The 56,112-nt window shown below is 45.6% G+C and overlaps 1 protein-coding gene across 1 annotated transcript; it reads right to left on the bottom strand.

The window, feature by feature from the left end:
• Positions 1 to 4,927: 4,927 nt before the first annotated feature.
• DNMT1 (DNA methyltransferase 1) lies at positions 4,928 to 55,317 on the bottom strand. Its single transcript, XM_066614074.1, has 34 exons — positions 55,223 to 55,317; positions 49,292 to 49,334; positions 49,041 to 49,148; positions 47,853 to 48,132; positions 46,686 to 46,758; positions 44,640 to 44,739; positions 44,350 to 44,390; positions 42,683 to 42,734; positions 40,530 to 40,613; positions 40,328 to 40,437; positions 38,211 to 38,329; positions 37,486 to 37,578; positions 35,883 to 36,034; positions 33,971 to 34,158; positions 32,570 to 32,759; positions 31,078 to 31,175; positions 29,933 to 30,080; positions 29,340 to 29,455; positions 27,814 to 28,018; positions 23,051 to 23,184; positions 22,145 to 22,318; positions 19,645 to 19,866; positions 18,935 to 19,127; positions 18,402 to 18,492; positions 16,065 to 16,199; positions 14,829 to 15,111; positions 13,399 to 13,540; positions 11,987 to 12,153; positions 10,917 to 11,094; positions 9,682 to 9,877; positions 8,717 to 8,880; positions 7,705 to 7,821; positions 6,615 to 6,705; positions 4,928 to 5,456 (listed from the first exon to the last, which is right to left on the bottom strand). Exons 1-34 carry the CDS (start codon positions 55,267 to 55,269, stop codon positions 5,419 to 5,421), a joined length of 4,572 nt encoding a protein of 1,523 aa, XP_066470171.1. The 5' UTR covers positions 55,270 to 55,317; the 3' UTR covers positions 4,928 to 5,418.
• Between the last annotated feature and the right edge of the window lie 795 nt (positions 55,318 to 56,112).

Genomic DNA, 56,112 nt, shown 5'->3' with positions numbered 1-56,112 from the left:
AGGCAGGCTGTGCAGCATGGCCTTTCCCAGTTTGAAGAGACACTTGGCCAACAGACTGAGGCAAAGAGGCAAAGAAGGAAGGCCCATAGCCAGGGAGACAGACCAGGGACAGAGACTGCACTTGCTCCCAGTGTGGAAGGGATTGTCACTCCTGAATCGGCCTTTTCAGCCATACTAGACGCTGTTCCAGAACCACCATTCAGAGCACGATACCATAGTCTTTCGAGACTGAAGGTTGCCAACTACTACTAAATGGGACAATCCTAGGTGGGATTGCAGCCTAGAATTGTTAAAACTCTTCCTGCTTGATGATGTCACTTTCAGTCATGACATCACTTCCGGTGGGTCCCCACAGATTCTCATTCTAAAAAGTGGGTCGCAGTGCTACAAGTTTAAGAACCGCTGGCCTATATCCCATTAAGAGCTCTGTACCGTTGCAGAAGCTGCAGCTTGTGTATTATATATAGAACTGAATGAGTGCCAAGACTCTTCTTTCTGCCTCCCTGCAATTGTTCATGGCTACAAACAACTTCTTCACCTTTGTTACTTTTCCACAATACTCATGCATGTTTTTCCATTTTTACTGATACAGAGCAATGATTCCCAGACTTTTTAGCACTGGGATCCACTTTTTAACCCATTTCTGCCCAGCCCACAGGTATACACATTTGATCCCTGTTGTGTATATACAACGTTGGGCAGAAATGGCTTTTAAAATGACTGTCTAGTCAATCATTTTCAACCACTGTACCATAGCACACTGGTGTGCCATGGGACTTTGGGGGAGAGTCATTTATTAGTAGGGCCATTGGGGGATGTGAGCTGCCCACCAACAGTGCGATGTGCCTTGTCAATTGTCAAAAAAACCTAATCGTGTGCCTTGACAATTTTAGTATCTTGTTGGTATGCCATGAGACGAAAAAGGTTGCAAATAATTGCTTTAGTCCAGGGGTGTCAAACTTTTTGGCAGGAGGGCCACATTATCTCTCTGACACTGTGTTGGGGGAAAAAAAGAATTAATTTACATTTCAAATTTGAATAAATTTACATAAATGAATTTATTAGAGATGGAAAAGACCTTTTCTTTGAAAAGGTCAACAGGCATGTGGATGCGGGAGAACCCGTGGATATTATATATCTGGACTTTCAGAAGGCGTTTGACACGGTCCCTCACCAAAGGCTACTGAAAAAACTCCACAGTCAGGGAATTAGAGGACAGGTCCTCTCGTGGATTGAGAACTGGTTGGAGGCCAGGAAGCAGAGAGTGGGTGTCAATGGGCAATTTTCACAATGGAGAGAGGTGAAGAGCGGTGTGCCCCAAGGATCTGTCCTGGGACCGGTGCTTTTCAACCTCTTCATAAATGACCTGGAGACAGGGTTGAGCAGTGAAGTGGCTAAGTTTGCAGACGACACCAAACTTTTCCAAGTGGTAAAGACCAGAAGTGATTGTGAGGAGCTCCAGAAGGATCTCTCCAGACTGGCAGAATGGGCAGCAAAATGGCAGATGCGCTTCAATGTCAGTAAGTGTAAAGTCATGCACATTGGGGCAAAAAATCAAAACTTTAGATATAGTCTGATGGGTTCTGAGCTGTCTGTGACAGATCAGGAGAGAGATCTTGGGGTGGTGGTGGACAGGTCGATGAAAGTGTCGACCCAATGTGCGGTGGCAGTGAAGAAGGCCAATTCTATGCTTGGAATCATTAGGAAGGGTATTGAGAACAAAACGGTTAGTATTATAATGCCGTTGTACAAATCGATGGTAAGGCCACACCTGGAGTATTGTGTCCAGTTCTGGTCGCCGCATCTCAAGAAAGACATAGTGGAAATGGAAAAGGTGCAAAAGAGAGCGACTAAGATGATTACGGGGCTGGGGCACCTTCCTTATGAGGAAAGGCTACGGCGTTTGGGCCTCTTCAGCCTAGAAAAGAGACGCTTGAGGGGGGACATGATTGAGACATACAAAATTATGCAGGGGGTGGACAGAGTGGATAGGGAGATGCTCTTTACACTCTCACATAATACCAGAACCAGGGGACATCCACTAAAATTGAGTGTTGGGCAGGTTAGGACAGACAAAAGAAAATATTTCTTTACTCAGCGCGTGGTCGGTCTGTGGAACTCCTTGCCACAGGATGTGGTGCTGGCGTCTAGCCTAGACGCCTTTAAAAGGGGATTGGACGAGTTTCTGGAGGAAAAATCCATTATGGGGTACAAGCCATGATGTGTATGCGCAACCTCCTGATTTTAGGAATGGGTTAAGTCAGAATGCCAGATGTAGGGGAGAGCACCAGGATGAGGTCTCTTGTTATCTGGTGTGCTCCCTGGGGCATTTGGTGGGCCGCTGTGAGATACAGGAAGCTGGACTAGATGGGCCTATGGCCTGATCCAGTGGGGCTGTTCTTATGTTATAAAAGGCCTTGCACAAAGCAAAGCCGGCCTTTGCTGCCACTGCTGCATCACAGACATGAAACAGCAAGCAGTGGAGGGAGCCCTTGTCCCACAGCTCACGTGAGAGGTCAAACTGTTGGCCATCACACTGAGAGCAGCTGTGTCAGGCCAGCACAGGCTCCAGCAGGTCTCTGGAGGGCTAGAGCCTCATTGGAGACTGCAGGCTCCCCGCAGGCCAGATTGGGAGTCCTCGAGGGTCACAAGTGGCCCCCGGGCTGGGATTTGGGCACCCCTGGTTTAGTCTATCAGAACCCACCTGGTTTTACAAAACTAAAAAAAGTTTCACTTTACCAGCAGTTCAAGCCTGTTTTTACTATGGTGGGGGGATTGCCTTCTGGAGCTTTCATTGAGCTCTACGTTAATTGGATTGGGACCCCTTTGGTGGCAATCACCTAGCCTTTGATAGGAGCCTGGGGTGGCTCACCCACTCACAAGTAAATGTGCACATGTGGCTCAGTTTCACTTTCCCTAAGGCTCAATACATTTTCTTTGTCAGTTTCACAACCCAAAATGATCCAGTTTGGGAAATGCTGCCTTAGATTGCTGTAATCTCCTTTTGTTTTACAAGTATTGAAGGAGTTATTTGGAACAGGTTTGGGGTGGGGGTGTTTTTGGCATGGCTGGTTTTTATTTTGGTTTTTTGATGGGTGGAGAAGCAGTCCATCTCATGAAAAGCCCCCAACACATGACAGGCCATGTGCATGCAGATTGTGGCAACAGTATGATTGGAGAAGAAACACTGGCTGCCAATTTGATGAGACAGCTGCAGACTTGCAGCCAACAGTAGCATATGATCACTATTTGAATGATCCATAAATTGGCATGTGATAAGCTTCCCACTGCTGTACTCTGGAACAGTGTTCTTCAATATGTGAGCTGCAACCCCAGAAAGCTTCATGTGGGGGCTTGCAGCAACCTTTCAAAGCCTGTGCAAGAGGGCTTGGTTCAGTCCAGTAATTGTACTGCCTTATCAAAAGTGAGTTCTTGATTCAATATTGCACAGCCTCTTCTTCCTATCTTGTCGTGCAGCTCCTAAGGCCGGCCCTCTCAGGCTCCTACCTCACAAGTTTGCTGTGAAGACACAAGAGGTGGAGGAAACTGGGGTGGGTAGGATTGGGAGTGGGGGGGCACGGGGTTGGCAATTGGGCCCCCCTGGAGGAGGGTAGGATCAGTGCAGGGACACATGGTGTGGGGGTGGCAGGTGAGGCAGAACCACCCCATCATAGTCCATGGAAAAGCACCATAGCTGCTCTGCCCCTGAGGAGGCTCTCATACTTAAGCAATCTGGTGTAAGGAGAGTCTCCTCAGGTGTAAGGAGGTAGGGCAGCTGTGGTGCTTTTCCATGGCCAGCAACAGGGCAATTCTGCTGCACTACACATAGCAATAGCTCCTGCACTACACATCCTGGATTGGTGGCAAGTCCCCAGTCTCATTATTTATTGGAGTTATGGCACAAAAAAGGTTGAAGACCATTGCTCTAGAAAGCAAATGGGTTGGCAGCAGCTACTGCTGGTAAGAGGCTTCTTGCAAATCTAGCCAGGGTATTTTTGCACTGTATATACAGGTTGAAACTAATTATTCACGTGGGTTCTGTCCAAGCACTCACCTGGATGGCAAAAAAACACACTATAGCAAATCAATTTAAAAAACAAAGTTTCTTTGCTCAAGTGATTGAAAAACAGCCTTGCTGACCTTTGTGATGTAAGATAAGTCATTAAGAAGACAATCCATCAATCAGTCCTCCTCCAAGGCTTTACAAAGACACTTCATTCAGCCCCTCCATTCACCAGTGCAAAATTATCACCTTTCTTTCACATGCTCAGGGGGAAGGGAGGGGTCCACTAGAGAGAGAAGGATTGATGGACTGTCAGCCAGCTACCCCCCCCCCCCATTAAGGAGGCTATTGTTAAAGGACTGTTCAGTTTTTTTAACTGATTTTAAAGGGGTACATTTTACCCTTCTCCAGGGATCAGCACATTCCTTCTCATTTGCAGGGGCCATTCGTGTTAAGTCAAATCCCTGTATAAAAAATCAGTGTATAAATAGGCTGTACATCCTTGTGACACCTCCAGGAAGGTTCAACTCTGTCAACAAATGATCTGAGCCACTGACACTGGCAACCTTGCCATCCTACTCCCAGTAGACTTCTTCCATAATTGCCAATCAACGAGTCCTCACTGGCATTTTCCTTTAACCCATACCAACCCCATTGTTTTTTTTATGGGAAAAGCCATTTTAATTTATGTGATTCATATCAGCCATTTTCCAAGAACGTAACCACCATGCAACTCAAGTGCTGCCTGTATTGATCAGTTAAGGGACTGGAATGTACTGTATGAGTGAACTATCATTCGTGTGCAGAGACCCTTAAAGTGACAATAACCAAGCTAGAAGCACACTCCCCTCACCCAAAAAATCCCCATTAATCTGGCAGAAAGTCAAGAATTCCCCTTTTAAATAATTTATAGGAGAGATTTATTTGAAGAAATATTACAACATATAAAAACTACATAAAGTATTAATTTCCACTTGTACAAAGTGGTTGATTAATTTTTCAATACAATGTATAATAAAATCATCCTTAACCCTTTCCCGCAATAACACACACACACGCACACGCACACAGACACACACACACACACAAAAATACATACACACGCATGAAGTGGCAGGCACTGCACAGTTGATCACTTGAGAATGGTTGTTTGTTGATAAAACTGGAACATCGAAACAGCTTCAGAATGTCAGCCAAGTAGACAAACACTGTTCACAAAGACAGGCTGAACAGAGACAATAAAACGAGTCTCTAAAAAAACAAACACACAAAAAAGCTTCCAACAACTTTTAGCATTTTCAGAAGAAGAAAAAACAGAAATGAAATTATGACAAAAATTTTAAAAAATCATCAGTGCATGTTTGGGTGCTCAGGTGCTGGAACTGAGGAGTAGCAGGAGATAGGCAATCTACACGTTAATCTGCAATTTCCATCTTTTCTCGTTTGATGCTTTCTGCAAATGAAGAACACATACACACCAAAGATATAAACTCCAAACAGGCAGACCGTCCTAGCATACATGTGCATGTGTCCATCATGCACATCAATTGTGTGTAATGAGAGCAATCAATGTCTTAGTGTACATTCTATAGCCATATCTTTTGTCCAATTTCATGTGTAAATAAGAGCTTTCAGGGACTGTCAGGTGGTGGCCAGCTCCCTATCTGTGAAAGCCAGGATGGTCTAGCACAGGGGTCTCCAAACCCTGGCCCGGGGGCCAGATGCAGCCCGCAGCCAGCTTCTTGTCCCCTGAACTGATCATAACCAGAGCTGTGCTCTGATTGCATCTGGAGGGTGTTCTGAATGCCAGAGAGGCTGAGTGAATGAGCCCACTCCTTCATTTATTCATTCATCTAAGTTCCATCTCTAATTTATTTTTTTAAATTTTGTATTTAAATTTGTTTCTGGCGCTCAGCACTGCACCAGATATTTCATGCGGCCCTCTGGCCAAAAAGCTTGGAGACCCCTGGTCTAGTGGTTCAGGACTTGGACCTGGAATATCCAGGTTAAAATCCTCACTCAGTTGTGAAGCTTCCTGGTGGCCATGGGCCAGTCACTATCCCACAGCCTCACCTACCTCACAGGGTTGTTGTGAGGACAAAAGGAGGAAAGGAACTACACCACCCTGAGTTCCATGGAGGAAGGGCAATATAAAAATGTGAAAAATATGCACTCACAGACAGAAAAGAACAGGGTGGCTGGCAATCCTATCTAGAAAACTCAATTCAGTATAGGGCAGGCGACCTGCAAGAGCTGACCTACCATGTAGTTACTACCAGAATAGCTAGTCTGTGTAGTAGTGCTTCACCTAGCCTAGCCAGGAAAAGTTATGAAGAATCACAAAAAAGTTAGAATCCCCACACAAACAGGCAGATCAAGTATGATACACATACTTATGTTATCTGCCTCAAACCAAGGGTGGAAAGGTTGTCTATTTATGCTGGAATTTTCACCCTATCTTTTTGCCCCTGAAGGCAGCTTACAAAGTATTGACAGAAACATACCACCACATTAAATAAGAGAACCAAAATAATTCAAACAATTTCCAGAATTGAGGGAACACAGTGGGTCAAACTTGCTTTTCAAGAACTGCTGATAGTCTGCAACATACCTGTGGCGTCCTCTTTGATTCTGGCCAACACACATGATTTGATGTCTAGTCCAATGGCTTTTGCCAGAGGTGGAGGTACTGCATTGCCCACCTGCAAACAGACCATGGGGTGTGGTGGCAGAGTTAACATGTATTCTTTACCAGACTTAAGTGCCTTAACTACTAAGCGTCACTGTGGTAGCACTATCAGGAAGGGTTGATGATGGAGGTTAGACCTAAGGAGAACAAGAAGCTCCCTTTCTTTGTACTTTAGCCCAGTGGTTCCTAAACTGTGTGCAGTGCTGCTTTAGAATGCCATAGCAAACTCACAGGGACACCATGGGATGTACCTGACAGTCTCTTCAGCCTGGCATCCCCAGATTGCAACATCCAAGGTGGCGGCGCCTGGGTGAGCTCGGAAGGATACTGAGAAAGAAGGGTGCCATGACCATGGTAAGTTTGGGAACCGCTACTTTAGCCCATTGTATCAGAGCACTGGCAAGTCCCCAAAGATTTGCCTTCGCTATATAAATGCTTATTTATATTGCAGTAAAAACCACATTATCCAACACTTGGTTAAGCAAGCCCTCTAGCTCTCTTCTGCACAGGGCTCCCTCTGTGGTGCCTTTCTGCCCTCCTTCCTCCATGAGGACCCTCTAGAAATGAAGATATTCCTTCCCCACAGGAGCTTCATGAGAAAGGAAGTGGAGTGGCTCCATTCCTAGAAGGCCTTCCTGAGGAAGGTAAGAGGACAGTGTTGCACCGCAGAGGAAGCTCCATCAAAGTAGTGAGGGAGCAGAGATCTCTGTAAAAGTTGTGTTAATTGGCATATTTGGATAACTGGCAAACCCCATTATGGCACATTTGCGACAGTGCATGTCGGCAGTAAGCTGGCGCGCACAGTGCTGGATTGGGACCTAACAACTGGAAGCATCAGGTTTTCAAAACAGGGCACTATACAGGAAAAGTGTGTTGGTACATGAAGGCTTCTGAGCTGGAGATGTGGTATAAAGGAAAGCTGTGTCTTACAGCGTTAAAGAAAGCAGTCCCAGAACATTTAACATGTGAAGAGTTTTCACCCCCACCCCCAGATCCCTCTGCAGCAACCTACCTGTCTGTGCTTGTCAAGTACATTTCCAAACAGCCTGTAGGTATCTGGGAATCCCTGGGACCGGGCACACTCCCGCACGCTCACCACCCGGTGCTGTTCGGGGTGAAGTACACGACCCTACACATGGTAATAAGCATCACTGATAAGCAGTCCCTTCCAGCCTTGTGCCTGGACCCAATGGATTGCTGTATTTTGATCCAAAAAACTTCCCTCTCCTATAATCAGAATGGCTACTGACCCTGAGGACACTACACCTTCTGTTCCTCCGGGATGTGGTGTTCAAAAGAAAATCCAAAGCAATTCATTCATGCTACTGTATATAAATTAATATATTTTTAAAAGAAAATACTGTAATCCAGAGTAGTAAGGTAATCTGTCACTCTGAACAAAACCCAGCTGAAAAACTGGAAGAAGCCAAACATCTGCCCCCCAAAAGGAAGATTCCCTGCTTTTGCAACATTTTTATAAGACCAGAAAAGACACTACAGAGACACCCCAGATAACAAATTAGGGAAGATCAGTGGCTTTCAACGAGTGGTACTTCACAGGACAGCAGGTGGTATTTGGCACTAGTTGTGGTGACAATATGGCTGTGCTCCACCTGCACTGATCCCAGTGGATATAGAGGTGGCTGGGGTGGTAGTGCATAAGTGAGTAAGGGTCCAATCCTATCCAACTTTCCAGTGCTGGTGCAATGCAATGCTGCAGTGCAGCCCCTAAGTAAGGGAACAAACATTCCCTTACCTTGAGGAGGCCTCTCTGACTCTCCCTCCCCCACTTCAGGATGCACCCCATTGGTATGGCTGCATCAGTACTGGAAAGTTGGATAGGACTGGGCCCTAAGATGTGGCTGTGTAGCTTCCCAATTCTTCAAGGGAGGTACAGTTTGGGAAAGAAAAATGCAGAGCAAAGCTGCAAAAAAAGCTCAAAAAGGCAAAGAGTCCTAAATTAAAAGCCTGTCTGCCAGCATTGATGGTGCAGTAGATTCTCATTCCAGAATCATGCAACTTACCTGTTTGCCCATGGGCTCAGGATTGGTGACCGTTGTGCTGAAGAATCCATCCCATTCTAGCCTTCCATACAAGCCTGCCCAGTGGTTATGACGGTTCCCCGTATGGGGCAGGCACCAAGGGATGAGGGTATTGAATTGTCTGTCTGCAGGATCACATGGCTTGCCTAGAAGGGAGGTGAGAGTGCAGGTTGGGCAAGATCCTTTACTCAGCATTACAAAGGGAGGTTCAGAATGAAGCAGCAACAGGGATATTGATGGGGAAGCACTTTCCCCTCCAAAACTGGAGGGAAGTGGGATGAAAGAATTGTTCCAGCCCAGACAAACCACCACTTGTTCCCTAATCTGACAGTACCAATTGTAGATGTGTGCTCACTCTTTAACCCATTTTTGCCTAGCCCACAGGTGTACACATTTGATCCCTGTTGTATATATGTGAGATTGGGCAGAAACGGCGTAAAACAGCATTTAACTGCTACACAAGAGTTTCAGAAGTGCCAAGTCAGAAGAATGGTGTCAAACTGGATTTGTGGCAGGAGCTTGGTGGGACCAGAGATCCTGGAACCAAGACTGATCCTTCCCACTCAGTAGTGACTACAGTCCCCTCTCCTACTCACTCTTTTCCCCAATTAGAGTGTGGACATCCCCTTTGAAAACAATATCTAAAGATGGCCTCTCTAAAAATTGAGTGGTATTGAATTGTAACATCACACATTTCCTTCAATATTTCAAATGCTCCTATATTAAGGATTTAATAAGGTACCAGGATAGTTACATCTAAATCAATCGTAAAAGAGGCAGATTATTGATAGTTCTAGTGATACATTTCAGAAGACAGACCTGAGGAAGCCCACTGACAAGACCCTGAAGAGTTAGAATTAGTCATAGTTGACAGTACTGATGGACCCAGCTTCCATTTGTGTGACTTATAACAGTGTTCCCCCCCCCACCAAGCCCACATCATCTACCTTCAGCACAGGAGCAGACCCCCCGTAGGGCTCCTGTGCTACTCCGCCCATTTTTCTTATCATGGTGTGTGTAGCGCAGCTTGCGAGTGGTGGTGCCATCTGACAGGGAGACCTCAATGTTGGGCAGATCACGCCAATCAGAGCCTGGGGCTAGTGGAACGTATCTCATCCTAGCAGCAACCAGTGCGCTCATATCCTAGAAAGACAATGTCCAGTTATCCTATGCATCTCAGACAAGAGAACTTGACTCTTTCCCCTCCCCAATGATGGGGTTGCACATGTGTCAGTGTAAAATATACTCTTTTCATGCCTTCCCTGAACAGGATTTTCCCAGAAAGGATAAAGTGGATCTATTGAGGCAGCAGACTGTCCAGGTTGAGGTGAGGGTGGCATTTTGAGGGAGGGGATGAACAGAGCTTGCTTGGTACTCCTCCCAATATTATATAATATTGATTATATAATATCAATATAATAGGGTAGATAGTGATGGCAGTGTCTGAAACACAAAATTTTGCCAAGACAAATCCCAGCAAGTGATGGAAGGATGAAGTTTGTTGCTTCACCATGATTTTGGAAGCAAGGGGCAGGAACAGGACTAGTTAGCAGTCCAGAGGTTTTTTTTTCTGGTTAGCGAGGTTTGGAGCATAGACAAAGTTACCAGGAGCAGACATCTGGGGGGAGGGGGGATAGACAGGGACAGAATTCAGGGCAGGGAGATCTTTAAACAACCAGAGAAGAGGAACTAGAATTTTACAATAGGGCCAAGTCAGGAAAATAAAAATTCTTACATGTATTCATCAATTTGTGCATTTGGTTCTGACTGCAAAGTTCTAGAAACTGAGAATTTGGAACTTTTCTCAATTTTTTTTTTTTGGGGGGGGGGGAATTAGGATAAGGCGGGTGCCACAAATGGAACCACTTGGAGGAGCAGCAGGTTGGTGTCAAAAAGGTGAGGGGGGTTAGTTCATTGTATCCTGGATGCCCTGCCTCCCCCACCCAACTGAGGTTTTTTAAGATATCAGAGAAAATTCCCCCTATATTCCACTCCACATGCATAAGGGCCAGTTATCTTTTTTCCATTTCTTGGAATTACATGAAAGCAGCTGAATACTGCTTCATTGATCAAATAGTTCCCATGACCATTGTTGTTCCTAGAAAACGCCAGCTTCAACATGTTACTGTAATGAAACTCTGCCCCCCTCCCGCCAGATAACACGGCAATAAAAATGCTTTACCTTACAGATGTGATCTCTGAGAATGGGCTGATATTGGGAGCCTCGAATTTGTCTCTGGAACCAGGACTGTGGCTCCCCATTATAAGAGATTTCAAGTGCTGATGCTCCGTTTCTGATCTCAGGAAGATCTGACATGGTGTCCCGGACTGTGATGGTTCGAAACGGGGCTGAGTACATCCTATAGCATGTCAAAAGAGGTTGCTTTTTAGGACAATTCCTGTCTAGGCTTCATTTTCTCCTGACCATCATAGCCTACCACACAAGAAGTTAACTTCAGTGATGGCTTGGAGGGAGGTTCCCTGAATCGAGAAGCAGTGAGTTGCAAGGTAAAATCTTGATTCTGCTGACTAACAGAGCTCCTTACTTACTCCGGAAGCAGTAACTCTTTCTATTACAAAAATGTAGCTGCTCCCACAGTAAGCTAGGCTCCACTGCTTTCAGAATGGACTGCTTTCTGAATGGAATAAATTATAGCTGCTCGCCAGGGTTTTATTTTTATATCCCACCAATATTTAAAAAAAACTTTCTATGGCAGCTGACAAATCTCAATAAAACATTACACAGGTCAACATATACAATAAGAGTTACCAGACCCATCCACCAAACTCAAAATACATGTGCTTGGTGGTAATGTGCAAATCTGTCCAAGGAGTGAGAAACCTGACATGTACAAAAAGGAACTTATGTGCAAATAGTGGCGATAACTGGAAATTGTATAATTTAGCAAGAGAATCAAAACGCAGTGTGATCCTTTCATGTTGACTCATGAAGTTCTACTGAATTCAATGGGATTCCTTTTTTACGCATGTTATTTCTACCTGGCTTTTCTTCTAAATAGAGCAGAAAGCATTCTGGTTAGCCAGTGTAAGGAACTTAAATCCAACAATGGAGAGAAAAGTGTTATAGAAGCACATTACAGCATCCCTGTATACAGCACATATATAGAAGCACATATACAGCATCCCTGTTCTGTACTGTGAGACTCAGGGCAGCAGTTCATTGTTGTCTTCTGAGATAACATCCATCCCATGAAATCATTGTCAGGCCTAAACTTGGGATATGACCATTACCTTGTTATATTGCTAACAAACTTCTTATCATCCACCACCACACTGAGCTGGCAGGCTCGGGGAGCAAAAACATGCAGGGGTTCAGGAAACATGGGAAGCTTCTGTCCAGGAGCTGCAGCCAAGACAATTGCTCTCCTGCGTGTCTGAGCCACACCATACTGACCGGCCTGGAGAAGGTGGAACGCAAAGACGTAATTGACTGGGGTAGGTGTACAGGAAAGCTTCCATTTTTGCTAATAGTTCTAATTTTTGAACAGACTATATTATATTACATCAGTAAATAGATTTTGTTAAAACTATCAATTTACCCTGGAAGCACCAATTCGTTCTAAGGAGGAAGACAGCTAAAAAGACATCTATCCTAAATCTGGGGTTCCATATAAAGTCTAGTCCAAAAAAACAGGAGGATGAACACACCGACAGCAAGGCCACAGGAGCCAAAGAAAGAAATGCTGCACAGACCACAAGAACACAGTTTGAAGGAGGAGAAGTTCATACAGATTTCTAGCCCTCCCACAAGAACAGCAGAAGCAAAAAATAAAATAAAATAAAAAAAGGATCAGAAGGATCATGGTCTTCAGCCATGGCCAGGCACATGCATCAGAGAAGTTCAGACACAGGGCATGGTGAAGCTAGCCATCCTGTGTGTGTCCCGTCCCCGTCCCCCCACGATTTCTGGTAAATTCCTATACTACTTCTGGAGGTCCATTTCTAGCAGAGATCCTTTGATAGAGATCTGCATAGGTCAGTGGTTCTCAAACTTTTTCAACTAGTGGTTCCCTTGACCTACTAACTAGGTCAGGGGTATCAAACCTGTTTCATACAGAGGGCCAAAGTCAGCATTCATGGTGCCTGCTGAGGATCAGAAGTGAAATCATTTAAGCAGAAAGTGACATAATTAAGCAGATGACGGCCAGAAAAAAAGCACTCAGTTTTCAAGATATTAGAAAGTCTAATTATCAAGCTGGGAGAGCCCAATTATAATGGGGGCCAGATAAATTGCTTTTGGGGGCCACATCTGAACCATAGGCCTTATGTTTGAAACCCCTGAACTAGGCTATTGACCGCAGATTCCCATTAGGACTACATTGTATAGGACAGCAGGTTTTTTGCAAGGATTCTGTGGCTCCCCTGGTTGGTTTCTGCTGCTTCCCAGAGAGCCACAGCTCACAGTTTGGGGATCACTGCCATAGGCTTATCTTCCACTAATTTGTCAAATCCTAATTGAAGCTGCAAACATTATACTGTGGGGAATTAATGTAAAAAGTTCAGTTAGATAACACTACAGTTCTGTTTTTGTGGTTCAGTTCCATAATTTAGAGGAAATCTTTGCCAGTGAGGGTCTGTGAAACACACATCCTCCTCACACTATCTGCCCTGACCCGAATTCAGAAAGTGCCCAACCACCATACCTGCAGCACTCCAAAAGTGCACTGGTATCCCATCCGGACAAGGCACCGCAAAGTGAGCTTTAGCACCATGGAGCGTTTGAAGGAGACGAAATTCCTCACATTCTCAAGCAGGAAGAACTGTGGCCTGTAGTAGTCGCAGTAACTGGAGAACAACAAAGGCCACTGGGGGTCAACAGTGTGCTCTTTTCCGAAAAGACAAATATGCCCAGAGAGTCTAGACAATGCAATCAAGTTCAGGTACAACAATATCTCTCATTTGCTCAGCAAAGTAAGGCTCTTGCAAGGGTCGAAAGCAGAATCTTCCACCCTTTCAATGCATACTTCTGGATTTGATAATCAGCCTAATGCATTTGGAGGTGCTCCTGAGTGTTCAAAACATTTCACTTCATTACAACAATTCTGTAAGGTCAGTTAAGTTCATTACCTCCACATTTGCAGACTAGGTAGAAAGGCAGCTCCGAGAGTGGGTTGTCCAAAGCCTTCCTACTAAGTCCATGGCAGAGGCGACATTTGAACTGAGAACTTTTGATTCATAGCAGTTTTTCAGCCACTATGCTACACCAACTCTGGGCAATCTAAGCTTTGTGCCAAAACAAAAAAAAAAGCTGAATGCTTTGCTCTGTGTGTTGGGTGGAACCTGCTAGTTTGTGGCAGACTTACTGGGCCTTACTGGGAGGCCTCCTCCAGGGCTTCCCCAAGCCTCCCTACACCTTATAAGGCATTTAAAACAAAACTTCCTGTTTCAAGAAAAAACAGGAAGTGACTTTTTTCACTGTTCAGCTCAGAGAACCCTCTGGAGGTGAGGGGACACACAGGGGTGGGTGCAGATTTGATCCGTAGAAACAGGAACCCCCCCCCAGTATTTTCAAGAAACAACTACCATTTTCAAACACCTCTATTATTATTAATTAGTAATGAGACTTACTCCCTTAGAAGTGCACATAGCGCACATACAGTCTTAGGCTGAAATTCTACAAAGTTACCTGGGAGTAAGTCCCATTGAAAGTCGCATTATCTGGTGCGCTCCCTGAGGCATTTGGTGGGCTGCTGTGAGATACAGGAAGCTGGACTAGATGGGCCTATGGCCTGATCCAGTGGGGCTGTTCTTATGTTCTTATGAACCCAGTGGGCTTCTGAGTAGATTTGCACAGGATTGAGGGTCAGCCATCTGCCATTTTCATTTCTCACCAGAAATTTCCCACACTTTCAAATATACTGCTGCAGACATAAGAGCTTGAAATGTGTTTTAAAACACACACACACACACACACACACACCCCAAGATTCTCAAGAAGTTCGATTCTACACCTACAATATTTCTACAAAATACAATTTTCTACAATATTTCTGTCCTCTTGCAGAAATGCAATATACACACAGCCCCTGCTTGTTTTAAGAACCTCAAAGAAATGCAAGCTTGGGTCAGTCACCTGAGAAATGAGACCACCAGAGAGTTCTTGAACTTTGAATAGGTGCGGGAATTGAAACGGTTCATCCCACTGAAGCCTTGACAAGGTGGCCCCCCACACAGCATCTCCACATCACCCTTCTGTGGAAGCTTCTGGCCCAGAGAGTTTGTCTTCTCACCAGACATCACCAACTTCAGTAAGACATTGCAGTCCTCTGTGAACACTGTGGTGCCAGGATTGTTCAGGCGGAAGGCCTGTGCGGCTGGTTCCCACATCTCAATGGCCCACAGAGTCTCTGAGACTTCTGATGTTGGAAGAAAAAAAACAAAAAGATTTTATGTTGGGGCCCCACTTTCAAATCCATGGGGGAAAAATCTATTTCTATCCCACAAGCAGAATTAAAACTACAATTTGCTTGATTGCTGTCAGGGTCTGGGGTGAAGGACCTGACTCAAAGGACCTCTGGGGGTAGTGAAAGGGGTCCACGCTTGGCCAGCAACCACAGTGCAACTCCTGCAGCATTCCAGCAGTGTGGTTCACAGGCTGGTGTGGCCTGCCACAAAAAGGCACCTGTAGGCTCTGGAGTAAAGTGGCCAGCTGCAAGTAGGAGGAGGTGGCAGCTGCTCAGCCAGCCAAGGACCCTGGGCACTAGGAGGCTGCTGGGGAGCCCCACTTCTTCTGACGCTGGCTGCAAGGAGGACACCACCAGAGGAGCTGTACAGCTGGCTGTACAGCTCCTCCCACTTGACCAGTGAGGAGAGTGGAGGGGAAGCGAAGGTGTAAGGGGTAGGAAGGACAGGGCCATCATAAGCCACTGTTAGGGAAAGAAGGAGCGGGACACCAAGATAGCCCTTTGGGGCCCCACTCAGGAAGAAGGGGCAGAACTGAGCAGGGCCGCCATTCCCCATAAAGCTCAGGGTTCCCCATGATGATGGACAGTAGTGGTGATGAGGTGGCTGGCTGCTACAGAAACTAGACTGCCTGTGAGCCCCTCAGAAGCCCTGCAGCCAGGGAGGAGAATAAGGGTGCTGCAATCCCACCCTGGGTGTGTCTGAGGCCTCCCCTGAAGCTGAAAGCCCAGGGGTCGAGCCCCTGCTGGCCCCCTCTGAGCTCCCTACACACAAACCTCAGACCAGCTGGCCTTAGCCCCCCTCCTGGGACTGCAACCACCAACCCCGGGGGCTCAACAACTGCCAAAGACAAAAATGGTTACTAATCCTGTAATCCCACTCTGTCTCAACAGATTTTCTGTCTTGCCTGCTTGATGGAACCCTTCTGACAAGCCTCCGCAGCCAGAGAAGACATCCAGGGTGCGTAACTTAGGTGGCTTAATTTCTGCAGCCTCAGGCTCACTTTGCTCAGATGCACCTGAAGATTTCCCTTTGCTTTTACCTGCAACAGCAAAAAAATAATAAAATTGTGCCTTTGTATGGATGAAGAGCTGCCATTCTTCCACAGGAAACATACTAGGGCAGACAGGATTAAAAGGACACGTTAACAGCAACTTAAATGTGATAGATTATGCTGCATGTAAATCTCCCCTGTACTTACGAAGGAAACTTTATGAGGTCATCAGTCATTTTTAGAAGGGTAGCTGGATGCCTCACCTCCACCCAATCCCTGTGCAAAAATGGAAAGCATGCCTATCATAGTTTGTGTTTAATTTCCCCCCCCCTAAAGGTGTTCATTCCCCCAGGACAGATTTGGACTTTATCTGCATGTGCAGTGGACCAAGATGGAAGAGTAACTTCAGGCTGTGGAAGCAGGTATATCAATTTTGAATCAACTTTTCCTACCTTGAAAAGAAGTCACTTCAAGTAAGAAGTTAGCACAGCAGGAAGAAAGCCCAACCCACTCCTTGCTCTGCTAGCTTTCTATTTCCAAAAAGTTTTCTTTTCATACAAGACAGCATTCAGAGAGTGCGCTTGCTCACCAGCAGTCTAAGGGCCTAATTCTATCCAATTTTCCAGTGCTTGTGCTGCTGTGCCAATGGGGTATGCACTGCTTCTGGTGTTGGGGAGGTAGTCAAAGAGGCCTCCGTAAGGCATGGGAACATTTGTTCCCTTACCTCAGAGCTACATTGTGGCTGCACCGGTGCTGGAAAGTTGGATAGGATTGGGCCCTAAAGCATTTCAGTCTGTTTTAACGACTTCAGGACTGTACTATCTTTTCCTCTGCTTCTAGTGCATATACCAGTGGTTCCTAAAGACACAACCCACCATTGGGAACCAAAATGGATGTCCCAATGGCGCCGCAGCAATCATGGCACAACAGGAACTCATGGGATTTCCCACTTACTTGGGGAGGGTCCAGAAGGCCTGCAGCCCCTTTTGCAGGCCTCTGATATGAAAATTGCTCCATCTGAGGATCAGAGCGGACTTCTAGTTTTCAGCTCCAGCCCCGCAAGCACTCACCTGCAATCCCAGTCTGAGTAGGAACTACTGGCATATACAGATATAGCACTGAATTCATGTAGTTAGAAAGGATGCCCAGAGTAGCATTGAATCTACAAGAAGCAGGACCTCCATCTTGCCTTAAAACCCTCTACTAAAGAGATTGCATGGCTTCCCTGGACAACTTGCTCCACTGCCCATTAATTTAATGATTTCAGGGCTCAGCCAAATGATCAAACATGGGCTCCCAATTACATTTGCCCCTTTCTAGGTCAGAGAGAACAGCAGAATGCCTAGACAAGCTTCTATTGGGACATTTGTCAATGAAAGCGATAGAGGAAGAAGAAAGAATAATTAAATTGTGAGCCCTTTTTAGATTGAGAGTCATTTTGGGATTTTCCAAACAGGGAGCCATTGATATTATCTGTAAACTGCTCTGTGAACTTTTCTGTTGAAAAGCGGTACACGAGGACCCTGTATTCGCAGATCCTGTATCCACGGTTTCGCTTACCTGTGGATCGACAAATGTGCAGCCCCCACACCCTCTTTGGAGGCAAGGGGTGCTGTGCTCCCCTCACTTCTGGAGGGTTTTCTGAGCCCCACAAAGGCCGTGTATGTGTGACTTTCCTGCCATCAGTGGCCCTCATAATGCCTTTTAAACCTCATAACCCTGGCCCTCATAATGCCTTTTAAAGGCATAAAAACCTCACTTCCAGATTTTTCGTGAAACTGGAACAGACATTTTTCGGCATACAGAGCCATTCTGAGGCTGGCAGAGGCTGTGGGGCAGATGTGTGCAACCGCTGCAGGGTTCAGAAGACCCTCCAAAGAAGAGGGGAGTACAGCTCCCATCACCTCTGTGACCTGTGGTTTCACCTGTCCTCAGGGTGTTCCGGAACAGAACCCTGGCAGGTAATAGGGCATGCCTGTGTATAAATACTGTTAATAATATTGCAGAAATACAGCCCTGTTGCAGAACGCCTGTAATTGGCTGGCTCCTCTCATTTGAGAGAGAGGTAGATTGATGAATGCTTTCATGCTGCTGCTGTAAAAGAACATAATGGAAGTGTGCTTTCATTATGAAGCTATGCTGGAAGAAAACACAACACTGCCTTCATCAGAACGGTGTGGAACTCTGATATTTCTGAACTGCCAAATTTATAGAAATGCAGTAGTTATCCAAAGCTTCTGGAGCACCCACCTTTCCCTTTTCCTTTCCCCTTTCCTTTATTTCCAGAGCTACGAGCATGATATGGGGGGTCTTCAAAGCATTTTGTTTTTGCATTATATGCCTAGAAGAGAAAAAAAAGTGTTAAAGCTCTTTGGGTTTTGGGGAACATCAGTGAGAAGCAGGGACTGTGCAAAAAAATGAATGCTTTAGCTAGGAGGCACCAGTGCTGTGTGAAAGTTGCCTCAGCAGTAGATATTGGGTGCCATTAAAGGTAGTAAGTTGGAGACTAACTCATGAGGCTCAATTCACTGAGAAGTTTTCCTGCATCATTCCCAGCGAAAAGAACAGGAAGCATGCTAGAGCATGTTATAATGTATGGGGCCATTTGGATGTTCAACATCCAGAATAAAAATGCCCTTTTTGGTGGGCCACTATGAGATATAGGAAGCTGGACTAATTGGGCCTTTGGCCTGATCCAGCGGGGCTCTTCTTGGGTTACCCAACTGCTTGACAGTAGTTAGCCAATGTATCAATGCGATGCAACAATTATGCAATGTGATCACCTCTAGGAAGTAGAAACGATCAGAGCCACTGGCAGAATAGTCCTGGATGCATTCTGTCAAGTCCTCCCCATAAACCACAGTGCAGCGGCCCTGCACGTCTTTGAACTCCACTGTGGCCTCTTCATCACTCCAGTATAGCAAGTTAATATCAGCATGGTAGCTGGCTTTCACTGACTTATGGGTATTCTCTGGCCTAAAGAAGATGACAACACACATTTTCTTTCAGCAAGAATAAGGTATGGGGACAGAAATGAAAACAGAATTTTACTTACTGTGAATTCTCCAACTTATTTACCTAACAGTGGCCAGGTAAATAAGGTGCTCTCTGATTAGTTCACGAGAAGGCAGGCTATTTTTTAAAAAAGACTTGGTCAGGTCTAGGTGAGGAGATTACCCCTTAATCCCTTTCTAAGACAGTTTCTAGCAATGGAAAAGAGAAATCCTTAAACTGTTATTATCTCTTCCTATCTGATCAAGGCTGACAGTTTTGGGAAATAATCCAAGACAAAAACCAGGGTGGGTGTTGGACCACCGTTAGGTGAACATAGGAGAATTCATGCCAAATAAGTTATCTGTTCTCCCTACTTGTTGCTCCCCAGAAGCCCAGGATGCTGGGTATCCCACAGTAGTGCCCCCTGGCTTAGGGTGGAAACAAGATCAATCCAATCAATTGTTTGTTCTGAGCAGAAACCATGCAAGTCATGGCTTACCTGTAAAACTTGTACACACGCAGCTTGATTTCTGCTTCGTTGGGCCTGCCACTGCTGCGAATATTGCAGAAGATTGCCTTGATGCGGCCAATGCGGTACGGTTCAGGTGCATCCTGGTTGCTGCCTTTTATATATTCTGAGTACTTGCGATAATGCTCAGGATGTAGCTCCTCATCTACTGCTTCCTTCTTCTGGCGCTTGACAGGGCTGGCCAGCTTCAGGCTACAGACAGGGAACAGTGAAAAATTACAGGTCCAACCTGATTTGACTCAACATGAATGGCCACTGCAAATGAGAAGGAATGTGCTGGTCCCTGGAGGAGAAAAATGCACCCCCTTAAAATGCTTTTCTTACTGTTGTAGAGATTTTTATCTCAACATGATGAGAAGGGCCCTTTAAATTAAAGGAAAACAATCCTTTACAATAGTTAGAGTGAGGGCAGCCAGCTGACAATCCATCAATCATTCTCTCTCCAAGAGACCACCTCCCTTCCCCCTGAAAACAAGGAAAGATAATTCTTTCTAAGGACCTGGAGAGAGACTGATTGTTGGATTGTCCTCTTAATGACTATCTTAACATCACAAAGATGAGCAAGGCTGTTTTTAAATCACCTGAGCCAAGGGACCTTAGCAAAAATCAAACTATAGCAAATTAATTTTAAAAACATTCACCCCCACAGAACTCTCGCAAATAATGAGACTCAACCTGTAGTATTAAAGGCAGGATACATACAACACTAGGTCTTCAAATTGGGCTGCTGCAAGTCAATAAAGTTTTTGTGGGTTGCTCCTCAAAGCCCCTCTTGCCTCTTTCAGAATGCTGATGCAACAACTAAATGATTTCAGTATCTGTGTATGCAGATGAGGTAGCAAATTTTTTTGAGTGATTTTGTGAGGCTGTGCTGGAACTGCTGACCAACTGAAGAGCTCAACAATAATTCTTCAAGCACCTGCCTTCTAACTGTTCAATTAAATTGGTTAACATGTTAACACATGGTTAACACATGCGTGTTACCAAAATGTAGGTACCTTTTTGAGATACTGAAGTAGGGTAAATGTAAATGATCAAAAGGCAGAAGGACAGGCTGCCTCTTAAACATCCTTTTTCATTCTCAGTTAGTCTCCCTCCATAGGGAGGGAGACTTGTTCCCGCCACCAGGTGTAGGGTGCAGCTGCCAGACACTGCACGTGGCACTTGTCCAGCTGCCAATCAAAGCAGTGAGTGACAAGCGCCAGGAGGACTCTGGCTGCTGTTTCTCCACATGCCTTACCCAGGCACCCAGCCATTGCCCACTCACAGCTGGATCATTGGGTAAAGCAGGGGTCTCCAAACCCTGGCCCAGGGGCCAAACACAGCACAGTGGGCCAAATCTGTGAGGGATTTGTTCCAGGACCCCCCTATGGATGCTGAAATCGGTAGATGCCTGAGTCCTGGATGGGGGCAAGGTCCCAGTGCTGCAATCACTTATGCCATGCTGGGCCCTCCAGAGGTTGCGCTGGCCCACAGCTCATTTCAAGGACCCGTCTTGCCCATTGCAACCAGAGGCCACTTCCACTTCAGGCCTGTAACATCCAGTCACAGCCAAGAGGTGTTTTAAAGCTGGGGAAGATCAATGGAGTGTGTTGTGCACCTCCCAGCGCCTCAGAATACATCCTGAATGCAACCAGAAGTCACAGGTGCAAACCGAAAGTGGCCTCTAGTCAAGTCCTAGTCACATCCATGGAAGGTGGAATCCACAGACACTGAGTCTGTGGATAAGGAGGGCCCACTGTATGTCTTTGCCAGCTGCTCTTTGCCAAAGTAGTCTCAAAAAACAAAACTGCGCCCTTAATTCTCACAGCTTCATTAAAGTTTACCCTCACCTGATAAAAATGGCCTCATCAAATTAATGCTTTTTTAGTAGCTTAATCTACTCTTTAAAGTCTGCAGTCCAATGCAACCTACAGAAGGCTGTCCTGAAGATTCACTGTAAACTGTTTAAGTCGTCTCACACAACTGTATCCACAAGATCACCTCTTAAAATCTTTCACCATCTGTCTTCTATCTTTCATATACAGCTTGAAAAGATGTGTACCAACAGATCTTTTCCATCTTCCTCAGTTCCTCAGCTTTCAGCCCTACCCCAATCCCACTCCGCCCAAATTTATCTCATCTCACACATCCCAACTTTGTTCCCCAAGTCATTTGGGGGTCTTATTTTCTCTGGAGGTTGAATACATATTAGCATTTCACTACTTAGAAGATAAAAATATCTTCTAAGCAGATAGATATTTTTCTAGAGATTAAAAAAAGAGGATCTTTTTTAGAGGATATCTTGCTAGAGATAAAAAAAGAGGATCCTCAAAATGAACCACAGCATAGAATAGCAATCCTTCTGCTGTACATTTTAAAATATTCTGAAAGACAGATCTCATGTAATAATTCCTTAGTGATAAGGAGCCAAACTTAACCAGATGATCCCTTCTCTTTTGCTCCACCCAAAGCTGATTTAAGAACCAACCTAAATGGGAACGCATCTGGAAGGAGAAAGACTCCATCCCCCACGCGGTACTGCACCCCATTTTTGGTTGCCATGCCATAGAACATCTTCCCTTCTGATTCTTCCTGGGGTTCCAAGACTTTGGGGATTTCCTTCTGCCTCACCTCATCCAAACGAGTGCAGCTCATGCAGAACCTAGGTGTAGAGCAGACATCTAGGTCAGATTGTTTAACATACACACAACTAATTTTTGAGGCACTTGATAGTTCAGAACACACAATGTTTTGTCATAGAGTCATGTTACAGGGAATGCCAGATGTTTCTGTCCATCTGCCCCACATATTTTCCAACATACTGAACACCATCAAGCTATTTTTGGGAAAAGGCAATGTGTTCAGATATAAAAAGACTACATCAAGGTACCAATCAAAGATATATACCGCATATTTTCTTCATGTGAATGCTTTATTCCAGGGGTTCTCAACTGGTGGTACACATACCATAGATGGTATGCTAAGCAGTGTTGGGTGGGACACACAGCACCTACTGCCTAGCAGTGAGTCCACAACAGGAGTTTCAAACAGCAATAGGAAGCTCAACCCAGCAGGCAGAACTCTAGTGCATGGTTTTCAAGTGCATGAAAAAGCTCGCCTGCCCGCCCTGAGCCTCTTACTAAACTTGGAAGCTCCCATCACGGTCTCAAAATCAGAAGTAACTGGCAATGACATCATTTCCAATTACTTCTGCTGGTACCTCCAAGGACACTAAAGCACCAAGTGGTACATCAGGGGAACAATGTTGAGAAACGCTGCTTTATTCTGAAAATGTTTTGAGTTTTTGCAGCATTTCAGTTTTTCATTCGGTAATTAAACTTTCCATCAGGGCTCCCTTCTGCCCCACCCCCTCCATGAAGCCTCAGGCACTCACTTGTATTTGTTGTCTTCAGTAGGTTGAGTCTTTGGGGGACTCTCAAATCTAGCATACTCTTGATCATACCACATTTGGTAGAAATAGGTTTGACCATCATCTTCCACCATTTTGATCTCCATATCAAGCCCTCCCTACAGGAAGAAGGGAAAACATTAGATTGCCTAAGCAAGACAAGAAATGCCTATTAGATTTCAATATCAAAAAACCCCCAGGTAAGCTGATCAAAGCAACCACAAGAATGCAAAACTCAAGTCCTTTACAATAGTTTATCAAAGAAAACCCTGGCCGTGCTCTGAATGGCAGCACTCAAACAAGGCTCACAGAAAATATAACACAAGAAGTATTTCCAGGCAGAGGAATGTGAAGCTGTGTTCAAGATATCACAACAAAGCTGGAAGTAAAACACAATCAACCATCATAATTTATAAAGCACAGGTCTTTTCAGCACCTGTTGCCCTAGTGCTCTGGTTCCCAACATAGACTTGAGGCTTGTCAGGAAGAACCCCAAGTCAGCCTAATAATGGCAATTTCCCACTAGTCTGTTTTTGTCAGGCTCTGGAAGTCTGGCAAGGCAATAGCCCCCTTCATCTGCAAAATTAGGTTTTACAAGGAGGAGGGGGGATGAGGAGCTACTTAGGGTGCATGGCTAATAAACAGGGCATTAGGAAATGGCTACTGGGAGAAGAATTCAGGCTTCACAGGATTGCAGTTTTGAGATAGCCGTTGTGGTGGGGCTAGAATTAATGAGAGGAGGCACTGCTGACTGCCAAGAGCCCTTATGACAGATTTTGCACAGATTACTTGGCACAGATATTTCAACATGGCTGATTTAGTTTCAGCAATGTGATAAAAACTGATTAAAGACCACTGACTACAGAATGTTCTATCAGGAAGGACAGGGCTATCCATCTAAGCTGCAGAATGTTCTGTCCTAAAAGCCAGAGATAAGCCTAGGATGAGTAAACCAAAATAATGTGCTAAGGGTGAGAACGGCAGACACTGAACTGCTTCTTGCTGATAAGCAATGTCACTTGCTACTGAAACGCTACTGGAAGTAGCTGAATCACCTTTGCTTAAGCTGAAAACATAAAAAATGCTGATGTACTATAAGAAGGGGGAGAGATAGCTGACTGACTGGTGACCACTGCTTTGTTGTTGTCTTGTTGGCACAGTTTCAATCAAGAGTTAATAATGGAATTGTTGCTTGCTGGCAATTTTCTTGCAATCACACAAAAGGATTTTTTGTCCACAACAAAAGTTTGTTTTTGAACCTGCGCTTCAAGATCTCACTATTGTATTTACTGATTCAATTTTTTAAAAACCCTGCTGCAGAACTGAGCCCACAACTCTTGGTTGCAGTATGGGATACAACTACAGGGGGCCCTTGTATCCATGGATCTCATATCAGCGGTTTCAAGTATCCGTGGTTGCAGGAGGCCACCCCCGTGCAACTTCTGTAGGTGAGGTGAGCTGTGCTCCTCACTTCTGGAGGGTCTTCTGAGCCCTGCAGAGGTTGCGTGCACACTCTGCGGGCCTCAGAATGACTGTTTAAATTGAAAAAAATGTGACTTCTGGATTTTCATCAAAACCGGAAGTGACGTTTTTATGCCTTTAAAAGGCATTAGGAGGACCGGGGAAGCCCAGTATCCAGTTTCACAGACCGTTGGCAACCTTCAGTCTCGGAAGACTATGGTATCGCGCTCTGGATGGTGGTTCTGGCACAGCGTCTAGTATGGCTGAAAAGGCCGATTCGGGAGTGACAATCCCTTCCACACTGGGAGCAAGTGTAGTGTGTCCCTGGTCTGTCTCCCTGGCTATGGGCCTTCCTTCTTTGCCTCTTTGCCTCAGACTGTTGGCCAAGTGTCTCTTCAAACTGGGAAAGGCCATGCTGCACAGCCTGCCTCCAAGCGGGCCGCTCAGAGGCCAGGGTTTCCCACTTGTTGAGGTCCACTCCTAAGGCCTTCAGATCCCTCTTGCAGATGTCCTTGTATCGCAGCTGTGGTCTACCTATAGGGCGCTTTCCTTGCACGAGTTCTCCATAGAGGAGATCCTTTGGGATCCGGCCATCATCCATTCTCACAACATGACCAAGCCAACGCAGGCGTCTCTGTTTCAGCAGTGCATACATGCTAGGGATTCTAGCTCGTTTCAGGACTGTGTTGTTTGGAACTTTGTCCTGCCAGGTGATGCAGAGGATGCGTCGGAGGCAGCGCATGTGGAATGCGTTCAGTTTCCTCTCCTGTTGTGAGCGAAGAGTCCATGACTCGCTGCAGTACAGAAGTGTACTCAGGACGCAAGCTCTGTAGACCTGGATCTTGGTATGTTCCGTCAGCTTCTTGTTGGACCAGACTCTCTTTGTGAGTCTGGAAAACGTGGTAGCTGCTTTACCAATGCGTTTGTTTAGCTCGGTATCGAGAGAAAGAGTGTCGGAGATCGCTGAGCCAAGGTACACAAAGTCATGGACAACCTCCATGCACAGAGATTGTAATGCAGGGAGGTGAGTCCACATCCTGAACCATGACCTGTGTTTTCTTAAGGCTGATCGTCAGTCCAAAATCTTGGCAGGCCTTGCTAAAACGATCCATGAGCTGCTGGAGATCTTTGGCAGAGTGGGTAGTGACAGCTGCATCGTCGGCAAAGAGGAAGTCAGGCAGACATTTCAGCTGAACTTTGGACTTTGCTCTCAGTCTGGAGAGGTTGAAGAGCTCTCACAGTTTCACATAACCCCTGCAGATACCGGGGCACACCTGTATTTTCTAGCTCAGTGGTTCTCAAACTGGTGGGTCATGACCCACCAGTTCATGTAAAGGGTTTCCCATCCCTTTAAGGGGCGAGGGCAGCAATGTGATTCCCAAGCACCACGGGAAGTTCAACGTGATCCAAAGCACCAGGAAGTGCTCTGCGCTTGCTTATTTCTCAATGTTCTAAGCACTGGGGAGCCAGGTGGAGGACTGCACAGGGCTCCTCTGCACCTCCCGGAGCTTCCAGCAGCCTGGAATTAGTGACAGTAAGTGAAAGCACCCCCTTGACCCCCTTTGTGACATGATCCTGGGGATTGCATTGCTGCACTCCAAGACTTACTTGGGGAGTATATCTTCCTAAAAGTTTGAGAGCGATTACTCTAGTGAACACAGAATGTGCTGTTCAAGACTCAAATTGTACTTGCACAGACACCAGTTGCCCTCTAGAACAGAGGACATAGCCAAAGGAAAATGGCAGTGTGGGTCCCATGGTTTGCTTTACTGTCTCAAGGTGTTTTGCGTGGGGGAAGGAGGAAAATGATATGAAAGCAAAGAGACAGGAGACCCACAGCAGTGCCATGAATATGTACAGTTTAGCCCTAGGTTAGCATGTGAAGCCTGAACCAAACTAAGTAATAGAGAAGTGCCTAGCAGTTCCTAGCTGCAAGAATGTGAGTAAACAAACAAAGATTGTTGTCTCTCCTTTGCTGGACAGAAAGGACATTATAACCCACTGGAATGTTTAACACCTCAGTAGACTGAGGGGTGCCTGATCAAGCGGAATGGAATGCAGCTATGGATCTCCAGTGGGGAGGGGTAAGAACTAGGAGGACTAGCAACCAGACCCAGTCCAAGAAGGTTCTGTCCTCAAAAGTTTCTGATTGGACAGTCTAAATAAGTATGAAGTCACCTCAGTACTAGTAGCATAAGAAGTATACTAATGAGTGCCCCAAGGGGTGTGTCCGGTTCTTCCTGGGCAGAGTTTTTGGGTGCAACATCCTGCACGCTGTGAGCTCCATTGTCCACCATGGGCATCTGGCCTCATAGGTAGCCTAGAGCTAAAAGATCTACAAGAGAAGCTGACCCATGTGAGAGTTAGGGACTAACAGAGATAGCCAGCTAGCTTTATTATTTTATTGCTGATGTGTTTCCTAGATGTTTATGCCTCTAGCATTTGCTGCCTTATGTAAACGTATGTACTTAATAAACTAAAATCTCTTTTACCAAGTTGTTTCATTGTCTGTTGGAGACAAAAGTTCAGAATCCTGCCTAGCCGTTCAGCAAGCTACCAAGTGCTCATTGAGGTCTAGTAACTTAAGGACTGAAGCTTTAATTGGAGAAAGCGCTCAGTACCTGCAAGGGATAGAATTAAGCCTAGAGGGTCTCAATGTCCCTGGACTGAAGCACTGGCACGTACAGGGTGGTGGCAGTACTACTGGACAGGGGGGCCTTGAGGGCTTTAGGGTTCAAGAACCAAGAACACTGAGCACCCCAAACCCTCCCCTAAGTGTACGACAAGCAGCCACACAGGATACCAGTAAGAAAAGCTAGCAGAAGGGGCAGGTGGAGAGCAGCCTATGGCAGATTTCACAGAAAGTCTTATTGCTCATTAGAATTAACAGGCAATAGGATTCTTACACCTTATCACAGCCGTTTTCAACCACTTTGCCGTGGCACACTGGTGTGCCATGAGTGGTTCAAAGGTGTGCCACAGGAATTTGGGGGAAGGTCATTTATTAATAGGGCCAATGGGAGATGTGAGCCCCCAATGGCAGCATGGTGTGCCTTGTCAATTGTCAAAAACCTGGTGGTGTGCCTTGACCATTTTAGTGCCTTGTCAGTGTTGCCGTGAGATGAAAAAGGTTGAAAATCACTGCCTTATCAGATATCCAGGAGGAATGTCAGCCAGCCCTCTGCCCTGCAAGTCCCTATTAGCCTAGAACATAACCTCCCTAACCCTGCCTGACCCCAGTTGAAAATACAGTGACTGACGCCCTCTTGCAAGAATCTTCAACGCACCTCCATGGCCCAGTTCTCCGAGGGAGCCTTATAAAGGACATTGACTTTGCCATGGATGTAAGACAGCTGCATATCTTCACACTCATCCACCAAAAAGAGTTCCAATGGGTCAGAAGTTGCTCCCAGGACTGTGTCAGTGCCACGGCAAAACCAGTGGACGTGGAACATTGGTCCATTGATGGCATCCTCCCACATAGCGGTGACTCTGCAGCAGGGAAGAAGTGAACAAAGGAGGATGAATTCCTATCCACAAAAAGCCAAGGACAACACTTCTGTAGTGAATTCATGGCAGAGGCAACATTTGAACTGAGGGCTTTCTAGTTCATAGCTCAGCTTCATAACCACAGCTCACAAAACTTATATATTAAATGCAGGCATGGGTACAACCTTCTCAAAAAGCAATATGCTCAGAATTACCTATGCCAAGACACGTCACATGCTTTTTCTGCAAGACAAGCAACAATATTTGTTGTTCACCCCCAGGGGTGCCCAAACCCTGGCCCTGGGGCCACTTGTGGCCCTCGAGGACTCTCAATGTGGCCCTTAGAGAGCACCCAGTCTCCAATGAGCCTCTGGCCCTCAGAAATTTGTTGGAGCCCACACTGGCCCGATGCAAATGCTCTCAGTATGAGGGCGACTGTTTGACCTCTCCTGTGAGCTGTGTGATGAGGGCTCCCTCCACTGCTTGCTTTTTCACGTCTGTGATGCAGTAGTGGCAGCGAAGGAAAGGCCAGCCTTGGTTTGTTCATGGACTTGAGCTATTAGAAGACCTTCATTCGTTCATTTAAGTTCATCTTTAATATATTCATTTATGTAAACCTATGTAAATTTATTCAAATTTTAAATGTAAATTAATTCTTTTTTCCCCTGGCCCCCGACCCAGTGTCAGAGAGATGATGTGGCCCTCCTGCCAAAAACTTTGGACACCCTGCCATAGACAGTCCATTAAGCAAGTCCCCTGTTGTACTAAGTGGAATGGACATGGATAAAGACTGCCCAGAAGCTTTATGATAGACTTGGATTCAAATTTTCAGCTGTAAGTAGCGCCAGCCCAAGGCCCACCTCGTCATGACTGTTGTTGCCACCACTGCCAGCCATGCCTGTGCACAACCCCCCTTGTTTCACTGCCTATCTTCTGCTCCACATTTTAAAGAAGCAGAGCCTGGGGAGATGGAAGAGGCATCGCGTGGAGGAGAGAGGCTGCAGGTCACCATTCTCCTCTTTCCTCCCCCCACGCTTCATCTCCCCAGACTCTGCCATTTCAAATGGGGGGCAGGGAAGTAGAAAGAGGAGGAATGGTGGCTGTAGGTGCTGGACTGACAGGACCATGCAGGCAGGCAGCCTGGGGCAGAGGTAGTTGCTTGCAATGCACTGTGATGGTTCCTGCCAAGCTGCCCCCTCTACAGGATCCTTCTCCCAGCCTCATCAGATGGCTCAGCTTGGTTTCAAGTCTAAACATTTCTATCCACAATTCTATCACATTCACCATAGAGGGGGAAAAACACATTTGTTCTGAGAAGACGCACCTTGCCAGATAGAGAGGTTTCGTAGGGTCATCGGGGCTGACAGAGACACAGTCACCTACTTGCAGGGTCTCTGAATCAATGCATACCTTCTGATAATAGTCCTTCTTGCCATCACTCTGCAGACAGACAAAAAAAGCTTATGCTACAGCACTGTGGGCGCTCCTAATTAGGCACTGAAGCCCACAGCAGGCACTCACAAACACCCATTTTCCTTACTACCACATCTCAAGGCTCTCCTTAGCAAGAGGGAGAATAAAGAGAGTTTTGCCTGGCCACAGATGCATTACAAATTAAGAGAATCTGGTTGTCAGTGCATGTATTTTCAACCTCATGGTTGTGGAAAAAATGACTTAAAGGCCAAAGCAGTGTTAAAACACAAGTGCCCAACTAGATCAACATTCCCTATCCCCAAGAAAGGACATTAGGCCCTGAGGCACATACCTGCTGCCATTCAAAGTAGTACCAATTACAGCAAAATTCAAGAATACGTATACAGCTGTTTAACTCAAGGGATCTACACACACATCATAAACAACTCAAGGGCGAAACCCAATTTGAATTAATGCATGACATCCTTCACAAAGGCAGCATACCTTGATGGGATCTCCCACCCATGAAATACGGCTCTTATTTTGCTTCTTCTTCCCTCCTTGCAGCATCTTTTTGGGCAAGGAAACCTCTGGAAAGTTATCATCCACCTCCTCATCATCATCAGCTTCTTTTACAGCTAGGTTGGGGCACCTAAAGCAAAAGAAAAACACTATGCACGTGGCTCAGAAATGGAGGACTCATTGTGTCAGCAACCTTCCCAAATCTTCTCTATTCTACAAGATGCCTAAACTTTACAAACTTTTTTGTAAATTTTGAAAATATTATGGCCAAAACACGCATTTGCTTGTCATCCTTGTCACTATTCCCGGAACCCGAACCAGTCTGGCTGCATCTTTTCTAAAGTGAGGTGTCCAGAACTGGACACAGTACTCCAGGAGAGGTCTGACTAAAGTAGAGTAAAGTGGAACCACTACTTTTCATGACATGAAAGCTACGGTTCTACTAATGCAGGTTAAAATTGCATAAGCCTTCTTTGCAGCTGCATTAAACTGCTGATTTATATACACCGCAATTCCAAGATCTCTCTCACATGTTGTGTTGCCAAGCCAGATATCTCCCATTCTGTAACTGCACCAGTGTTTTGTCAAAGTGTAGAACCTTGCATTTTGCCCTTGTTGAACTTCATTTTATTCATTTCAACCCACTATTCCATTTTTTTCAAAGTCTTCCTGAAAGCTTCTGCTAATGCTTGGTGTCATCCACAAATTTGAGAAAACTTCCTTTTATTCCTTCATCCAAATCATTGATGAAGTTGTTCAAGAGAACCAGGCCCAGGACAGAAGAAGAGAACCCTGATAAATTCATAATTGGTGAATCTTCATCATTTTCAAATCTATGCAGCCAAATCATTCAGGAGCTGACATATTCATTAGACTAGACCTGGGAATGGCCAACTTTAGTTCTGTATAGTCTATTTTTTATTTGGGCCACATGATCCAACTTTGAAGTCTTCTCTTGAGAACATGTGTAGAACTTGCTCCCAACAATTTTTCTCCCCCGTGTCCCAAGTTAACATTTCAACCAAATGAAGTTGGATTGAGCATACCAGGCTACCCTACCCTTGTAGTGCTGCCCCAACTGCATTTATATAGTGCATAGTCCATCAAGGCGGGGGAATCATAACTACCTCCTGTGCAGGCAGGCCTGTTTCGACTTTCCAGTGCCCCCAAATTTAATCATATCCTGGCAAGCTTTGCATTTGCCACACTCTGGCTGCTGGCAAACCTGTAAACAAACAAGGAGCCTAGTCAACAGATGCATATGGAATATTGCAGGAGAGAAGCCTTCTGCAAGGAGAGACTTGGGAAGTTCACAAGGAAACTGGTTTCAGGCAAGACAAGCATTCTTGGCATGCTCTGGGAACTGGGTAAATTTTCACAATCCATTGTAGGCTGAGCTGTGAAAATGGCAGAGCAAATTTCTATAAAGCAATAAAAAACAGCCCATCTGCAATCAGTCAGAATAGCAGACCTCAAAAGATACCAGCATAACAGATGGCGGTCCAGTAAAGAAACCAGGGGTACTATGAAATAAGGGGAATGAACTTGTGTCAAAACTGCAAAAAGTAACGATACTCTATGAAAATAGATGAGAGTCCCTGAAAAAGCTGTTCAGGACACATAAATGTTGCATTATATTTTATGGAGCAGGCAGTTCTGAAAAAAGAGGCAAATTTTATATGCTCTGAATTGCCTTGTTTGGCAAGGCAGAATGGAGCTTGACGGAAGAGGAAGGAATCCTTCTGAGAAGGAGACTGACAGCACTAGGAGAGGCACCAAAATCAAGACATTTCCCATGACACCCTATTTGGGGGGGGAGATCCTGCTTCCGGTTTCTTCACACACACTTTTGGAGTGTAGCAACCCTTACCACCTCCCTTTGAAAGGTACTGCTCATGAGCTTTTCCAGCAGTTTTTACACAGAGCTGCAAACCACTTAGAAAAAGATGTTCAGGAAGTATGAAAATGATCAGCTAACATATAGCAGAATGTGTGTTAATTTTCATGCTTTGGTTCCTAACCAATCTGCATATTTGTTGACGCTAGGAAAATTTTTGGCTGGTAGCAGCATGGTAAAGGTGGGAAGCATTGCAGTAAGGAAGATTACTAGAAAGCAGTAAGGTTTCATTTGACCCCTCACCTTCCAGAACTGCCTCCATCAGCAGCCATCCTACCCAGCTGCATCAGAGGGAAGATCAAGAAACCCCCAAATGTCAGCTCAGCTGGGACCAAATAGCCTCTGGCTGCTCTCCTTCCATGAGTGTCCCCTGCAATGACTATTCCACCTAGTCATTACACAGCCTCATTATGTGACAGGATAAAGTTTTAAAACTTGAATTTGCTCATTTTCTTTTCTCCTTCCCATTCCTTTTTTCTCTCTATGACTCTCCTAAAGTGTAAGCCACTATTTTATGCAAACAGACTGGAGTGCTTTGGCAGAAAGCTAGTATACAAACACAGCAAGTAAGTAAATAAATTAGAAGGGGAAGAGGTCAGGAAGCTATGAAGAATGAGAGCGTTTTCCTCCCTGAATGCTGGAGCCACAAGTCATCAGTGTGGCTTCCTTCAGTAGTCAAAATAGTTGTTGGGCTAGCAATGTTAAGATCTCTGCCAGGTTACCTCACAGACTCCACAGCGCCTCCGCTTTGTGATATTCTCCTTGTCTGCCTCCTTTTCATCCTTCTCTATTTGCTCTGAGAAGAAAGTATCAAAGATCAGATACACCAGCTTGGTGGTGGTGGCTTTGGTGGGCCCTTTTTCTTTGTCAATCTTGGTTGGATGGCGGATGGCCTGCCTCCTTGCAGCTCGCCTGGAGGAAAAAATAGCAGTGAAATGCCAGGCATCTGCAGTTTATTTGGATGCAAGATACCTTCAGGGTATCAAAGTGGCTACATAATTCTATCTTTATGTGAATAAGGGAAAATTAGTTCACCCAGGTGTTTCTTCAAGTAGCACACACCTGAGTGGTAAAGACAGCAGCAGACAATAGCTTGGGCCTAGTTCTCACTGAGGAGGCAAATGTGGACTTGGACTCTACCATTTTAGCCAGCAAGTGAGCACTCGTGACTGAAGGCTCCTCCATATCCAACGTTTTCTGCACATAGTAGGCGAGTGTGTCAGGGAGAAGGCAAAATTAGAATCCATCAGTCCAACATCTAATTCTCCACATGAAAAGATTTTTTTTTAATTGAAAAATCTTAAACTATGGGAGCCCCCACCTGCAGTCAGAAATGTCAGTCTAGACCTAAGTTTATCACCGCACTGAAAAGTAGTCTTGCTTCGATGAGTGTGACCAGCCCTTATAGTGAAGAGTATCAGGGGCTACTAAACCAAGGTATATCTCCATGTCAAGAAAAACAAAACCTGTTCATTAGGCTAACTAGGAATAACTCAATGAACTACCTCTAGAGTTCATCCTCCCTGGAAAGCATCTGCTAGGGATATGCAGAACCTTCAGCAAGTTATCTGTGAACACAAAAAAGCTGACCAAGGCCAACACTTCAAGTTTTGGGTGGAAGTTTTGGAAGGAAATCCTAGGTTTCCTAGGAACTGCCAGCATAATTTCCACTTGATAAGAATTTAAGAGTAGATCTGCTGGATCAGGTCAAAGGTCCACCTAGCCCAGCATCCTGTTTCCCTCAGAGCCCCATACACAGGACAGAAAGACATACTTCCCTCTTAAACAGGCCAGAGGCCAGTCTGGGTTCTCCATCCAGCAGAGCTGTGCTCCCGTTAGGGCATAATGTGCTCCAGCTCAACCCATGAGTCAACATCCAGACAGGTTTTCAATACCCTGCAATACTCTTTGCCCATACCCATGACTAAGAAAAGCAGAATCATACTAAGGACCAGCACTGTATAATTATTCAGGTTTCAGAATTATCCTCATCTTGGCAGATAATGTTGATTTAAGCATGGGAAGCACAAATCCCTTACTGTAGCAAGAGCAATGCATGATACTGTATGTCAGGGATTGCTGGCAGCCCTATTGCCAGACCTGCAGTACTGTCACTGTCTTACCTTTTCCCAAGAGTTACTCCAGCCAGCTTGATCAGATCCCTCATACAGGGTGTAATTAGAACAGGAGGCTCATCACTGTCTCCTGCCTCATCATAACTTTCCACTTGCTCCACAACAAACTGGGCATGCCGGAGGAGAGAGTCTTCTGTGAAACGGTTGAAGTTCAGTCCAGCGGGTGGGACGGTTGTCTGCAGAGAATTAAAGGATGCAATGAATTATTAATTTTTTAAGCGCAACTCAGGAAAAGGAATTTTGAGCAACCACAGGGAGATAGTCATCCAAAAGGGGCTTTCATCATCTGCCACCTTATGCCCAAAAGGGAGCTCTGCAGCCATTTTGATAAACCAGTCTAAAACAACTTCAACCAACTTGCAACACAAACCAGATCACCTCTTAGTAATCAGAGAGGGATGGAAGGAAAGGAAATGGCCCTCAAGCAAACTTTCATATATGAGTAAGTCAGCCTACCACAACTGGAGGGTCATGATCTGATGCTCCCTGCCATGCCGCAAAGCCTTACCGGGAACTTTCAGAGGCCACTTGCATATCTAGATCAAGCCAGGCCCACCACCCACTCCTCTGGCTTCTGCAGACCTCAGAATGCCTTAAGGAAACAACCAGAAGTGACTTCCGGTTTGTGCCTGCAACTTCTGGTTTACTTTTGGGTTGCTTTCTTAAGTATTCCTTAGGAGGCCTGTGGAGGTCAATGGAGTGAGTTGTGGGCCCAATGCGACCCAGAAGTGGCCTCCAGAGGTTCCCAATACAGTTTTGTGGTGCAGCAGGGTGGATCATGGTGCTAGAAAATTTGGGAACTCCATGTTATGCTATAAATAGAGGGGTTCGTAAGTAAGAAAGGATTACAGCTCAAGTCTTACTGAACACAATGAGCTTACTTCTGAGTAAAATAAGTAACACCTCTAGTTATAAGTGTTGCTTGGCCTCAACATGCTTGGTTTCTTAAAAATACATTTATAATTTCACATCAATAGGAACTTTCAGAAGCCACAAAGAGAGGGAAGAGAAGTTGAACTGCAATTGTAGTGGGTGCAAGGTTAAAACCCTAACCCCCCACCGTAGTCTCAATACAATTACTTATGCACATACTCTAGCAGTGGGTACTTACAAGGATTAAGGAAAAAAACACTCAAACCCAGAGCTTACCAGGACCAAACTGCATGTTTAATGGGACATATAATTTGTCTCTTGATTTTCTGAGATGCACCATGACAAGGTAAATACAAGGACAGCTTCATGGTTTCAAATCCAACTCAATTCAGTTTGACTGGCAGTGTCTTAAACAGAAGATTCTTTTCATACTATATAAGAACCTTGACAGCAGAGGGGTTCAAAATGGAACTCTGGACATTATTTTTTAATTTTTGTTTAGATTACATATATAAATATAAATACAGGTGGGTCCTTTCCATCTGCAGCTTTGGAACTCACAGATTTGACTCTGTGGCTTCCAAACCCACACTGGAGAGCCCACTTGACCTCCTGGATACGACTGGAAGCACCTTCCGGTCGTATCCAGGACACTTTCTGAGGCCTGGGCCTCAGAACACCTCCGGAGGGCCTCAAGTTGCATCCAGAGCTCCTCTGATGGCCCATCAGCAGATTCCATTATCTGTGGGGGGTCTGGGAACAGATCACCACAGATATCAAGGGCCTACTATATATATTTTATTTATTTTACGTATATATAAAAAGTACACATCATACCAATGACTTACAACTTCCACAAGGTAGCAACGTGATACAGTTTAATTTGTCTGTCCAAATTACAATTTTATATCTTAATAAGGGAAAGGCTAACTGGAGGCCAATATCGCTTCCTCCTTCGGTATATAAAGACTAGCTGGTCTGGCTTATCTTCTTGCAGCAAACAGTTTCTCCAGTCTCCCATACAAACCTCAATCTTGTTCAGCAAGTCCTCATAGCTGACATCAGGATTATTCTGCAAGAATTCAACAACAATTTTGCTCATGTAGATCTTCTCCTGCATCAGTGCAAAGATGGGAGCATATTCGTCACTTGGCTCCATCAGGATATAATCCGCAAAAGCTAGAATGCAATAAAAACATGCGGTCTATTGAACAGCTTGTTGAGTCATGGGTTCAAACTTATGCCAAGGCAGGAAAGTCATAATCTAATGAACACAATAACTGTCTGATGGATAAGACCAGTGGTTCCCAAACTGAGTCATGGCTCCCTGGGGAACCATGGAAACCTCGCAAAAAAACCTGCCTTCCTATATAAGGTACAGGTTGTGTCTCATTATTAGCAGGGGTGGGGGAGTGGGGGGGTCCATTCCCAGAACTCAGTGGATGGCAAAAATCGAATTAAAGCAAATCCATTTAAAAAAAAAATGACCCTTTGCTGGGCAATTTAAAAACAGCCTTGTTGCTGACCTTTGTGATGTAAAACAGAGTCATTAGGCAGACAATCCATCAATCAGTCTCTTAGAAAGGCTTCATTCCAAGCCAAGCGACCCCTCCCACAGAGCAAAGCAAGAGTAAAGCAAAGCAAGAGCAAAGTGATTATCTTTCTTTCACATGCTGAGGGGGAAGGGAGGGTTCTAAGTGCCTGGAGAGAAAAAGTGCTGATCCCTGGAGAAGGGGAAAAATGCTTCCCTTTAAAATCACAGTTTAAAAAACTGCTTCTTACTGTTGTAGAGAGACAGTCATGAAAGCAATTACAGGTATAACCTAATTACAGGTTGAGCCTCATTGTGGGTTCCATTCTGTGCACTCGCATGGATGGCAAAAAACGTACTATAGCAAATCAATTTAAAAAACAGTTTCTTTGCTCTGGTGATTTAAAAACAGCCTTGCTGACCTTTGTGAAAAAATAAGATCACAATTATAAGAGTCATTAAGATACGAGTCATTAAGACAACAATTCATTAATCAGTTGTCTGCTTCACTCAGCCCCTCCCTTCACCAATGCAAAGTGATCACCTTTCTTTCAGTGCTCAGGGGAAGGGAGGGGTCTGCTGGAGAGAGAAGGATTGATGGATTGTCAGCCACCTGCCCCCCCCTCTCATTAAGGAGGCTACCCCTGCTAATTGGGTAAGAGGCACTTTTTCAAGCGGGTGCTCCTTTTTTTAGCAGGGGGAGAGTATCTGGCCCACCTCACCCCAGCAGTGTCTGTTCTAGTGGCTGTCTGCTGGTATTCTTTTGCATCTTTTTAGATTGTGAGCCCTTCTGGGACAGGGAACCATTTAGTTATTTGATTTTTCTCTGTAAACCGCTTTGTGAATTTTTAGTTTAATAATAGTATTGTTAAAGGACTGTTCAGTTTTTTAAACTGATTTTAAAGGGGAGCATTTTTCCCTTTCTCCAGGGATCAGCACATTCCTTCTCATTTGCAGGGGCCATTCCTGTTGAGTCAAATCCATGTATAAAAATCCATGTATAACAAGGCTGTAAGTGTAAAGGATTGTAGCCCTAGTGAACAGCCACGATGATATCATCATGGCCTGTGGCTTCTTCCCCACATCCCTGCAGGCTTACCTGTAGTAAAGCCAATTAAAGCCTTCTCCCCTCCATCAAAGCCAGTGATCCACCATGCATTGATGGGGCCCATCTTCTTGGCTCGAACACCACCTGAATAAGGAAGGCAAATAGGATGGAGATTCAATACACACCCATGCCTTTCTAGATAGTCATTAGCAAGCATATTTACTTTTTAAAAAACTGGCCAAATGGGATACATCACTTGATCCAACATGATGGGTGACAGAACCACCCCCAACATTTCTTACCAAGATCTGCATTTTCTCTAGAAATAGGAAAGCACAATGAAGTGCATACACATTTCCATTCTTTTCCTCCTATTCTATACATTCACATCGGGGTGAATAGTGATTTCTATCAGTCAGTTGGGCTGGGGAAACTCAAATTTTACATTCCTGGATTTGGGGAAATTTGTTAAGGCAAATTTTGGAATTCCCTAAGAATGAACACACCCCACCCAGTCAGTATCACTTCTAGTGAAATAAGCAGCAAAATGGTGTTTGTTTTCCCAAGTTTGTTGCTGTCCTTATCCCATGCAAAAAGATCTTCAGCCAAAGATCTGAATACAATAGACTGGAAGCCTCCAGCTGCAAGTTTTAACCGCCTAAAAGCTTCTAGACATACAAAAACCAACTGATTGCAACAGAGTCCAAGACATACTGCCAGGATATTCACATTCATCTTACAATCCCAGAATAAGATCTAGGTAAAGCCACACTTACCATCCAGGCAAGGGTTATCATCGTATATTGGCTTCACAACACCACTGAAGTAAAGTTCAATATTTCTTTCTACAAGACCAGTATCAAATGGACACAGGTGACCTTTCCGATCATAAATACTGTTCAGAAAAGAAGATAGTTGATATCTTTGATACTATGTATGCTCAGCACTTATTTCAGCCACATACCATCATCAATCTCCCAGTTTATACACAGTTAAAGTACAGTTGTTCACAATGCACCCAAAAAACGGGGGGGGGGGGTCAATATGTATACAGATGAAATACTTGTGCCCTTTACAGCTCTTGGAGAAGGTGGCAAAGAAACGAGCAATGACATGAAAAGGAAAGCAAAGAAGTTTGGGAACATGAATGGAGGCCATAAAGGAGGAATAAAAGGGTCAGGCAGGGTACAGAAAGACATGATTCAAAATCCTAGAGCCCACTGCAGATTCTGGCCACAATCCACCCACACACCCTTGTACCTTGGAGAGCACCAGGACGAGGTCTCTTGTTATCTGGTGTGCTCCCTGGGGCATTTGGTGGGCCGCTGTGAGATACAGGAAGCTGGACTAGATGGGCCTATGGCCTGATCCAGTGGGGCTGTTCTTATGTTCTTATGTTCTTATGTTCTTACCTATGGTCAACAGCCTCCCATTGGGAAGAATGCCCTGCAAACTCTGCAAAACTCTACAGCTCTCACAGGCAAAGCTTCAGACTACAACCATTTCTTGCATGTTTCTTTACAGCCCAGACAACTCTGAGAACTGCTCCTTTCTTGTGTAGAGAGAGAAAATTCTCAGGAAGCTGAACTGCACTCCCAAAGGAAGAACATCACAACAAGGTGGAGGCTAACCTTGCCCTAGCCATTGGCCGGAGAAGGAACAGCTGCAAAGAGCTTGCTTTTCCAACCCCAACAGAAAGAACACTGCTTCAACTGCCAGTTGTTCTGGGACAGCAGAAGTAGGGAAAGTACCCTCTTCCATTGGTCAGAAGACTAAGGACTGCTGAGATGTTTTTATGTTCTTAACCATTGTAAGCTGTCCTGGGGAGCATTTTGATCAAAAGGCAGGGTATACATCTCCAAAGTGAACACAGGAAGTTGCCTTGGACAAAGACAGACCATTAGTTCACCAAGCTCAGTACTGTCTATACTGCCTCCCAGATAGCAACTCTCCAAAGTTTCAGGCAGAGTTCTTCCTATTCTTACCTGTCAGTTCCAAGAACTGGACCAGATGGCTTCTCATACATATACAAAGCACATGCTCTACCACTAAGCTATGATCCCTCTGCTCCTCATACAGTCAGGAGGTCTGTAGACCCTTATAGTCCAGAACCACAGAAGGCAAAGCAGCCACAACGATGGACAAGTATGTACTTATACTCCACTCACCACTGTAAGTTAACCTCCTGGCCAGCTCCAGTTTTCTAGCTGTAGCATAAGAATCTGATCCACTGGATGAGGAATGTCAACAGCAACCCACGGCTTCAGCAACATGAACAAGCTTCCCCTTGCCCTAGATTCTATGGCACACAGGTAGTGCGCGTAGCCCCAGCAGGTTTCACAAAAATCTCTACAAGCTGTGTCAGTGTCTAACAGCTGTGCTTAGCCTCTAACCTAAGGGCAAGTGGAAATGCCCTTAAAAGTGATGTGTATCAAATCTTTTGAACTTGCCCCTTCCCAATACCACTTGTAAACTTTCTCTCTTTTGGAAATTCCCCTCTGCCACCACTCCAAACTAATGGCAATTATTTATCTGGCAGGCAAGTGCGTACAAATTTGCATACACATAATGGCATGAACTTGTAGAATGAAACTGAATGGGTAGTAGGCTTTTTGAAGTGATGTGCTGTTCTTTCCTTCTGCTCCAGCCCCCCCCACTCCTTCTACCTAACTATAGGGCCTGTCTGACTGCTCTAGGCATTGCCAATAAGGGAAAGACTTGAGCAGTTATTTTCTCCAACTTCTTGCAGATTCTCACTCCCCAAATTGTGCTTGACAGAATAGTCCCAAGGGAACCCATCTGTGGATATGTTGTGATTCCCCCCCCCCCCCCCGGGGATCCTACCCACCCTACACTTGACAATCTAGGCTAGTAAGTCAGCAAGAGGCTTCACCTGAAGTATGTCACTTTATGCTGGGGCAAGTCATCGTAACTCTCAAAACCATCTTCATTGGCATCGAAAATGGACAACCGTTCATCTGTCAGCATTTCTGGTTCATCAAGCTGGGGAGTAGCAACACATTTTGCATTTATTCCAGAGACATGCCAGCAAGGCAGGATTCTTAACTTTTATCTGCTTAGGTGCACTGACTTACCGCATCATCTGGATCTCCCTGGAAGAACTTGAGATCAGGGTCATCTAGGTACTGCCTGCAATCAGCACACTTGGGAGGTGTTGTCTGAAAAGGGAAGGCAGACCGGGGTGTATCAATATGTGCAATATATTTAGAATAGGGGAGCGCATCAGAAATGTATCACAAGTTGGGGGCTTTCTTCTCAGAGGAATCTAACCATTTGTGACAGTATTGGGGGAGGTGCAGTGATCTGCAGTCAAGCTGCTGGCTCAGTGCTGAGATGCCATATGGAGGGGGGGAAAAAAAGCATGAAGTGTAAAGTTTAAGCTGGAAATTTAAGATAAGCAAGTGTTAATATTGTCCCCGGCTCCAACTGACTGATTTGGCTAAAGCCCTGGATATATTGGAGGCGTTAACGAGAGACTTTTTAAGGAGGTTGAAAGTGCTTTTTTTCTCTGTCGTGGAATAAATTGGTGGTGGATTATAATTACAACTATAACTTGGGTGTGAATTAAAATCCAGAATTATTCTTGGACATAATTGGATATAAATATAATTCTCATTAGATCTGAAAGAGCTTTGTTTTCTCTGCACCAGAGACAGTGAGACTGTTTTCTTTCGTTTTGTTTTTCTCTCTGTTAACCGCACTGGACTGTTATCTGCAAGAAGCATGTAAGGAATGCGGATGGCAGAGTAGTAATGACATGGTGGAAGTGAGGAGAATAATATGTTGTGGACATCTAGTGGGCTAGAGAGAAATTGCAAAATGGACTGTGTTCCAGAAATGTGGATACAGAAAATCTTGATTAATATGGAGAGATTGCTTGTTATGGAGCAACAACAGCTGAATTGGTCCTCGCAGATTCAAGCCAGTCTGGAGACTCTTTCCCAACAGATAGATGTCTGTAAGGAACAATTGGAAGATGTGAAGAAACAAGCAGAAGATAAACAAGGGTGAAAAAGCGGACAAGGAGGAAAATCAACAGGATGATCAACAGGACGAAGAAGAGGTGCTGATGGAGATCAAGAAAGATAAGATTGACAGAGTAACAGGAGTGCACAAATCACAAAATTTGTTGGAACAAAGAGAAAATATATCCCAGTTAACTGGAAGAATGAACACACCCAATATAAGAAAGTGCGGATGTATCAGATTCTGTTATAGAGATAAATTATTAAAGATATTACAGGAGAAAAAATGGAAAGTAAGAAAGAAAAAGAACCCTGAGGGGTATTCTGAGGGTTAAAGAAAATTGGAGGATTTATTCAGCTAATAACAATGGCCAAAATTTATTTGAAGGGAAAAAAAAGAATACGTATAAATATGAATTCGAATGTATTAAAAAAATAGCTGGAAATGTAATCGTATGGAAGAATTGTTTTATATGTGGTTATTATGTCAAAGAAAAAAGTGCAATTAGATTGGAGAATTGTATGTCTGTGTTCGTTAATAAAATAAATAAATAAATGTATCACAAGTTGGGAGGCTGTGGGCTAAGAGACTTTTGCAAGAAATTGTATATACACACAGGTCCAACCTTGTTATACATGGATTTGACTCAACACGAATGGCCACTGCGAATGAGAAGGAATGTGTTGATCCCTGGAGGGGAAAAATGCATCCCTTTAAAATCACAGTTTAAAAAAGAGAGGGCAGCTGGCTGACAATTCAGCATCAATAAGTCTCTCTCTAGGCTTCCCTCTGAGCCAGTGACCCCTCACTTTTCCCTGAGCACATGAAAGAAAGATCATCACTTTGCACTGCTGAAGGGAGGGATAGGAGTGAAGCCTTTCTAAGTCTGGAGAGACTGATTGATGGATTGTCTTCTTAATCTTACATCAGAAAGGTCAGCAAGGCTGTTTTTAAAGGGACATTGTTTTTTAAATGCATTTGCTTTAATGTGTTTTTTGCCAAGCCCTCTCCCCATGGATTATGCTTCTGCAATGATTTTGAGCTTCTCTATGCAATCATGAAGGCAAAGGCTTTGTTTTTAAATAAGTGACAATATTCTCATGATTCTACCAAGAGTACGAGGAACACTTTTTCCTGGAACAGTTGATATAACAACCAGTCAGAAAAAGGGTACCAGAATTGCTCATTGCTTTAATCAGATTTAAACACACACACACACACACACACACACACACACACACACACACACACACAGACTTACTTTAACAGGTGGTACAATTTTAACCTGAGTAGTTTCTTCTTTGACCTCAGACCTGGAGGTGGGGAGAGAAAAACACAGTAAACTTCAGGGCAATACAAGCTGTTGCAAGTTTAATGCCAAGTCAGCCCTGAATACCTAGATTTTTGAAGTTAAATACAAGAGTTTGAATGTTTGACCCAACACATACGCTTCTGTGTGCAAAAGAAGTTTTCAGGTTCAAAAAGCCAAGTGCTCCAAGGAGCCAGATTTCTGGCCATTTCAAATTCTGCACCCTCCTTATTACGACTGAGAAGACGTAATGGTTATAAAAGCTGATTGCTCCAGTCTTATGCTGTTTTATGCCTAGGCTTAAATGACAAGAACAAGATGGGTAAAGCACCAGACAATGCTAGACCTCCAGATTCTTACTGGTAAGTTTTTAATCTGGGTAAGTAAAGCAAGATACCATAGAGACCACTTCCTTCTTTGGCCTGGTGCAGATACAAAATGTTCCCCGGGTCTTAACTTTTGGGACCATGCTGCAGATTTGTATGCTCCCTCCATCACACAACTCCCCCCCTTTAGAATGAATTCTACACAGTATTATGACTACAGTTGGGTTAGTTCTGAAAAGAGAAGGAACGAAAACATTTGCATTCAGAATCCCTGCACTTTCCCAATCCCCTAACTCCAGTTAAAAGACTGGGACCATTATATCTGAATTGACCTGTATGTCCTGTTTTTGAACAGAGGTGTCCCAACTGCACCTGTTGCATGTGACAAGTTCAAGAGACGGATTCATTCTTCTAAAAGGAGTAGCTTTCATGAAGCAATGGATGAAGTTTAGAAATATTTAGAAAACTATTTAGCAGCAAGATGTTGAAGGTTTTCCTAAAATGTACAGATCGTAGGTATCTAGGTTCCACTTCTGCTAACTAGCACAAGAGGCAACATCAGAACAGAAATAATTCCAAAGATGCAAGGGGAAGGAGAAGGGAAAGAAATCACTGTAGTGTCTGAGAGATATGGAAAAGCTAAAGTGCAGACAGTCCCTGCTTTCCACTGTTATTCAGAGCCTCCCCAGCTCCCTTAGACCACTGCAAGCACAAAGTGTCTGCATATGAATACCTGGAACAAGGTTTCCATTAGTCACTCCCACTTCTATAAGGGGATAATATCACTGGACTACACTACAGTGTAATATATGCAGGGAAAGTCTTTAAATATTTAAAGACTCTTAAAGTATCTTTGCTTCCAATTTTTAATCATTTGAGAATGAGAGAAGAAAGTGGTGCTGTAGCCACATCACAGTAATTAGGATTTATATTCCACCTTTCCTCATTAGTTAATATCTTCAGTTCCTCCACTGTTTCCCTGAGAGTATCTCTCTTACCACTCTTACAGAGCACAGCCAAGGAGGATATCTGGTCTGCAAACAAAACGTCCCCATGTTCTCCAGGTAAATTGTATTAGATATTAAAAGGTAGATGCATTGCAATCATTTTCTGTGGCCCTATATGTATGCTGTTAATGTTTAATTCTGGCCTTCAATATGTCCCAAAGGACTAGAAGGAAAATTACTCTAAACAAGTTTGTCTTGTGCAATGCTACAGATGATTACATTTTTCTAGCAAATAGCCAGACTGCTATGTGTAAAGAGGATCAGATCTGAACTGCCTAGCACTTACCCTTCTTTGGTTTCAGTTTTTATTCTTTTCTCATCTTGTTCCTTGAGAGGAAAATGAGAGACAGACACTACTGAGAAAGTACAATTTCCCTCCCTTTTTTCAAACTGCAAAGCTAGAGCAAATCAGTCTCCCCCACCCTGCTTGCCCAAGGGCAAAACTGCTGAATTCAAAGTTCAGTTTGTAAAATAAATAGATCTCTCAAAAGGATTCAAAATATTGGACATATACATCAGGAAAAAGTAAAAATTGTTGCCATGGTAAATAACAAATCCAATACATCACATGTATACCTTCTCTCCAGACTCTTCCTCCTCTTCCTCATTTTCTACATTACCAGTAATTTCATGTTTCACCTCTCCATTCACTTCTTCGGATTTGCGTTTATTGGACCTGTTGTAAATGACACAAAATTTAGAGAAAGTTAATTCAACAGAATGTTCACTGCATGGATTGTGCAGTGCAGAGCTTGTTAAGGTGGAATGGAAGAATAAGTGGTTTTTAATTTTAAAGGGCATGCTCTGACTAAACAACATTGGCCCACATAGCCACAGAAGTACAGATATCAGCTCTGAGCTCACTTTTGTCAGGATTTTGCTGTGAAGACTAGGCCAAGTCAAAATCAGATCAGTGGGCATCATTCCCGTTAAACTGCACAGCTGAGTTCTGCAGAGCATGGAGCATGGCAACTCAGAAGTTCAGTGATGATGAGCAATGTCATCAGTGAGCCATCTAGAGGCAGCGTCACAACATAGTCACAATACTGAGCAGAGAGGGATGGGTTCCATGCACTGGCAAGGACCTCTTAACAGGGAAGTGAGTCTGAGGGGCAAAAACATATAGGCCCAGTTGAAAATCATGATACTAAAGGCCAGGGATAAGCCTTTTTAAAGCAGACAAGATGCCAGCAAACACTGCCCCCAAAGTTCCTGCCAATAGACTAGTCAGAGGTGTGAAGTACCCACTTAGCAGCTCAGGCCTGCCTCTTAAAGAGGCAGACATTAAAGACATTTCTGGTAAGACATGGAGTTTTATTGTATTTTCTAATTCTGTCCTTCATGGTAGCATACATCATCCATTCAGCCCTGTCTTTTATACATAAATCATAAATGCTGTGAGATAGGTCAGGCCAAGGGTGTTCAATTCAAGATCACCAGTAAAAGCTAAACACATTTTGCACATCTAATTATATCTGGAACCCCTGTGGAATGAAACATAACTGGGCAGGGATGTAATGAGTGAAAAATGACACATAGGGAAATGATCAAGCATTTCCTCTCTCTCTCTCTCTCTCTCTCTCTCTCTCTCTCTGTCTGGGGGGGAAGGGGAGAGAAAATTATGTAGGGCATGAGGGCTGTATTACATAGACTTACAAGGAAGGTGTTGCTAGCTTTGCAACGGAACCCAGATTTTCCCAGTGTATGTCAAAAACTCTGCCTAGTACAATACACCAGCTTTCTTGATTTTACAATAATCAACATCTGTTTTCAGCCATAACTGCCATTAATTGCTGGGTAAACCCTAAGTTGGAAACCAGCACTTACTGGTACAAAAATCTCTGCAGACCAGCTCCCAGAACTACTGCAAGATTGCAGCTCACCTGTTGCTCACTATACAGGTTGAGCCTCATTATTCTTGTGGGTTCCATTCCAAGCACTCACTGGACGGCAAAAAACACTATACTATAGCAAATCAATTTAAAAGTTTCTTTGCTCTGGTGATTTAAAAACAGCCTTGCTGACCTTTGTGATGTAAGATAAGAGTCATTAAGAAGACAATCCATCAATCAGTCCTCCTCCAAGCCCTTACAAAGGCATTTCACTCAGCCCCTTCCTTCACCAATGCAAAGTGATCACCTTTCTTTCACATGCTCAGGGGAAAGGGAGGGGTCACCTGGAGAGAGAAGGATTGATGGATTATCAGCAAGCTGCCCTCTCTCTCTCTCTTTAAGAAGGCTATTATTCAAGGACTGTTCAGTTTTTTAAACTGATTTTAAAGGGATGCATTTTTCCCTTTCTCCAGGGATCAGCACATTCCTTCTCATTTGCAGTGGCCATTAGTGTTGAGTCAAATCCGTGTTGAGTCAAATCAGTGTATAAAAAATCCATGCATAACAAGGCCAGACCTGTACTTCCTTGCCCCAGAAGAGCCTGCTGCTCTGTACCTCCCTGCACTGCTTGTCCAATGCCCAGACCACAGCACTAGCCACCGTAACGTAACTGGCAGCTAGGCAAAGAGAATGCAACAGCCAATGAGTGGGTGAAAGTAAAAAAAAATTAGAAGCACAAATAAAAACTTGTGGAAGAGAAGTAACACTACGTTACATACAGGCTACTCACCCTTTGGAAAACAAATCCATAATGGTTGGCTGCTTGCCAGAACTACGAGTGACCCTTGAACTGCTTGAAGTTTCTGCAGATGAATAAGAAAGAAAAGTAGTTGCCATTAATATACATATATTACACACACACACACTGCTGCTGCTGCTTTTGGTATGATGAAAGCAAATTTTCCCCATCACTCCCCAGGGTTTTGACCCAGACAGCTATCTTCTAATATCAACTGCACACTCTTCCTCCCCCCCCCCCCAACTAGTATGAAGCCTTCCTTTGCATACACATACAGAGCTTGTTATCACTGCTGAGTCACAGCCATACTACTCATGTTGCTTTAGCCTCATAGGGATAAGGTTAAATATAGTGGCTTCCAGGAGACACAAGGAGAAGACAGCACCACGAGGGGTGATAGCACCCCAAGTACATTAGGGATGTATTTGCATAGGGATACACACATTTAACTTTCCACTGGAGACTCAGTAATTCATTTTCAGTCAACCTGAACTTCATACTTCTATCTAACAATAATAAAAAGATAACTATGGAACCAGTACAAATATTAAGAAATACAACACAGAGACCTCCTGTGCTGAAGCAGGCATGGGAAGATCAGGGGTGCTAAGTTCCAGGTACCTCAAAAATCACCTGGGTTGCTGAAAAGGGCAAGAAGCCGATTTCCATTCCCTCTGTTTTCCTTAGCCTCTATCAGAGCCAGCAGCCACTCAGGACTCCCAAGCTAGGATTTCCACAAAGGTTTGGGCCCTAGCACCTCTCTGTTCACCACCACTCAAGAGAAAGACAGGGAGGGGAAGAGATCAGAATGCTTCAGTTGGCAATCTTCCTCCTAAAAGGTCTGACCAGTGCATGGGCCCCTTCTTCTGGTGCACAGCATCGCAACGATGCCCTCTGACGCATGGTGATGGCATCATGCAACATCATCAAACATCCAGGTTGCTGAGTTTGTGCTATACAGAGCTCAGCTTGGAGCTGCACAATCTCGCAGCTTACAGGGAACCCTGCCAGTTCAGAGCTCATTATTTCCAAAAGTCCAGCAATGACATCATTGCAAGGCATCCGGAGAAAGTGCTGCACCATCAGGGAACACCCAAGTCACACAAGTGCGCTGCCAGCCAAACACAAGACCAAGGGCCTTCTCAAATAGCTTCTTACTTCGGTTCTCACTGTTGGATTTGCTCTTCCTTCCCCTGCGGGCTTTTGACACAGGAGGTGAGGCCAAGGCTGTCATCGAGGAGGAAGATGTGCCTGCCTCCTCAATCTCCATGGTGCTGTCCTCTTCCCCCTTGTGACCTGATGTCTCCAACTCTTCATCACTGCCATAGATGCCATTCTCTGTACAGCCATTAGGCTTCTCACCAAGCTCCAGCGTCTCTCCATTCTCCAGGGAGAGCTCTTTGTGCAGCAGGGCTTTGACTATGCTCAGGTACCGTTCCTGCAGCAGTAAGAAAAGACCAACAGGCTGACATTTACTTTGGACGTGTCTACAGAGGAGGTGACGGTTAGAGGGGTTTGTGTTCAATTGGGCTCACTCAGTGCTGGGATCCAGACTCTGGTTCTATGAGATCCCACGATGAAATCATCCCAGGATCACCAATAAGCCCATCTAGCTCATGATATATTCTTGGGCTTTGCAGTTTTCCCAATTACAAGTATTAATAAATTTACGCAAGTCAAGCAACACAGACCGATTCAGATACAATGGGAAACCATTATATTCTATTACATGAATTCTATTACAATTTCGAACTCTCCCAATCTGAGTGCCCACCCTCCCCTTCCCAGCTCCATTGCTGTTTACTTAAATCATGACTTATGAGAAGCCAGGAACTTAATTTTGACTCTGGTTTCCAAACCAGGATATGAAACCAACTTCAAATTCTGAGTGTGTACAGGATTAGAAGTCAAAAGTACAGTTCCTGGCTTCATATAAGTTGCAGAGCTGTGGTTTAAATAAACCAGGATGTTGATGAGCACAAGTTAAAGGGAGGGGGAGGATACAGACATGAAGGTGGCACATTAATTCAGTTATGATTTCCTCTTACATCTGACCATGCCCATGTACTTGTCTTTTACATGAAAAACTGTGTACCTACAAGTAAAAAACCTCTAGTTTCTGTAAAATTCTGATCACTTGGTTAGTTCAAAATGTGCCCTCACTCAATACACATAATGCCTATAACCCGAGACTGTATCAGATGAGCAAATCCCTGCTATACACTGGTTACGTGAAGGGAAAAAAGGCACCAGCTGAAAACTCACCAGAAGGCAGATGGTATGAATACACAGGCCAATATCTGAATGGAATGGGGAGAAATCTCTTCATCCCTAATAACCACTTACCTCAGAAAGCTCTTCTTTGCAAAACTTGGTCTCCAGGTCTTTCAGCTGATTTTGAACATTTTCGTGTAAGAAACCATGCATCAGACTCAGCTGTTCTTTAATACACTCCTGAAAACAGACACAGGCAAAAATGTTACAACTGGCAACCCAGATCTGCAGAAACTGTTTGGGGTGGGAGGTGGCAGAGGATGGCTGCTGGGAGGCATCAAAATGATTCTATGTTAAAAGAAAAATAAAACAGATGCACTCACGCTTTTGTTGAGACCATTTTCGTCACTCTCCAGATCTTTAAACCTGTATAAAACCACCATAAAAATTAAGAACTTTCTTCATTATTAAACAGCCTTGTTCCATTCTCTTTTCTCTCCACTTCTTTACTCTTGTTTCAGAGGGACTTGTCAAAAAGCTTTTGCCTCCAGGAGAAAGACAGGAGACAGACAACAGACCTCAGGCTTCTCTCTAACTTTGTTCCTACAATTGCTAAACCACCTCCACCCCTCACGACAGGATGAACAAATGACACAGGGGAAGCACATTACTGGAACTCGGAACCAGCCACTTCAATCAAGGAGAACAAGCATTGAAATAAAAGTTCAGGGTTTCCCCATTTTATTTGTTCATTGTGCCCCTTAGCAAAGAAGCAGGCAGGAAGAAGGGAGCTCAATCACACACACATGGGCCAGCAGGTTATGGAGAAGAAGTCTGAGACCCTCTTCAAGCTACTTCTCATTTCTTGGCAGGCATACACACATGCGTGTGCACGCATGCAAGAGCACAACTGAATAGTCAGCAGCTGTCCTACAGGAAACTTGAGTAATTCCTTAATTCTACTGAGGCAAAATGTTTCCCTTTGGATGCTTACCAAGGAACCACCCCCTCAACCAAAAACAAAGAGACACTTACCAAAAAAAAAAAAAAAAAAGGCCAGTTCTTTTCCACTACTCCAGGATGCAAGCCAAGGCAAAAGGGTGCCATTTACTGGCAATTTGCACATTTCTTTCTTGTTCTGCTGCAACATTTCATTATGCCAAGACAGCTCCATCACATGCACACATCTGTGTTTCTTTTTCTAATTTTTTTTCATTTACCCTAGAACAGGGGTGCCCAAACCCCGGCCCGGGGGCCACTTGTGGCCCTCGGGGGCTCTCAATCAGGCCCTCAGAGAGCCCCCAGTCTCCAATGAGTCTCTGGCCCTCCAGAGACTTTTTGGAGACTGTGCTGGCCCAACACAACTGCGGTCAGCAAGAGGACGACTGTTTGACTTCTCACTTGAGCTGTGGGACAAGGGCTCCCTCCACTACTTGCTGTTTCACATCTGGAATGCAGCAGTGGCAGTGAAGGAAAGGCCTGTCTTGCTTTGTGCAAGGCCTTTTATATGCCTTGAGCTACTGTAAGATCTTCATTCATTCATACAAGTTCCATCTCTAATATATTCATTTATGTAAATTTATTCAAATTTGAAATGTAAATTAATTCGCCCCCCAGACACAGTGTCAGAGAGATGACGTGGCCCTCCTACCAAAAAGTCTGAACACCCCTGCCCTGGAATCAAGGGGGCTTCCTACACTCAAGTGCCCTTGGGGTGCTAGTTTACATCCTGATTCTATGACTTAGGAAGCTGTAGGGCAATAATTTCTTTTAAACAAGAGGCCAAAAAGGTTGTTAGCATGCTGGCTCCTGTCAACTGTCTGAACAAGAATTTCTTTGGAAACTCCAGTGGGAACTTGCAGCTAGAATTCGTTTTCAAGTTTGGCACTATCAGACTTGGGCTCAACACAAACTTGCAAGTTCACCAAAGAAAGATCAGTCCCTTTTTAGTATGTTTATTCAACATGCATTGCCAGATCACAGCTACTTGGAATGGTTCATACCAACTCCTGTTACATGATGCACCTGTTGCTCTATTGACTGGATCTCATTTGCGCTTTGCAAAATAGTCTGCTGTGTTTCTTGGTCTCTGTGTTTCTTTGGGTCTCACTTTGTAAAAACCTTCTCCCCAGCCCTGTTCTCAGGATATATACACCTACCCAATGAAGCTGCCACTCAGTCAGATGAACTGGGCTCTAGTCCACATAACACTTTTGCTACTATGAATGTTAAATCTTTAAAGTTTGACAGAACATTGTCATTTTTCCTGCAACATGCTAATGCTGTTGCCCCTGCAACCCGTCTTTTAATTTGGACAGCTCAGATCACTGTACCTAAAAGTGCCACAAAGTCAGATATTAGTGGTTTCTCATCTACTCCTCAGTTTAAAGAGAAAGAGGACAGACTAAAGGACAACCACCATTCATGACATGTAGGAGAAGAAAGCAAGACTAGCTTACGGACAGCCTCTGGGTCAAATCTAGGCCCCAAGGATTGCTTCTCATCCCTCACCTCTATTACCAAAGTGAGGTAAAAATGATGTGGCAACTGTGGTATCAAAGTAAAGCAAAAATAATGTGGTACCTGCAACAACAGAATTTACAAGCAAGGCACTTTAGGGGGGAACAGGCTCCCCGCCAAAAGGTTTCTCTGGCCTACCATTCCTCATTCCATTCTCAAAGCAGCCTTCCAGGAAAATAAGTAACTGTTGGGCTAGCTCTTATGATTCCACAAACACTAATATCCCATACTGTTTCTAGTTTACTGTTCTAACATTTTTTAATTGTACAATACATACATCTTTTGATCTCTTTCATTCCCTTTCTCTCCGTCCCTTGCATTGAATAGGCAGTAGCCTACTCAGTCATTGGCTTTTCATATAAGTCAGGGACTTTTATTTACTAAAATTTAAAAATTTTTATCTCACTCTTCTCTCCGTAAGGGGACTCAAAGAAGCTTTTAGTCCAGTTTATGGCAAACTCACAGAGCAAGACAGCTAAACAAAGATCCTCTTTAAAAGAGAAGCTAGCATTTTGGTCAAATCAGTTCAGAGTTTTACTCTTCGGCAGGTTTTTCTGTAGTGGAGTGACAGCCACACTCTCCCCCCTGGAAGCATGGGGCAAAGAGAGACTTCAGAGATGAAAGGAATGGTTCTGAGGCAGCTGCAGATGCCTGGCTCTCCTGTTGTAACCCAAAACCCACCAAAAATAATGCGCAAAACCCAGGGGTGGATCCAAGGGGGGGCGCGTATGCATGACTTCCCCCAACTGACACCAGATGGGAGGGCGCCTACCAGGACAGGATACAACCCAAGTGCAGCTGGGAACCCAGGTCTAACCACCTGAAAGAGGCAGAATGGGAGCCCAGGTCCACCTGACAGGTACATCTAGGCTCCAAGTCCTGGTGGGAGCCCAGATCTACCCACCCAGCAAACTGGCCACGAAGGTGAGTTCAACCAGGAGCCCAGGTCAACCCATCCAGCAAACTTTGGCCATGGAGGCCAGAAGTTCAGCCAGGAGCCTAGTTGACCTGGGCTATGGAGTTGGTAGTACTCATGGCCCCCCTCCAAACACTGGATTCACCCCTGGCAAGATCAGACAGAAAAAGAAACAGAAGAGTTTTTGACTGAGGAGCACAGGGCTCAGAGGGATGAGGTTACTGCGCCATTGCTCCCGCTCGCCAAAATAAGACGGGTTGTAGGTTCACACAGGGACTGACGATCTGCATTAACAAAATAGGGCAAGAAGTCAAGAATCCTGGAAAAACTGAGGTTTAGACAAGAGACCAGAAGGGCAAGGAGACCGAGTTCCAGCAGACTCTAAGCAACAGCAGCGCAGATGCTGCTGCTGCTGCCTCTGCTGCTCTCAGAGGAAGCCAAGACACAAACAGGCACACCCCACGTGGCACAAGCAGCAGCAGCGGGCCTGGGAACTGCTCCCAGCAGGAACGCGGGAAAGACGCGCGTTGGAGGCTGCCAGCTGCAAGGCCGGGCGCGCTGGGGGCTGCCAGCTGCAAGGCTTGCCGGCCGACAAGTAACTTGTGACAGCGGGCTGTGTTTCTGCTGGGGGGAGAAGGCATCTTTTTAACACAAAGGAGGCCCGCTCTCCCCCTTCTGGCTTCTGCAAGAGAGTGACAAGCGAGTTCATTTCTAGTGAGCACACATTTCTGGACTCCATTTTGCAATGGGCCTGAAGGGCCCGCTATGGAAGACTTGATATCTCAGGCGCCCAAGCAGGGGAGACAGACTGGGCTTGAAAGAAGAGAGCAACATTATACACTTGATTCCAAGTACATTTTCCTTTAAGGGAGGGAAAAGGAGAGTTTGGAAAATAGACTGCAGAAATGACTAACATCTCTAGAATTGGCTAAGACCAGAACCCCAAAAGTGAAGCCAAAGGGGCAGCAAATCTCACTGGTACTGCAGCGACAATACTTGAAAACTAGGGGTGTGTGGTGGTGGGAGGCAGCTGAAGCAGAGCCTCCCCACTGGAGACCTTCAAAAAGCGCGTGCCTGGGTTGTGGGGGCTTGGGGGCCTCACACAGCAGTGGTGCTTTTAGAAGGACAGTGGTGGGGAGGCTCTGCCTCACCTGCCTCCCCATGCAGAGCGCGTGGGATGTGAGAGCTTGGGTGCCTCACAGGCAGCAGTGCTTTTCAAAGGACTGTGGTGGGGAGGCTCTGCCTCACCTGCCTCCCCACCCACCGCACATTTGTTGTGGGTGCTTGGGAGCCTCACATGGCTGAGACCCTTTGCCAAGGACTCCAGTGGGGAGGCTCTGCCACGGGTTGTGGGTGCCTCACATGGATGCGGTGCTTTTTGGAGGACTCTGGTGGAGAGGCTCTGCCTACACATGCCTCCCCCCGCAGCGCACATCCCTGCTGGAAACCGGGAGAGGAACAACCCGGTCAGAGACGGAGAAGGGGGTCTGTCCTGCCCGTCAACATGCCTCAGCCTCACAGCACAAGTGCGGGTCCCAGGGAAAGCGGGCAGCGCCTCCAGGACAAAGGCGACTCGTTCTGAAGGGGCAGAGGGCTTGGGTGACGTGGGGCCGGGAAGCGAGCCCCCCAACCAGCCTCTGGGGGAGGGTCCAACGCGGCGCGCTCTTGGAGGCGCCAGAACGCGGCGAAGCCACCCGCTAGCCCGCCCTCCAAGCCGGTGAAGCCAGCCTGGGATGCCCCGCCTCTTTCTGATGCAGAAGTCCAGGCGTGCGAAGCGGGGCTTCCTGAGCAACTGCGGGCGGACGAATGGGAATCCCGGCCAGAAACACACAGGCTGTTCCCGCCACGCCGTGCCTTCGACCGCTCGACACACTCCGGGTCACTTCCTGTCCCAGATAGCAGGCCAGGGAAGGGGACAAAGCCCCCCAGACCCGGCTTCTCTGCCCCGAGGAGGATGCAGGAAGAAGGGCAAAGTCCTGGTCCCGCAGCGCGCAGAGGAGCTGCACTGGGGGAGCAGAGGGGCTGTCATCTCGCCCCCAACTCCCTGACCCCTTCCGTTTCTGGGGGGCACCAAGGGAATCACAGGCTTGACACTGGAATTACCCGGGGCGATCAGCACACAGACACGCACACACAGCCCTTGGTTTGACTGCCTGACAACCATTCCAGGAGAGAAGCGCCCAAAGGCAAGGAGAGCCTGCACCCCAGGAGTGAACTTCCCCTTCTTCCAGTCAAGAGCATGCCTCTTGGGGGGGGACGGGGACAGGGGACACGAAGTGCCCCGCAGTGCTGAGAGCGTCAGCACTGCGGAGGGGCGAGTTGGTGCTCACCAGGGACTAGGGAGCACACCCCCCACTCTCCAAGGTAGGCTGGAAAGGGTTAGTTACTGCACCCTCCCCACTGAGGGCACTGCACTTCCCCCCCCCAAGTCGGGACTCCCTTCTTTCACCCACTGTAGTGGTGTAGAGGGGGCTCAGCATCTTTTTGCGGGGAGGGAGCAGGAAACCTTGGACTGTGTTGATCTGGGGGATGGAGAGGAGGCAAACTCATCGCCAGCTGAGGAGGAGGAAGGGGGAGATGGAAGAGGCAGCCTTCTTCCTCCGCGGAAAAGCTGGGGGGAGTGTGTGTGCGTGCACGGGCGGGGGGTGCAAGCCAGGGGTGCATGCAGAAGGAGCCACAAAGTAGGGGAGAGGGAAATAAAAATGCCCCCCGTGAAGAGGGAGGTGCAGAAAGCACCCTCCCCTCCCGCACAGGGGAGGTCAGCGTGTCCCCAGGAGAAAGGGGGATCGGCACCGCCAGCCCAGGGAGACTGGCTCCACTGCTTCTTCCCCCCAGCCCAGCCCACCCCACCGCACCGCGAGGTGGGGCTCCCACTCACCGCCTCCGCAGCTCCTCTGGGGTCAACGAGGCGGCGCGGGCTGGCATCGGGACCGGCCAAGACAGCAAGCAAAGAGGGAGGTGGCGGGAGCCGATTTCGCGCGCACCGGGGAAGGGGGCAGGAGGAGGGAGGGGGCGGAGCGGGCATTGGGGCAGACCACTGAGGGCGAGGAGGGGGGAGGGCGGCCCTGAGCAGTCGCCATTCATGAAGAGGGAGAAGCCGAGGAGCTGAACGGGATTGGCAGGGAGGGAGGGGGAGGAGCGAGCAGAAGAGATTGTACCATTGTCTGGGGCTGTGGGCGGCGAGGCTGCAAAGCAGGCAGCAGCAGCATCTCTGGCGGTTCCGGCCTCGCATAAGAACTGCGGGCCCCAGTTCTGCGCCCGTGGAGCCCTCCTGCTTCCAGTCAGGGAAGCTCAAGCAAGCAGGGCGTGCGGACAGAGCAGGGGGCCTGCTGGTCAGGCCCAGGGCCCACCTACTGCCACTTCCTGTATGGCCCACTGGCTGCACAATGAGATTCCTGCATCCTGTTGCCACCCCCTTGCCTCTGGCATCAGGGGTCGCCCACCTCTGGAACCTGGAGCTTGCATAGAGCCTTGTAGCCTCTGGTGGACTTTTCCTCCATACATTTGTCCAATTCCCCTTTTAAAGACATCTAGGCCGGGTGCCATCACCACATTCAGTGGCAAGGAGTTTCACACATTAATTGCTCCCAAGAAAAGGGTGCCCAACCCCAGCCATGGGGCCACTTGTGGCCCTCAAGGACTCCCAATCCAGCCCTCCGGGAGCCCCCAGTCTCCAATGAGCCTCTGGCCCTCCAGATACTTGCTGGAGCCCAGACTGTGTCTCTGACACAGTGTCAGAGTGATGATGTGGCCCTCCTGCCAAAATGT

This window comes from Tiliqua scincoides, chromosome 2 (assembly GCF_035046505.1).
Source record: "Tiliqua scincoides isolate rTilSci1 chromosome 2, rTilSci1.hap2, whole genome shotgun sequence".
Classification (NCBI taxonomy): Eukaryota; Metazoa; Chordata; class Lepidosauria; order Squamata; family Scincidae; genus Tiliqua; species Tiliqua scincoides.
The sequence above is the reverse complement of the archived record's forward strand: the minus strand, read 5'-3'. Positions and strand labels throughout refer to the sequence as shown.

Coding starts and splice junctions, on each gene's coding strand:
- DNMT1 (XM_066614074.1), bottom strand. CDS start 55,269: ATGCCAGCCCGCGCCGCCTCGTTGACCCCAGAGGAGCTGCGGAGGCG. Junction 13,541..14,828: donor CTGGTGGTCTCATTTCTCAG/GTGACTGACCCA, acceptor GTTGTTCTCCAG/TTACTGCGACTACTACAGGC. Junction 7,822..8,716: donor CTGAGCCCATGGGCAAACAG/GTAAGTTGCATG, acceptor TACCATGTGTAG/GGTCGTGTACTTCACCCCGA.